General features: G+C 41.1%; 3 protein-coding genes across 3 annotated transcripts; 1 reads left to right on the top strand and 2 right to left on the bottom strand.

Annotated features, from left to right (window-relative positions):
- Positions 1-6,913: 6,913 nt before the first annotated feature.
- Positions 6,914-8,666, bottom strand: LOC143384253 (vomeronasal type-1 receptor 4-like). The gene is made up of 2 exons (XM_076839301.1): positions 7,791-8,666; positions 6,914-7,093 (listed from the first exon to the last, which is right to left on the bottom strand). Exons 1-2 carry the CDS (start codon positions 8,664-8,666, stop codon positions 6,914-6,916), a joined length of 1,056 nt encoding a protein of 351 aa, XP_076695416.1.
- Positions 8,667-32,794: 24,128 nt separating this feature from the next.
- On the bottom strand, positions 32,795-33,691 carry LOC143383751 (vomeronasal type-1 receptor 4-like). Its single transcript, XM_076838652.1, has one exon. It carries the CDS (start codon positions 33,689-33,691, stop codon positions 32,795-32,797), a length of 897 nt encoding a protein of 298 aa, XP_076694767.1.
- Positions 33,692-60,782: 27,091 nt separating this feature from the next.
- LOC143384251 (vomeronasal type-1 receptor 4-like) lies at positions 60,783-61,709 on the top strand. The gene has a single exon (XM_076839299.1). The coding sequence runs from the start codon at positions 60,783-60,785 to the stop codon at positions 61,707-61,709; it is 927 nt and encodes a 308-aa protein (XP_076695414.1).
- The last annotated feature ends 10,380 nt before the right edge of the window (positions 61,710-72,089 follow it).

Here is a 72,089-nt window from a genome sequence, read left to right as displayed (position 1 = left end):
GGATAATGATGTCCATCATAGTCCATCATGATTGCTAACCCCCAGTCCCCTCCCTTTCTATTATACCCCTCTGTCCTATCTAGAGTATATCTATTCCTCCCATGCTCCCTCTCCCTACCCCTCTATGAGTCAGTCACCTTATATCAGAGAAAACATTCGGCATTTGTTTTTTTGGGATTGGCTAACTTCACTTAGCATTATCTTCTCCAACTCCATCCATTTACATGCAAATGCCATAATTTTATTCTATTTTATTGCTGAGTGATATTCCTTTGTGTATATATGCCACAGTGTTTTAATCCATTCATCTACTGAAGGGCATCTAGGTTGGTTCCACACTTTAGCTATTGTGAATTGTGCTGCTATAAACATTGATGTGACTGTGGAGCACAATCCAAAAAAAAAAAAAAAACCTATGAGAATAGATATTTTTCAATGGGTGATTTGGGTAATACTCTAGTATCTTGGTTAAGATCATTCCTGGTATCATCACACCAACAGAAGCAAAGTAGAAAAGGCAGGAATTACAGAGTTCTGACGAGGATGCAGATAAACTAGGAATCTCGTGCAATTCTGTAATTGGTACAGACATTGTGAAAAGTCATAAATTCTTTTAAGAAGATTCATACTACATACTGACAATCCCACTCTATAAATAGAACCCAAATACAATTTTTATTTTTATCAAAAAACACAAATTCCAGAATTTATGGCACTCTTAATAACAAGAGGGAAGGCCACTCAGATATGTCCAGGACTAGCAAAATGACTCAATTGATTGAGGGTTATGCTATGGAAGCCCATAATGCAATGCCAATGAGTGCCAACAACATACAAAAATCAAATGTAATAAAAAATATGAAATAATTTACTGTATGAATCCATATGTTATAGTAAAAAACAGGTAAAAGTCACTTCAACACACATAAGTTAGAACAGACCAAAAGCTGTATCTCAACAATGTCACTCCTACAAATAAACCAGGAGACGTCTGCTTGGGGGCTGCTGACTTAGCAGAGGCACAAGGGTCTTCTTGGAAGCTGACAACATTCTGCTCTTTGATCTGTGTGTTGTACACTGAAATGTGTTTCATTTAGGAATTCCACTGAACTGTGCACTCAAGATTTCAGCATGTTCCTTTAATTAAAAAAATACAAATTACCAAAAAAAGTGAGCTAGGGAAAAGTCATTGTAGGAAAACTGTCTGCAAAGGTTGAAATATACAGAGTCAGATGCCCAGATGAAAACACAAACACAAGTCACTAAAGAATAACAAACATATAATACATATACATTTTGCATATACTATATAGTACATATTGTGATGTGTGATCTCATCACACTGTTCTATCAGGGGTTGATGGCCAGTGTGTCATTGGTGGTTCTTCTTCCTGCCCAGAGGATTCTAAAATTCTTAAAACATAAAGTCTCAAATAATTAATGAGTGGCAAAATAAAAATACTCAGAAATATATTCCCAATAGGCAAAGCCCCTGATAGATATAGTCCATGGGCTCTGGAACTAGATAAGGAAAAGAAGGCTCTGTTGGTTTATTTAAGGGGGTACATCAAAGGCAGCGATAAGGATTCAAGGGCAGAGTCTTGTTTTGTGATGTCTTGCAGTCAGCAGGTTGATTGACATCTTTTTAGCCTGCGACTCGCGCCGGCTTCATTAATGAGGTTCAAGACGTGAGAAAACACTAGGGAGTTTTAAATTAAAGAGACAAAACTCTAATTACCTTTAAACCAGATCCAGGATGGCTCTTCCTAGCTCCAGCCTCCAGCCACCTATTGTGGTAGTGAGGTTTACTGAAGAAGCTAGAGAGAGAGAGAGAGAGAGAGAGAGAGAGAGAGAGAGAGAGAGAGCATGCCAGGGAGTGGACTTTTATTGGAGAACAAAAAATTCTGGGGAAAATCCCATCCAATGAAGGTTAAGTGGGGCAGTATCCCAAGGTCAGGGGCCATGATTGGGTCTTCAGGGCAGTGGCCAGACATGCCTCTGCTTGAACAAGCCCTCGGACCTCAGAAGGATGGGGAAAGCTCTGACACAGCTGTGCCTAAGCGCCTCTCACCCAGCGAGGGAGATAAATCACGAGCAAGGATGGCCTCCCACACATCTTGGCAGGTCACACCATCTCAGGTGCTGTGTGGGCCACAGCAGAGTGGAATAGACAGTCACATTGTCCCCTGGGTAGTTGATCAGAGGAAGTGTGTCAAGTTTTCATTGCCAGACACCAGATGTCTCTACCCACTAGGCTTCTATGTACAGTGACCCATATGCAACTTATGAATGGCTACAGACACTGTTCTGCAGAAAAATATCATAATTATTTCCATATTATAAAAATTTGAGATTTTTCCTAGAAGCAGTCAGTGAACATATACTGTCAATTCTGTAAGGATATAAGTAAAATTTCTCCATAAATGTTTGAGTAATGCTTCAATGTAAAAGCTCAAATGGTCTTGAAGCTACTTTAAAGAGAATAACTATGACGTGACTACAGTCAGGTGTTTCAGAATCAGTCTAGTGATCCATAGGCCATAGGATTTTAGTCATCTTTGCATCACTGTAATAAAAAGACTCAAGGATAACAACTTAGAGAAGGAAAGTTTATTTTGGCTTACAATTTTGGAGGGATAGGCCATTGTCACCAGCTCCACAGTTCTGGGCCTCAGGTGAGCAGAACATCATGGCAGAAGCACAACAGATGATAGCAGCTCAGGACGTCACGAGGAGGAGGAGAGAGGTGGCGGGAGAGCACTCTGCTCACCAGGGATAATACAAACCTCAAAGGTGCACCTTTAGGGACCCACTTCTTCCAGCCTCACCCTACCTGCCTATAGTTACCACCTTATTAATACATTAAAGTGTCTTAATCCACCGGCTCGGTTATAACTCATCATCTAATCATTTCCCTTATGGACCTTCTGCATTGTCTCACATGAGCCTTTGGGGGCATCACATATTCAAACATAATATGCTTCACCTGTGTTCAGTGCAGTCTAGGAGGAGAAGGAGCCTGCCCAGGATTCTAATTATAGTGTGAGATGTGTGGACCATACCTATTCCCACTTCCTGGGGCTCACTCTGACACCTTCTAGTAGCTGCACTTTGGATTCAGAGCAGGAGGATGAGACACCACACTTACCCTTATCAGCTGGAATCCAAATTCCCAGTGATAAATGCATACTTACGGTTGTGTTCTGAGGCTTCTAGGAGGAAAATGTAGAAAGCACTTGAGAGATTGAAGGGATGTGCATTGGATATGCAGTACAGAACTGTAAAATGTAATGGTCAATAATCAATTCTTTGGCGCTTGCAAAATTGACCTATGTCCACTCTCCATTCTTTTCTGAGGTTTTAGGACATTAGAGAAGGGAGAAGTCAGGTCACCTGGGTATGCTTAGCATTTGGAGGATTCAATTAGGGGCAGAAATTCCTGTAAGAACGAAGAACTCCATTCTATGAATTTGTCACATTCATTGCAAAATGTTTTAATTATCTTAATGACTCATTTTCCTCTTTGATCTATCAACATCCTTTTGGGGTTGTCCAATTCTTTGCTATGTAATCTATTTGCAAGTGAAGTCTAGAGCCATATTGTGACATCACACTCCCCCCACACAGACACATCCCCTGCATTCAAACACTCATATGTATATTTCACCACAGAGTATATCCATGGGCTCTCTCTCGCCCAGCGAGGAGGTCCACAGAACAGGGTAGGGAGAGTGTGGCTGTGGAGTCACTAATCAAGACCTCTGGAGACCAAGCCGGAAGCAGGTCTGATTTTATTGCACAGTTACTATGTATGTATACTCAGATTACAAGCTAAGCAGATTAAAAGCAGCCACCAATACAATTTCTGGCCAAGTGTCCCTGCAGTGACCAATCGAGGAGTGGTCCATGGAGAAAGCCCAGGGACTGCAACACATGGCCTCACGCCCAGGGCTGTGCCTACAGGGTAAGTGGTTTGCCACTTACACGCCTAGCACGGGGGAGTGGTTTGCCACTCAGATGCCCTGAATGTATGCTACATATATAGTACTCCATGAACCTGTCCCCACAAATATACACGATCCTACTCAACCATACTACACATGTAGCTGCATACACTCTTTTCCACACTCTCAGCTTCACACAATCTCACAATGCAGTCACCAACACAACTGTCATGTTCCCCTCAGTCACACAATCACTCACTCATTTCCTCTGAGTTTATCAGGAACTTGTATATATTTTTAAAAAAACTGTCCTTATTGTTATCAAAATTTGGTGCTTGTCACTGTAGCCATGTAAAAATTAGGATATCATTTTGAGAAAAAGGTAAAATATTATTGCTTTACTATCCAAGGAGAAGCAGAGGAGACTTGTGTCCCAGAGACTGGGATTCTATGCCTCAGGAACAACAGGAAGTTTTTAAAGAAGAAATGCATTCTAGTGCTCCCTGAGGAGCGTGTGTGTGAGATTCACTTGTTAACTTGGGAGATAGCCATTCCGTAGACCTTCTGGCCCATCCCTGAAGACTGAATTGCTTGGTTTCCATTGTGGTTGTGTGCTGCAAGATGGATAACTTGGCTTAGTGTGGGAGAAAGGTAATCCTATTTCCTGAGGATATGGAGAGGGAGAGGAGAGAGAGAGGAAGAGAGAGAAGCCTATTTTAAAATAAGCCACAGTGGCAGAGCAGAAAGGTCAATATTTAAAGTGTGAGGTGGAGTATTGTGACATTTTCTCCAGGCCTGTGGATGTCAGCAGGAGGGTTCTGACATCTGCTCTTTACATTCCTTCCACGTCCCCTGTAGCCCTCCAGGACAGCATTTCACACATGTGGCATTTGAGTGTGCTCTGGTATTTGCTGATGATGGGGGGTGGTGAGAGAGCTGACCTGAGTCAGGTTCAGCTGAGTTCCTCTGTGAGAGCGAATGGAAGTCCTATGGGTTAGATGAGTTGTGGGGGCTCGTGGCTGGGCATTGTGGAGAGTACAGTAATAGGGACATGGCTGTGGAAGAAAGGGCACATGGGCTACAGGGGGTGCTGCATCTTGAGTGCAGTGGGGGGTTTAAGGAACCAAAGAGCAAAGTGTGCACAGAAATTAAGGGGATGAGACAGATGGGGTCTCAGATCCTATGGGTGCAGCAGTCCTGGGGACAAAGGATACGGTGGGGAGGTGGAGACCATGAGCTCAAGTGTCTGAAAGACAGAGGAGGAAAACTTCCAGGGAAGTTAATGTCGCCAGGGATAAAACACCCAGGGGGAAAAGTGAATAGGTTTTTCCTTGATTTAAAGACTATTTGGATGGAAAGACAAACACACTGAACATGGACAGAAGAACTGCAGAAATCTTCTCCACGTACAGCTGCAAAGGAGAGCACAGGTCAGGTGGGCCACCCAGGAGATGCTCTTGGAGACCAGGTAGCAGCAAGTGGGATGGCTTTAGTGAGGAGGTAGGATTGTCAGGGCTTCCAGGCGCTGTGTACAGTGACTGGTTGGAATAATTTCATGGGATCAGGAATTGAGGGACCCTTCCTAGTTGTCTGTACCTGGCTCTTGGGAAATTTGGTCAGTGGACTAATAGCCATGAGCATGAGAGCCCAGTTAGAGATGTTGCTTAAATGTGGACTTAATCAGTTGCTCAAGGAAAGGAAATGATCATCCTCTAGCCAGGGTCTCAAAGGTGTGTCAAGGGCTTGGATCATGGCCCAGTGGTAGAGTGCTTGCCTGGCATGTATATGGCACTGGTATTGATCCCTGGCACCACGTTAAAAAATAAATAAATAAATAAACAAATAAATAAACAAAAAATATTGTGTCCACCTACAACTAAAATAATAATAATAATAATAATAATAATAATAATAATAATAAAGTTGTGTTAAGCTGGGAAGCGCTCCCAACTGCATTCAGGATAAAAGTAATTAGCAGATGCTGTAAATGGGCACTTCCCTGATAACATTGTTAACAACTACCTTATGTGGCCCCACCCCCCACAAAAAACCCACAAAAAACATCATCACACATCCCTACATCCCTTAGCAGCTCCAGGACTGCCAGGACCAGCACCCTGCAGAGCTTTGGCCACAGAGCAAATGCCAGTCCAAGACAATGCCACCTCCCAGCTGCAGTGGACCTGTGCAGTACAGCAGTAGTCATGGACCAGCACAACCCTAACTTAGATGTCAGGACAGGTGGACAGTGAGTCCACACAAGTGTATCTTCCCTCCAGGGACAGCCTGAAGTGACACAGGAAAGGTATTTTCCACTATGTGGCTCATCTTCCATCAGTGCCACTAGTTGACCTGTGGGAATGGGTGGCCTGATCCTCATGCTGGTACTCAGGAATATTTGGCCCTGGGAAGATGTGGCAGTTTGCCCTGAGATGACAGTAAATGGTCCCCACTGGACTGTCATTCAAACAGTAGTGCTCTGAGCTCAGTTCTCCACCTAGGGGACCTGCTCTGACCTTTCCTATGTCCCTACCTGCACCAGCAACTCCATTATTTGCAAATGAATTGGTTGTCATAGGAATACAAACCCGCCCCAATACATAAAGTTATTGTGATTTAGAGAGGGGTTAGTACTGCATTTTAAGATTGAAGGTAAGGCCAGGAGTGGTTGTGTATGCCTGTAAAAGCAGTGGCAGCTGAGGCAGGAGAATCACAAGTTCAAAGCCAGCCTCAGCAACTTATCAAGGCCTTCAGCAACTCAGTGAGACACTGTGTAAAACATTTAAAAAGTAACTAAGTGCTAGGGATGTTGCTCTGTGTTTAAGTGCCACTGAGTCCAATTCTTAGATTCCAAGGGGTGGGGGGAAGTGTAGGTGAGGATGTGACCATCTGTATTTCAACGTACCTGTGTATATTTTTAGCAAAATGTGAAGGTGTGAGATCATACTGCTACTGTTGTATAAAGCCCATCAGAAGAAGTGTGATTCCTTGATGAGAAACCAGGCCCTTTCTTCCTTGAGGCACCTCATAGCAGTAGTATTTTGTTCCAGGCAGCTCTGGAGCCACTGGGCCAACTGCAGTCTGGGTGGTGTGGAGTGGCCCAGGTGGATGCTGCAGAGGAAAGGAGTTTGCATCCCACCCAAGGATCCCTGCACACAGGAAAACAAACCCTTTCAGGAGAATTCTGAATAAGCCTGCCTGTTCCTTGTCCCTGAAAAATATTTTCTTCATTTCATTTCTCCACTGCATTTACTACTGACAATGTTTCCAGGAGTGCAGCACTTGGTCAACCATGTGATTCAACTGATCTGGAAGGGCTGGGGAACTCATCCATTCCATGTGCCTCCAGGAACAGGAACTAGGATGGCTGACTTCAGGATGCTGTGCATAGGGTGAGGACCACCAGCTGTGTTCCCCTCCACCACGGCCATGTGGGTCTCACAGTCAGCCAGCTGAGGACCCCAGTGCTCTTTAGGGTTTGCAATAGTAAGACAAGTGACACGTCCATCCACTTCTATATAGATGTTTTTAGTGTAAAGAACAATAAAACACTTAAACATTTGTGCAAAAACATGCAACTGATGTAATTTTGATACAATTAGGCAATTTTAATTGTATTTGGAACTGGCGATGGAGACCAGGATTGCTTTGCCCCTGAGATGCATCTGCAGCCTTTATTATTTTTCATTTTTAGAGACAGAGATTATGTTGTTGAGGCTGGCCTTTCATTTGTGATCCTCCTCTCTGGGTCTCCAAAGTTTGGGGGATAATAGGTGTTTTCCACAGCACCCAGCAGGATTTTTTAATTTTTATGCAGACCAAACAGAGCCTGAGTAGTTTGGATACAGTGGATTTTCGGCTCATGAGAAGAAAGGGGCTGACAGTGGGAAAACACATGGAGATCAGAGCATTGGTGTTCACCACCCACCAAACAGGTTTGGAAAACAGAGCAAGATAAAGATGTAATAGGGAGGAGAGGGTGTGGAAAGTCACAAAGGTGCCCACCAGGACAAGGATTCTCTGGGTGGCTCTGGACTCAGGGCAGGATCTGAGGGAATCTTTGATGCTGTGAATGTGCTGAACCCTCTGCTTGTGCCTGTACAGAAGGAGAACCATGGAGCCACTGGACCAGATGATGAGCAAGGAAAAGACAACCTCAGGAAATACAAATAAGGCTGCATATACTGATTCTGTGATTCTGTCACGATCTACAGAAGAACAGTACCCATAATCTCTTTTCTCTGTTGTGTTTACACTGTTCCATTTGCCATGTATATAGAGAGGAAAAATGGAATTCACTGTCATGTACATGATCCAGCAGAGGAAAATGGAGAATCCAATGTACTTTGAAACCTTTTCTTTGAGATTCTTCCAACAGGAATTCACGGGGCTGATGGTGATGTTCTGGAAGATGCTCAAGAGACAGGTGATGACAATGGACAGACTCCTGCCCACTCGCTGCATGTACAAAATAACTTTGCATGAAAAATCACTGAGGAAATATTTCAATCCAAAAGCAGTCATTGTCTGGGGAATTCCTCTAGCCAGAATGTCCAAGGTGTTGGCTATCATTAGGTGCCTGAGAATGACATCTGTGGACCTCAATGTGCACCCATTGCAGGAAAGCACCAAATGATAATAAAGCACAGAGAAATTTCCTAGAATTCCAACAACATTCTGTGATAAAAGCATCAGTCCTATTGCCACATTCATGGGGACCATTCTTTCATTCAGCCCAATGTTCTTTACATATGGCATCAGTCATTTCTCTGAGAAAAATGACTCATTAATAATAGCTGTACTCAAACATAGTGGTGAGCACCTGTATCCACCTGTAGGCCTGGTGTAAGAGAATCACTGGAACTCACAAATTTGAATCCAGCCTGAGCAACATAGTGAGATCCCCATGTTAAAATAATTTTTGGAAAAGAAAATGGAAGTTTCATTTCCAAAAATCATTCATTGCATGCACCTGTGGGATTGAAAAGACATCAATGTGCACATGTTGATGGGGAGAGTTAACCGTATGCTTTGTGGGAAAATGAGCCTTGATGATCAGGACACAATAAACTGAGAGAAGCCAGAAAAAGTGGAGCAAATGCACAAAAAGAACTTAGCATTTAGTATTTCAGAATGAACTGATATATGGTAGTCCTGTTGACTAAAGAACTTCAGTTACCATCCACATCATACACAACAAACCTGATTTCATTTGATTTCTGACTTAAACTTTGAAGATAAGCAATGGCCTTTGTGTAATAGTTTTTTATTATACAATATTCTTCTATAATATCAAAAAAATGTTTCTTTGGTCTTAGAAAACAAATGCCTATTAAATAGCACAAACACACCAATTTTTGCACTCTTTTGTTTGTGACTTTTCACTGTGTTCTCCTGCCAGCTTACTTTCTTATAAACCAAGTCACTTTACTTTTAAAGCCTAACACTGTATTCTGAAAATGGGCCACTGGACTTTTTATTTGTCATTCCAGGAATAAAGAACAGTGGAATCTATTAGAGAATTGTTCAAAAAATATTACTTTGTTCCTAAACAATGGCACATGATATACTAATATAAGACAAATAAGACAAAAATGAAGTTCACAATGATTTCAGGCTAAAAGTTCTGTGCATTGATAGTGACATTGGTGAAACTCTTAGTAATAAAGGAGGATTTGTGGAGGACATCCATATAAGAGATATGTCAGTAGAAACTGGAGAATGGGAATTCTGCTGCACTGAAAGAATTGAAATAAAAAAGAAAGTGTCCTGAGATTGTAATTAATGTTGAAATATTATTGAACCAGAGAATTTACCAGTAGTTGTTTTGTTCTGACTAGCATGGTCCAGTTCTCATCGTTATAATGTTACCTTCCCTGTGTGACCAGCAGGGGAGGTATTACCCCAGCCATCGCTGTGCAGGGATTCAGAGGAGATATTTCAGTTACTGGTAGATGGATTGCAATGTAGGGTTGGGAAAAAAAATCTTTTATTCTAGAAACACTCCCAGGTCTGGGTTTCTGCACAGGATTAGGTGATCCTCACAGTTCATCTTTTCTACTCTCCGTATGAAGACTTTATACACACAGATATTATAGCAGTTCAAATTACATTCTATGATTTTCTAAAGTGAAGAGCATATTAGTTGCTAACTACTGTCCTCAAGCCCCTTCTACAACAGAATTCACTGTTGATGATATTACCCACCCATAAACCTTCTCCGTGATTATTTTATTAGATAATTTCAGAAACCCTGTGGAGTTGGCATCAGTTCAGGGACACAACTGAAATCATCGTGAAGAAATCGTTCATCTCTCTTGTCTACCTTTCCACCAAATCTGTTTTTACCCTAGAAGGATGTTTCTGCAGACATCAGCACATCCTCAGATTAATTCTTTACTCTCTCTTCTGAAACAAAAGACTGAAATTGAACATACTCACTGTGTTTCCTGTGTGCAAGGTGGTGGGCTCATTGTGAGGTCTTGACTGCCAGGATGGAGGGAGGGAGGCAGCTGGACCCTGAGATAAAGCTCTATGTGACCCCTCTTCCCCTGGGGCACAATGATCGCTTCACCTGGAGAGGCATTGACAGTGCAGGCCTGGGGAGACTAGGAAATTGCTGAAAAACTCTTCACGCTTGCCAATTAATACGGCAATTATGAGTTCCTTGTTAGTAACTTCAAAATAACTGCTGAAGAGTTTGGGTTGGGCTATTATTATTTTTTTCGTGATCCCTGGACACTGACAAGGTCTCCTAAGAAAGGATCAGAAAACAGTGAGGTCTGATCTATGTGGAACGAACAGAGGGTTTTTGTGTCTCACTGGACTCCAGGTTTCCCTGATCTCTTGACCCCTCATCTTATTAATTCTGCCTTCTTTCTTCCCTCCTTCTCCATCGCAGTCCTCTTTGGGGAGAGGGTCAGACCTGGATCCAGGTCTATTTGGTGCCCTTGTGGCCTCATCTCCAGGCAGGCTGGTGTGTGGGGATGCAGACCACACCCAGGGTGAGTGCTCCTGATTGTGACATCTGATGCTGTCATCACACCATCCCTTGGTGATGGGTGTTTTCACTAGGAAGGCTCGGTCTGAGAGTGGCCAACAGGATGGGTCACATGGAGCATCTGCGGAGGGGCATTAAGTGGGGGCAGAAGAGGGTGGAGACTTAGGAGCAGGGATCCTGCCTCCAGCTCTGGGAAGGACCTGAATTTCAGTTCTGAGGCCTGGGGTAGGCTGCAGCCTGCTCCCAGGGCATTGTGTGCTAGTGTTCATGGAGTCCTGAAGGAGATGGTGCACCTGGAGAGGCTCAAAGATGAGATGCCCTCCGCGGTGCAGCAGCAGCGACATGTGCGGCCCACCTGGAGAAGACACCTGCCCTCATAAACAGCAGCTGGCAGAGCAGAAGCCAGATGACCCACATACGTGTGTGCAATCCTCAGAGTCAACTCCAGCCTTCATACAGACCAGAGTGAACTACATATGAGGAGGTCCAGGAGTGGATGGGGTCTCTGCAGCTGGCCACAGTGACCCACTTGAGAGGATGATCTGAACCCCTGGGCTGCACTGGGCTGTAATCAATCACCCCTTGCTGGAGAGTGTCCGTCCTGCCTCTTTTGTTAATGGGTTCAAAATTTCCAGAGACATACTGAACCCATGGAATATATCTTGTTCTAATTCAGTCCCCAGTACCTCTTTGTCCCTTAAATCAGGCCCTACTATGGGAATGTCACCACATGCATTCCTGGCATGCAAGCAGTTGTTCTGATGTCATGTAAGAACCAGCCTGTGGGTGATGATGTAGTGCAGGAGCCAGGGTTTGAAATGATACCTTGCATGGTGAGGAGGGGATACAGCATAACTGGGACAGTTATCACAAAGAGTCATCAGAAAAGCCCATCCCTCAGGCAGCTGGGCCTTGAGTCCGAACTGACCTTAATAATTATGCTGAGCTTGAGCCACTCTACTCTCTGCTCTTCCAGCAATGAAGGGCCCCAAAGCCCTTTGCTCAGCCTTTTTTAAAATGTTTAATTATTTTTTAGCTGTAAGTGGACACAATACCTTTATTTTATTTATTTATATAAGTGGTGCTGAGGGTCGAATCCAGGACCTCACATGTGCTAGGTGAGCACTCTACCACTGAGCCATAACCCCAGCCTTGCTCAGCCTTTCAAAGTTACTAAAATATTTTTGCAGTATTTCTTCCCCTAATGTATATATTTTCTCAGTTTTGTTGGGAAAGGCACCATCTTTGTATTTTTCTGCCTAGGCTTCCTGGTTCCAGGTGTTTTCAGAAAGCAGGAAGAGATGTACTTTCCTCAGAGGATCAGGATGAAATAAGGAATCTCTAATCACCCCTGTTCTCCAAAACCCAGGCACCAGACCAGGTTGCCTGATGATTCTAAGCCTCACTAACAGGCAGCCCTGGGGTCAGACCTCTAGAGGAAATGTTAAGGATGGAACCAAATCCTCAGGGGAAACTAGTGACCCCAGCTGTTGGTGCAGGCTGATAGCCCTTAGGGGAAGACTGGCCTCTGTGACAAGCACACCCTTGTCCAACCCACCTTGAAAGTGCAGCCTCCTGCTGGGTCCACAGATGCATAGGATGAAATGCTGCAGATTTCCAGACAGTCACTTTTTCCTTTCTCATAATGCGTGACAGGGTTGTGGCAAGGAGTTTTATTTTGGGGTTCAAGTGCTCAGCCAAAAGTGTCTCTCTGGCTTTTGCTTAAATCAGGTACATACTTCCCCTTGTGGCATGTCCATCATGGTTCCATAGACCCCTCTCCAGCCCTGTTTTATATGCTAATTATCTGTTTTCATAAATTTCCTTGGAATTCTTTTCAGTTGGTTCTTTTTAGTTATACATGACAAGGAATCCATGGCACATATCTTGTTCTAATTCAGTCCCCAGTACCTCTTTGTCCCTTGTCCTCTTTCTACCCCTGCTCCCTCTAATCTATTTTTTCTGCCATTTCTATAGTTATTTTTAAACTTGCTGTAGTTAGTTATACATGATGGGAGAATTCTTTATGCACTTCGATATATCATGCATGTAGAGAATCACATGTGACTGTGAGCTTGAAAACGTAATGCTTACTGTCCTTGATGGAGTCTTCCTGCAAATGGGATGTCCTGTCAAGGTCTAGATAAGGTAACAGCAAGCATACTTGCACATGAGATGTTTGTTGTCTTTGATGGGGCTTGTTCACAAACGAGAGGCTCCTTCAAGGTTTAGATAAGGTAACAGCGGACATGCTTGAAAACGAGGTGTCTGCTGTCCTTGGGAGGACTTGCTCACAAATGGGATGTTCTGCCAAGTGGGCTAGGAGGGCGCTGAGAAAATTTTTATCTGTTCTTAACAAAGAGCAGAGCTCAACATGCTCCGGGCCAAGAGTAGATTAAGCCATGAGAAGCGGGTCACTTCTGATTAGAAAGTAAGACTTCTGTATGCTATGTTTAACTAGCTGAAAGACCTGATTTATTGCTGTTGGAAGGCTGCCTTTTTTGTTCACAATACTATAAAACGATTGCTGTATGCAATAAAAGGGGCTCTTTTTCTTCTGCTGCTTGGGCTTCTTCTGCTTCTTCTTTCTTGCTCATGCTGACCTGCGAGTGAGTTACTGCAACAATGCATAAATGGTGTAATTTCTCATTTTTCTGACTGGACACAGTGTAGAATCCCATCAGTCATGCAGTCATATATGACTTGATGAATTACATTTATTGATTTCCATATGATGAATCAACCTTGCAACCCTGGGATAAACCCCACCTTGATCATGGTACATTATCTTTTAAATATGTTTTTGTATGTGCTTTTCTCGTACTTTATGAAGAATTTTGGCTAGCTGGGCATTCACTTATAATCTCAGTGGCTCAGGATGCTGAGGAAGGAGGATCCTGAGTTCAACATTGCAGGATCCCGAGACCCTACATTCCCATAGTAGGGCTAGTTTACCTATCTCGTGTCTAGTGGGGCAGACCCTGGGTTCAGCATGTTCCTGGAAATGTTGAGCCCATTAACAGAAAAGGCAGGACAGTCTCCACCACGGGTTGACTGGTCACAGCCTGGAGCACAGCCCAGGTGTCTGGATGCTGAGGAAGTAGGGTTGCAAGTTGAAATCCAGCCTCAGCAGCAGTGAGGCACTGAGCAACTCAGTGAGACCCTGTCTCTAAATAAAATACAAAATAGGGCTGGGATGTGGCTCAGTGAGAGCCCCTGAGTCTATGTTCCTCAGGGATATTGGTCTGACGTTTTCTGTCTTTGAGGTGTCTTTGTCTGGTCTTGGTATCAGGTGAGACCAACTTCCGAGAGTGAGTTTGGAAGTGTTCCTTCCTTTTCCCTTTCATCAACCATTTGAGGAAGAGTTGTGTTCATTCTTCTCTGAAGGTCCAGTAGAACTCCTCTGAGAATCCGTCTGGTGTTGGGCTTTCCTTTCTGGTAGGCTTTAGATGGCTTCTTCCATTTCATTGCTTGAAAATGATGTGTTTACGTTTTCCATGTTCTCCTGTCTCAGTTTGGGTAGGGCCATACTTCTCTAGAAATTTGTTGATGTCTTCAAGATTGTCTGATTTCTTAGAATATAAATTTTCTAAATAGCTCCTTATTTTCATCTTTATGTTAGTGTATATTGTGGTATTTCCTCTTTCATCACAAATTTCAGTAATTTGAGTTTTTCTCTTTAACTTCATTAGTTTGGTTAAGCGTTTATTGACTTTATTTTCTCCAAGAGCCAACTTTTGTTTTGTTCATTTTTTTTGGATTTTTATTTGTTTGTTTGTTTCAATGTCATTGATTTCAGCTTTGATTTTAATAATTTCCTGTGTTCTTGGTTTTTGGTGTTGATTTGACCTTCTTTTTCTACGTCTTTGAGATGAATTATTGGGTTATTTGTTAACTTTGTGTTCTTTTAATGAATGACCTCAATGCAATCCACTCTCATCAGATTTTGATACGTTGTGTCACTATTTTCATTTATGTTGAAGTATTTCATCCCTGATTTCTTCTGTTGTCTGTTGGTCAATGGCATATTATTTAGTTCCTTTTTGTTCCTAGAGTAGACTTCAAGGAGACTTTTTCTGCTGTATTTTGGCAGACTTCAGCTCCTTGCTGTGTTTAATCATGCCCAAGTTGTTCAGGGAAAGCCAGGCCTGAAAAAGGAATTTTCTACTGAAGAAATCTACCCAAGGAAAAAGGAAAGCCACACAGAAAACAGTGCGTAGTGCAGATAGAAGTTAGGTGAAGCCAGACATGGTGGCACAGGTCTGTAGTCCCAGCTATTCAGGAGGCTGAGGAAGGAGCATCCCCAGTTGGAGGCCAGCCTGCACAACTTAGTGACACTCCATCTCAAAAAAACAAAACAAACAAACAAACAAACAAAAAACCGTCCAGGGTTGAAGGTCAGTAGAAGAACACCTTGTGTTCCCTCCTCAGGACCACAAAATAAAAGAAAAAGAAAAAGAGACTAGAGGGTAACTTAGATAAGTGGACTGAGAGAGCACAAGAGGTCAGGCTGGGAGTTCTCTGGTGTCCCCTGGCAGTGGGACTGTGGGGACATTTTCACGGCAGTGTCACATTGACTCCCAGGCTGACTGTGGCAGACTGTACACTTCTGATAATGGTGGAGTTGTAGAACTCAGGCTTCTTGTTCTACATTTTTTCTAGCTTCCCTTTTCATCTAGGAATCCTTCTGTCCTGGTCCCAGGCAAGTTGACGTAAAGCTGCCATGACCACGATTCAGAAAGAGCCGGTCCATTCAGACACTGATCCAAGCCAGCTGACATCCGTGAAGAATTGTGGGATAATGCTGTTAGTGGCAGATTGAGGGCTCAGGGAGCTGAAGCAGGAGGACTCTGCCTGTCCAGGAGCAGCATGAAGAGGGGCAGCAGATCCTGTTAGTGCAGCTTGGTCCACCACCCTGTCGTGATGTTCCCTGAGGGCCACCACTACCATAGGAATAGATCAGGGTGATGCAGCTGGGCCAGTGGGCAGGGTGTCACCCAGAGGAAGTTTCCTGTGACTGTGATACAGCACTTTGAGAAAGCTGGTTGAAGGCGGTGTCAAGAGAGAGTTGAGTTTTAGGAACAGGGTCAGCACCCAGGAGCTGTCCAGGGATAGGGCGAGTATAGAAGGGTCTGACATGTCCCTAGGCTGCTTCTTCCAGTCACCAGTGTCTCCTGTCTCCTGTTAGGTTGAGCAATGTGGTTCCCTCCAGGGAACTTTTTCTAGTTTCCAAGCTCTAAATGTAGAGTGGCTACCTCCTGGCCCCGTGTCTTCAACTTCTTTGAGTCCATGTGTCATTTATTTACCACAGTTTTCCAAATCTATCTCTCCACTCAAGGCTTTTCCCAAGGTATGGATTCCTCAGATAACTCTGCACTGTCCTCTGTGTATTTCTTCAGGGAGAAATGTTCCTGGCCACAGCGCTGCCTGCAGTCCTGCATCCCAGGGGCTGGAACCCTGGGGGCTGCAGGCCAGCACAGCGAGCATGGCATCAATACAGAACAATACAAACCGACATGGCTCTGTGGCCCAAACATGAAACCTGCCCACTGCTCCCTGCTAAGAAGTGGCAGCAGAGTGTTGGTGGTTGGAGGTGTTCAGGCGGGCTCGAGCACAGGTGGAAAGCTACCCCTGCCCTTGCCGCCATTGCAAGCCATAGGGACCTGAATCACTGGACCACAACCTGGGAACCAAGACCGCTGACCTTTTACAGGGCTCTGAGGCCTAGCACTAACACCTGCTCCAGACCTCGACCCTCATCAAGCATGCTCAATTGGTTGGCCTCAACCTCTAGCTTTCTGAGAGGCCCAGAGAAAATGGAGAAGGCAAACCCTAGTGCCATTCAGCGCTTCTAGCATGAGCACTTTTCCAGACCCTAATTAGCATAAGCGTGGACCAATACGATTAGTCCATTTTCAAACCCTGATTAGCATAAACCTGAACCAATAGCATTGACCCACGTGCTATGTGAAATCTTGGGCTCCCACAGTGAAGTGGCAACGGTTGCAAGTTTCTCCCTATTTTGGAAGTTCTACTTGGTACAAGCACTGGAATGAGCCCTGCATTTCTACTTATATCTGTGGGTCCTTGGTGAATTTGTGAGAGAAGAATCCAGGAAGAAGAAGTTGATGATCTGCTGGGGTCTGCTGAATACTGAGGGCCTACCCCACCATTAAGAGATGTAACACATCGTATGGTTGCAGAGATCAGTACCATACTGTAGGACCCAGGGAAACAGAAACTCCTGTTTTACCTGCTAGTGAAAGCAGACAACTGAGTTTCATCTCAAAACTCCCATTTCAAAACATGCATTTTGGGTAAGTGAAATGGTCCAACAGTAATTTTTTTTTGCAGGATTTCTGTGATCTTTTTTTTTTTTTTTTTTAAAAAAAACCTTCTGATCAAAAATACCAGGCACTTCTTCACCCTTTTAAAAATAGAAAATCTTATCAAACATAATGAGCACTTGTTGGTCTTTTGAAAAACATCTATAAAAAATACTGGGCACTTGTGGGCCTTTTTAAAAAACTCTAAGCCAGTTGAAAGTACCTGGTGTGCTGGTGCATGCCTCTAATCCTCCTGGCTTGGCCTTAACTAAATTTAGCAAGACCCTAGGCAATTTAGTGAGACCCTATCTAAAAAAAATATATTAAAAGGGGCTGTAGTTATAACTCAGTGGTTAAGCCACTCTGGGTTCAATCCCTAATTATTACCCTCCACCCCAAAAAAGCCTGGCCACATGTCTAAAGGCATGGACGACAGGCTCACTGGAGTGAGGCATCCTTAAGCCCCTTCCTCCATGATGGAGGAATGTAGGTCGGCCTGGGCTTTCTCTTGCCCAGTGAGGAGATCCATGGAACAAGGTAGAGGAGAGTGTGACTGAGGAGACCTCTGGAGACCAAGCAGGAAGCAGGTCTGAGTTTATTGCACAGTCATCATGTATATATACTCAGGCAGAAGCTAAGGAGATTACAGGCAGCCCCCAAGGCAATTTCTGCTAACTGGGCTTGCAGCAACCAATCGAGGAGAGGGCTGATGAGCAAGCACAGGGACTGCAACACATGGCCTCACACCCAGGGCTGTGCCTACAGGGTAAGTGGTCTGCCGCTGATGCGCCTAGTACAAGGGGAGGGGCCTGCCACTCACATGCCCTTAACGTATGCCATGTATGCAGTACTCCATGCACCTCTCCCCACATAGGTCAAGCTCTGTTTCAACTCAGGTCTTGAGTTTCACATCAAAACTCTGCTGTCAAAACCAACCCCGATGCTCTGCAGGCTAAAAGTTTTGGATTGGGATGCCAACTCTTCCCATAATGGGGTCTGCTCCTGTGCAAGGAGGGATGTGGGGAAGGCTGATGATCACCTGGCTGTGGGCGTGAAGAAGGAGTTGTGCTACTGGTAGGAGGTGGTTTTCATTTAAGTTACTCCTGGCACCTGGGATGATGGAGATGGCAGAGTTGAAATGCCCAATGGAAGATTCCACCTTTATTTTAGCACAGCTTAAAAGATGGATGCTCCACAGGTGTGATCATGATTTCTCACAAAGGTTCTTTATCTCACGAAACACCCAGCACAACGTCCAATTCAAAGGTGCTGTGGCAGGGAAAACCTGGGGAGGTGGTACTAGAAAGCCTGCTGGTTTTGCAAGGTCCTTGGCACTCAGCTGAACTGCAAGGGGTCTGTGAGCATCAATGATCCTTACCAGAGTGGTCCAGGGAAGCCCTGTGATGGGAACACTAAATGGAAACCCTCTAGGTTATGAACATTTTTTTTTGCAGAATTGAAGGATGCTTCAGAAAGCAGGTAAAGATTTATTTAAGGACATCCACAGAATTTACACTTGAAATATGGGCAGCCCTTTGTCTCAAAAGATGAGTGAGGTGCCCAGCTTTGAGCTCTGTACATGAGATTTGAGGTTGGCCGGGACTCTCAGTAGAGGATCTTTGAGAGGTTTTGCTGATTCAGATAGTGTTTACAAGCTACCCTGAAGATTGAGTTGCCTGACAATAAGATTGCCTGGTGACCACCCTATGCTTGTAGGTCAAAATGTTCCTTTGTCAAATAGTCTAAGCATGGGGCTGGGGATATGGCTCAAGCGGTAGCGCACTCGCCTGGCATGCGTGCGGCCCGGGTTCCGCCGATAACTAAAATAAAATAAATATTAAAAAAATAGTCTAACCATTCATAATTTGCTGGCACATTGTGTACTTTTCTCAGGTTGATGATATTTCAATTATTGTCTAATCTTTTATAAGCATAACTGAATTCTCTGAATAACTGAACAAACAAGCTCAATGGGACTGGTTTTCAGAAGTCTCTATTTACTAAGAAACTCTCCTCAAGGGCCCATTTTACTTTCCTGTCTCAAGATGAGGGCCTGGGCCTGTGGGCCTCAGTGAAGTGGGTCTTGAGAGTCATAGAAGGGGATGTGGGGGGCTAAAGGTGAATTTGAGTTGTTAACATTCTGAGAGTTTGTGAAATTGCTTACTGGGAAAATGTATAGGTCATAGCTGGAGGAAATGTGGGGCCAATAATGGATGGGGGCACCTATAGGGTCACAATCAGATACCTCAGAGACAAAGGCCCTTTGGAGTCCCTTTTGTGTTAGGTAATATGTTCACAGGTTCTGGGCATTAGAATGTGGATGTGTTTGGGGTCATGAGTCAGTCTGCCACAGCTTCTATATTCAGTGTACTGTTTTGGTTCATCAACTGAGGTCATGTACGAGCACTAATTCTTCTATGCAGCTGAGTGTTATTCCAGTATATGAGAGAATATGCAAGAGTTCATTTCATTTTCTTACTGATAGATACTTGGACCATTATTACTTACACCTTTCACAAAATTAACTCCAAATGCCCCATATAGTTTTACATGAAAAAAAAAACTTGTAAAAAGTCTAGATGATGTAGGAGAAAAATCTGATGACTTTTGTTTTATTGATGAGTTTGTAAGTAAAAACAAAAACAAAGCATGGTCCACTAAAAAAAAAAGGTCAGTTGAACTTTGTTTAAATTAAATATGATTTTCGTGAAATACAGTCTTAAGACAAAGACATATCACAGACTAGGAGAAAATATTTGCAAAATACATATCTGATAAAGGGCTTTTATACAAGACTCATTACAAAGACATCTTAAAACTCAAGGAAACAAACCCAGGTAAAAATTGGCAAAAGATCTGAACAATTTCACCTAAAGAGATAAAAAATGGCAAAGAGCATAAGAAAAGAGGCAATTAGGCATAAGGGAAAAGACCTTCTCAGCCAGAGAGTCCTGCTGAATGGCCTAGAAGGGAGATTTGACATTGTATTATTTAAAAATGTCACTTCCAAATACAGCACAGCCCAGAGAATCCCAAAGGCCTGAACCATCATCTGGCACCTGGACAATCTGCTCTTGGCTGCTTCTCCTCCTCTGCACTTGAGCCTCAGCTGGGTATTGTTGGAGCAACTGGTGCCATGTTAAGGTGTGCCCTGCAGGTGCAGAGAGCACTATGTGCTACAGACCATGCTCAAGGTCAGAAAATGAGTCAGGAGACGTGTGAGGTTCTTGGTCCCTCAATGTTTCCTGCTAAATGAGCATCTCTCCACTACTTTCACCTTAGATCCAGCAAACCTCTATCATCTCTCACTTCCACACAGCCATTCTAATTCATAGTGTGTTCCAACATTATGGGCCCCAACATTCCAAGGACCACCCACCTCAACTTTATTTGCTCCTGCATATGGCATTCACCTGTGTCTTCTTTTCCCTGTCTCTACTCCTATATCCAACATCTCAGCCCATTCCCTGTGTCCACTGAGCCCAACACCCTCAATCTCTACAGTGCTCAATGTTCTAGCATTTTCAGTCCCCTGTAAACTGCATTTGTGTCCTTGACCCATTAGCTACCATGCTGTCCCTGTCCTTTTCTCCCATGTTTAACCCATTTATGCCCATGATCCTCCCAACTCCCTACACTTTCCTGTGCACATTTCCCTACCTCTCTATGTCTGTTTTCTTCCCAAGGCTCCACCTCCTTTACTCACACTGTGTATCTGCCTCGATCCATTATCCCCCAAGGTCAGCCTCCTCCATCTGTATCCTCCTTTTCCCACAGCATGCTTTCATTGTGTTTCCCATGATGAAAAATGTGTTCCTGTGACACTCTGAAATCCCAGAACCCAATATGTTTATACCCTTAACTTCCTTGCACATGACCTCCCTTTGTAGTCTTAACCCTGTTATTGACTTTATTCCCTGAACAACGTGTACTCTTGTTACCTTTGCCCATCTTCATGCCCCTTTCCTCTTCACAGCATGCCTCCTACTTCAGGCTCTCTGCACCGCCATCGGGTGCCTATGGTCCCTCTTTCCCTGTGCCCTCCTCTGTCATGAATCATGCAGGCACACACTGTCACTCCGTCATGCTTTGCTTTTGAACAGTTGCTGCTGGTGATTGTTGACAAATCCCCATGAGTTGGAGTGTTCACAGTTATCAACTTCTGATTCAGCTCAAATTATGAAAAACAAGTATCAGCAAGCTGTCAGAAAGGTGACAGTGTGAAAATTCCCCGTGACGTGGCTTTCGGTGTGGCAAGGCCTTCCAGTCTCTGATAGGGTGCTGATTTTCACTGTGCTATAGCTGCACAGTGGTTGCCTTTAGCCCAGCCTTGGAGCTGAGGAGATGGGAATGGATGAAGCTATCTTAGAAATCTCTCTTGTGCACCTAGTGTGAACTTAATGGGCTTCTCTAGAAAGGAAACGACATGGCTTCTGGCCAACAAGGTGAAAACAACATAAAAAATATGCAGTGGCCTCTTGCATGATCAGATAACTGTTGTCGACTTCAGGCTAAATGGAGAATTCCAGAGACAGTGCACTTTCACCTCGTTTTTATTAGCATATATTTTTACAACTCTTATACTTCATTGCAAAGTTACTGTGATTAATGTCTTCCCATCCCAAATTTATAGCCTGAACTTTATTATTTGTATGTGTGTATGTATAGGAAAAGAGTGTGGGTCGGTTTCCACAGTATGTGAGGACTCAGGAAGGCATCGGGGATAGTGGACTGCACCCCTGCACAAGGAAGGACTAGTGTATGGCAGTCTCCCCTTGCATCAGATTCCAAACTACAAGGCAGCTCCACCTACCCAGTCTTTATGGGGTTTTGCCTTTATTTCATCTCCATTCTCTAATCACACAAAACATACACTTTTCAAAAATAATTGTTATTCCACAAATGTGCCAGCTACTTGCTGGGTGTCGTTCACCCCTTGAAGGTCTTGATCTTACCATATCACTTTGATAGGCTTGAAATGCTGAAGTTTTGCCAGGACTTTATGCTAATACCTAACTAGTTTATTCTATATTTATTCTGTACCCACCTCGACCTTTCCCATAAAAGCAGACTTTCTTACATATCCCAAGACGTAAACTTCCAGGTCTCTCAAATATTTTTCAATGAACCCACATTCACAGAATGATTGTCCATGTCTCTATGAGTGATGGGATAGAAGTACCATGGCAGTAAATATTTTCTCTGATAAGTGGATGCTGATCCATAATTGGGGAAGAAAAGGGAAGAATGGAGAAACTTAGATTGGGCAAAGGGAGTGAGGGGAGTGAAGGGGCATAGGGGTGGGAAGGATGGTGGAATGAGGTGGACATCAGCACATGTAAGACTGCATGAATGCTACGACTTTACATCTTGCACAACCAGAGTAATGAAAAGTTGTGTTCCACTTGTGTACAATGAATTGAAATGGATTGTTCTGTCATGTATAACTAACAAATAAAAATACAAAAAAAATTTAAAAGAAGAAATACCAGTTACCAGGTCAGTGAAAGGAAAACAAGTGCATATCTCTGTATTATAAGTTTTTATCTCCAAAGACTCTCTAGGATTCTATGCCCATTAGAACTCTTGTATCACCCACTTGCCCTAGGCAGAGCCCACCAATTGTTTCCACTGTGATATTTTCCATATCCCTACTGTCAACTTCTGTTCTATGAAGTAGTCTACTGTGACTACTTGGTTCTCCTTGTGTATAACCTAGCCTAACTACATATGATTTGGAGAGTAACAAATGCAAAAATGTTAGTAGAATAGTTAAGGATTTGTCTACTTGTCTTTTATCTCCATTGCAGCTACTTTCCTGGAGTGTGAAAGTCTGAGGTTATTCTACTACTCTTGTGTAGATCCTGGCAGAAGACATAAAATGCCTCCAGAGGAAACCATGTTTTTAAGGCACAGCAAGCAGCATGAGGAATGTGTTCCCCCAGTTTCCCTTTCCCCTGACACCTTCAGTCTAGGTGTGTGGAGTGGCCCAGATGGGTGCTGCCCAGGAAAGGAGTTTACATCACACCTGAGGATCCCCACTTGTAGGGAAACAGACCCCTGGAAGACAGCTGCTAACAAAGCTGCCTCACTAATTTCCCCACAGGAGGATGTTACCTATATTTCAATTTTTAGAAAATAATTCTGTTACAAAGAAATTGACAATTCATAGCCCCAAACTCCAGTTGTTTTCTCTACAAACAGCAAACTAAAGATAGTCCTGAAAAGCTCTCCATAAGATGCAAACACGTGATCAATGCATGAAGAATTGTCCACCAACAAATCCACCACTCATTTCTTTCACTGTATTTGCTTCTGGAAAATTTTCAGGAATCCATGATGTGGCCAAACAATGATGAAACTGACTTTGAAGGACTGGAAACTAATCCATTGAATCTGGCTGCAAAAACATGGATTATGGTTATTATCAACAGGGTGCTCTTCACCAGGATGAGGGCAACCAGAGTTGTCCGCCTGCATGATGCCCATGTTGGCCCCACATCCAGCCAGCTGAGGGCCCAATGCCTATTAGGATCTCACCCACATTCTGCACAGGAGGTGGAATTGGAGTTCCTCTGTGTGGAGGGAGCTGGATTAGGTTTCTTATGCATAAAATGATTATTCTAGAAAATTTTATATAACAAAGTTCATATTTATATGCTATTTTACCAATGGCAAATGCTTTAGTATAAAATGTGTTTTCGTCATAAATCCTTTTTTTATGTTTTCTTTCTAAAATTATCTAAAATACACTTTTAAAATTATCTAAAATACACTTCTTATGTATCTGCTTTTATGCCTCTGTGTTAGCTATGTCTCTTGAAGAAAATATCAGTGTTTATATCTTCAAACACCATTTGCCTTTGCTAATGAAAATTGTCATTTGCCCATTGTCACCTGCCCACCCGAGATTTTTTCTGTATCTTGGTCTGAGTTCCACATGTGAGAGAAAGCCTTCCACACTGGACTTTCTGAGTCTGGCTTATTTCATTTAGCATTATGTTCTCAACTTCTATCCATTTAGCAGCAAATGCCATGATTTTATTCTTCTCTATGGCTGACTAGAACTCCATTGTGTATACAACGACAGGTTCTTTACTGGTTCATCTGTTGACAGGCATCTGGGCTGGTTCCCTAACTTGACTGTTGTGCTGCTATAAGCATTAAGGTAGAAGTATCTTTGCAGTATGTTGATTTTTTTTTTTTTTGAGAGAGAGAGGGAGAGAGAGAGAGAGAGAGAGAGAGAGAGAGAGAGAGAGAGAGAGAATTTTTTTTAATATTTATTTTTCAGTTTTTGGTTGTCAGAACATCTTTATTTTATTTGTATGTGGTGCTGAGGATCGAACCCAGTGCCCTGCACATGCCAGGCGAGCGTGTTACCACTTGAGCCACATCCCCAGTCCAGTAGGCTGATTTTAATTATTTTGGATAAATACTAGGGAATGGGATAGCTGAATCATATGATGGTTCCATTCCCAGTATATACATACATACATACATACATATATTTTTTTTTATGAGGAATCTCCATCCTTATTTCTACAGTGGAAGAGTTGGCATCCCAATCCAAAACTTTTAGCCTGCAGAGCATCGGGGTTGGTTTTGACAGCAGAGTTTTGATGTGAAACTCAAGACCTGAGTTGAAACAGAGCTTGACCTATGTGGGGAGAGGTGCATGGAGTACTGCATACATGGCATACGTTAAGGGCATGTGAGTGGCAGGCCCCTCCCCTTGTACTAGGCGCATCAGCGGCAGACCACTTACCCTGTAGGCACAGCCCTGGGTGTGAGGCCATGTGTTGCAGTCCCTGTGCTTGCTCATCAGCCCTCTCCTCGATTGGTTGGTGCAAGCCCAGTTAGCAGAAATTGCCTTGGGGGCTGCCTGTAATCTCCTTAGCTTCTGCCTGAGTATATATACATGATGACTGTGCAATAAACTCAGACCTGCTTCCTGCTTGGTCTCCAGAGGTCTCCTCAGTCACACTCTCCTCTACCTTGTTCCATGGATCTCCTCACTGGGCAAGAGAAAGCCCAGGCCGATCTACATTCCTCCATCATGGAGGAAGGGGCTTAAGGATGCCTCACTCCAGTGAGCCTGTCATCCATGCCTTTAGACATGTGGCCAGGCTTTTTGGGGGTGGGGGGGTAATAATTAGGGATTGAACCCAGAGTGGCTTAACCACTGAGCTATAACAACAGCCCCTTTTAATATATATTTTTTTAGATAGGGTCTCACTCACTGCATGCAGCATTGCTAACCTTCCCTGATGCCCTGTGTGTGGGGCTCATGCTCTGGGCCAGCAGCTCCATGGTGCTCGTCCTGCACAGGCACAAGCAGAGAATGCAGCATGTTCATAAGACCAGCTCCCTCAGGTCCTCCCCTGAGTCCAGAGCCACCAAAACCATTCTCCTCCTGGTGAGCACTTTTGTCTCTTTTTACACAGTTTCCTGCATGTTCCAAGTTAGTTTAGGTGTTATTTATAATCCCAGCTGGTTCCTGTTGAACACGGCTGCAATATTGACTGGGTGTTTCCCAGCTGTCAGCCCCTTTCTGCTCATGAGCAGAGTCTCTACTGCATCCAGGATCCACTCTGCCTGGGAGCAGAATAGGAAGAATGCCAGTCATGTGAGAAAAATATACATCATTTAGTTTTGTACAATCTCATCTCCACAGACTCTTAGTGATAAAGCAGTCACACTGTAAGTGTGCAACACACGCACACGTTTGTATAGTGTGTTATAATGTGTGTCTCTGCACCTGCCTGAGTGTGTCTGATCATCATTATGTATTCTGCATGTAGCAATATTAGAAAAATTTATGTAAGTTGTGCAAATTTGAGATTTTAAAATAATTCTCATTTACTAATAACAAATTGCTTTTATATAATATTTATTTTTTGCATGTTTGTCTTGCCATTCTAGTTGATTAAGTGGTTAAATGCCATGAATATATCTTTTCTTATCTTATCTTCTCACCAGATTTCTTGGTGTTAGGTACTCACACTCATACCAGTTTTTAACCTATGCCTGATGTTTGGATGTTGAATGTCCCCACAGATCAGTGTGTTAAAGGCCTGGTTCCCAGGGTAGACCCTTTAAGAGGTGGGGCCCAGTGGGAGGTCCTCAATCCCTGGCTGCTGCCCATGAGGAAGACTGTGGGATTCTGGAACTTCCTCTTCCTGTCTGCTTCCTGCCTACCGAGGTGAATGGTTTTGCTCTGCCACAAACACTCACCATCATGTGCCACCTAGTCAGTGTCAAAGTAATGGCAACAATGGGACATGGAATGGACCCTCCAGAGCTATTGAAAATGACCATTTTCCCTTTATGAGTTGATTGCCTCTGGTACTTCATCACAGTGAGGGAAAGTTGACAGAGCTGTATGCCACATTGTCTTGGTGGGCAATTTTATGGGTAGGATTAAAAATGATGGAAGGGGCCCTCTTTTCTGGCACCCAGAGGTGTAGATATATAACTCTTGTGTATGTGGACATGTCATCAAGATGCATGCATGGTGACTACCTAAGTTATAAAAGTGTGGCCGTGTATATCATCAGGGGTGTTGTGAATATGAGTCATATTATGAATATAAATATGAACATGCCAGGGACAAAAATATAAATACCAAATTTTCTATTCAAAAAAGGAGGAATTAGGTAGTATATAAAAAATGGGACCAAAACACATTTGGCAAATAATTCCAATGTATCTGGGGCATAAGAGATGTTATCTCCAAAGAGCTTGGATATCTCTTATGTTTAAGGACTCTCCATTTGCAGACCATGGGCCTCTCTCTCTGCCTGACTGTATCCACAGCCAGCAGCTTTTCTCAGCAGACGTTGCACTTTACTGTTCTCTCTCAATTCAGGGATCCTCATTCATGTCAAGTTTATGCATAAATGTTTAAATGTGCTAGTGGCTTTGTGCACATGAGGGACCATATTTACTTCAGTATGTGAGGATGTACATACATTTGAGTGTGAGTCCCTGCATAAATATATTTGCATTTCTCACAGTGTAAATGAGTTTGTGTTTATTCTGAGACATTCACCATTATGACTCTTATGCTGTTTGTTACTCACCTTTTTGTAGCTGAAATCAAAATACTTGACAAGAATAACTTACAGGAGGAAATATTGATGTGGGGCTTACTGTGTGAAAGGTCCAGTCCATGGTTGACCAATACCTTTGCTTTGGGCTAGAGGAGAGGTAAAATGTCATGACATAAGTGCATGGTGGAGTACGGCTGCTTGCCTAATGGGAACCAAGAAGCAGAGAGAGGTCAACATGCCAGGAACAAAAGTATAAACCCAAAGGCCCCAGTGACCTCCTCCCTCTAGGCATGTCCCAACTATCGATAGTTAGAAGGCAATTTTTTCAAATTAGGATGAACTGATTAGTTTAAAGCTTTTATGATCTATTCAATTCTCCATAAACACCCCTGCATTAACATAGGAGATTTCAGGGGATGCCTCATATCCAATCCATAACATTCCACCTCTGGCCCTCAGAAGCTCAGGTCCATCTCACAAGACAAAATGAATTCAGTCCACCTCCAGCAGTTCCTATAGGCAACAATTTCAGCACTGCCAAAAAATCCAAGTCCAAAGTCTCATTTAAGACTAATACTAACACTTGACTATGAGCCACTGTAAAAACCAAAAGGTAGTCATCGACATAAAATATATAGTGGCACATTTTTTTCCACTTCAAAACAGAGGAATCAGGGAATAAAAATAAAAGATGGGACCGAAGCACAGCTGGCAAATAATTCCTGTGTATCTGGGGCATGTGAGAGAGAGAGGTTATCTCCAAAGGGCTTGGAATCTCTGTATTTAGGGACTTGCCATTTGCAGACCGCGGGCCTCTCTCTCTGCCTGGCTCTGTCCACAGCCAGCAGCTTTTCTCAGCACACGTTGCACATTACTGCTCTCTCTTAACCAGGGATCTTCACCCAGCTTCAGATTTACCTTTCCTGCTCCATGCATTGCCCTCTCAGGGGCTACCTCAAGGGATTCCAACCCTGCTACACGTTGCCGGTCCTCCCATGTCTTCCTTTTAAATCTAAGTGGAAGCCTCTGTGTGGCCTTAATTCCATCATCCCGCATTCCTGCCATGCAATTTTCACAGGGATGACACCAAACTTTCCCAACAGGTCAAGCAGTATCTGGGCCCCATTGGACTGAGGCTGCAACAGCGTCTGAATGTCTGGGCGGGTGATCATGGTGAATACGTCCTGTGAAAACAGATTCCTGGTAATCCCTGCGTGGGAACATTGTCCGGATGGTCTTTTCTCAAAAGAGTTTTATTTTGAACAACCTTAAGCCTGGGATGGGTTGGTCCTGCTAATCCTTGTATTGCCGTCAAGGAATTTCCCCATTATCCCTTTGCAAAGAACTTAACTTCTCTCGATTGGCAGTAATCTCTCAACAGCATTGCCTTCCTTGGTCCCAGTTTTACATGTTTTTTTTTTTCTTACCAAACTGCAAGTTTTTAAAATTCTTCTACTCTGCTTTCTTCTGCTGCTTCTTGCAGTCATCCATACCCTTGCCAATGGCAATGTTGTGGTGCCTGGAAACTTCCTCCATCAAATCACATAATACAACACCATAAAATTCCCCCCCCCCCACACACACACACACAAAGTCTCAGGACAAGAGCAAAATGTAGATTCTTCTTTGTCCAAACGTAACACTCATAACCTCTAGCCCAATTCCCGATTGATTATCTTTCCCCTCTGAGTCATCATAAAGCACAGATATTCCTGTCTGCATTCCTAGCAGCAACTGGTCTTCTGAGTTTGCGCCAGAATCTTCCATTAAACTCCACTTAAAACCATCTCAGTCAATGTCCATCCTGCATCTCCAAAATTTTCAAACTCCTTACACAAACCAGTTTCAATAGCTTCTGAATCACATGGTTTTATTAGTCACAGCAAGGGTCTCATTTATCGGTACCAATTTCTCTGTTCACTTTTAATTTCTCTGACCAAAAACCGGAAGAAAAATAACCAAGATGAAGGAAATTTTATGTTGGCTCATTGTTTCAGAGATTCAGTTGGTGGTTGTCCAACTCCACTGTTCTGTGTCTGAAATGAGGCAGAAGATCACTGTGGAAGGGCATGGAAAAGGGATACTTCTCACTTTACAGAAGCGAGGAAGCAACAAGAGAGCAATCAAAGTTTCAGGAATAAATATAAACTCCTAGTGACTTCATTCCTCCAACTCATGCCCCAAGTGCCTAAAGTTACCATCCAATTAGTTTGCTCAAATGTGGATAGACCTATTAGGCTACAGCACTCATAATCCAATCATTTCACCTGTGCATACTCCTGCAGTTAAACACTGCTAACAGATTTGTGCAATGCCTCATATTCAAACCATAAAACCCTGACATGAATATTTGAGGTTATTGGAACAAATAGTGAGGTGACCTGGAATAGATAGTGAATTTGTCTGTTAAGAATAACCAAAGAATTAATTTCGTCTCCTAAATTACCTTATTCTTATCTCAGCGGGGTTTGAGGAGGAAGCAGTTAGTGATATAAACTCCCTGCATTGAACATGAGGGGAAATCAGTATTTTGCATGAGGATCTGTACCTTCTAAGTCCATTATTCTCAACATATAGATAGGCTCTGTTGACAACTGAGAAGCTTCACTAGTCTTCTGAGTTTGCACCAGAATCCTCAGCTCGTCCTCCTCAGCAGTGATGAAAACTTGGATTAATGGATTCATGCTGGACCCTACACTTAAGCAAACATCATTCACTCAGTGATGTCATTAAAGATTTCGGATTATGACCAGACAAACATAGAGAGGTACCCATAACACAAGAGGTGAAAAACCTCTATAATGAAAACTACAGAACACTAAGAAAGAAATTGAAGAAAACCTCAGAAGATGGGAGGATCTCCAATGCTCCTGGATATGCAGAATTAATATATTTTATCTTTAGAGAAAAGAAAATTTTCTCTTTTTGATCTCATATTGGTGATACTTTAAATACAATTTTAACTTTGATTTATTGAGTCTTTCATTTGGTTCTTTTTCAGAATCTCTGTTTATTGAAATGATCTTTCATTTTTTGGTGTTTTATTTCCTAATTCATTTCTTACTTTTTAAAGTATGAACTTTCTAAATTCTCTTTTTGATATTTCCTCCAATGTGATGTAAACAGAATCAGGTTTTTCAGTGTTGTGGGCTAATAAGGAAGCTTCTACCCTTGCTTTTTCATATTGTTTATATTTCTACACATGTGAAGGGACGATTACATCCGCTAAGTTCTGCTAGACACTATTTAGTGAGTTTCTTTCAATTGCTTCCCGCTGGGCAAATATCTAAGTATTGACATGGCTGTGAATCATCCGCCATGCCCGGTATCAATACCACGTGTACATTTCAGCTAAGGTGTATGTTCCAACTCACAGTGTGCACCCCCGTGCTCAGGCATACTGAAACATACACTTACACACAGTCATTCCCAGACTCTCTCGATGCAGACACCAACACAACTCTCATGTTCCACTCTCTGTCACATAAATACCCATTCATCTTCATGTGTGCCTCAGTACCGTGTGTGTGTGTGTGTGTGGGTGTGTGTGAATTTGTGCTCATCACATGCCTGTGAAAGCCATGAAGAGGTGGCCATGCCTGCTCTTTACATTCCTTCCAACCTCCCCCACACAGCCAGGGCAGCATGTCCACATGCAGCATTTAAGCAGGCTCTGGTGTTTGCTGGGAATGCACAGCTGTGATGTGAAAAGCCACCGAGACCAAATTTCAGGCATCCTCAGATCCTCCATGAACTGCAGGCAGGAGCTTGACCCACTGCTCATAAACTGAAAGCCCCTGTCCTTTGCTCCTGGGTGCTTTACCCACTTATGCCAAGATCCCCTCCTCCTTCAGGCTCCCTACCTTTCCTGGGCAGGTCTTTTCTCCCTCCCCATGTCTATCGCGTCCTCCAAGCTCCACTTCCTTTATTTACACTCTGTTTGGGCCTTAGTCCATTGCTCACCAAGACCTGTATCCTCCTCTATTGATCTTTACCCACAGCACTTCTTATCACATTTCCATGGAAACTTGATCCCCTTCTACCTTCGAACCATGCTTTGTCATTTTACCCTCTGTTAATGGAACACCTTGTCATCCTCCTCCCTCCAGAACCCAGTACCCTTACCTTCCTCACACACACGCTGTCTTTGTAACCTAAGCCCAGCACTGACTTGAGCCCCTGACCAACATGTGGCATCCTTCTGTCTTCTCACTCTCCACCTTCTGCTCTTCCCCAGCACTTTGTGGACCCACCCTCCAGGCTCTCCGCTCCACCATCTTAACTCTGTCATCCCATTGCCCTGTGTCCTCTGTCACTCTCAGCTGTCACACAGCCAGACAGTCTCCCTCTTCTAAATGCTTCACTATTAAATAATTGCTGCTGGTTATTGTTGACATGTGCTCCAAGAGTTGGAGTGAGTGCACAGTGATTGAATTCTGATGCAGGTCAAATGGAGAAAAAAATATGAGAAATGAGTTTATCAGGAAGGCATCAAACAAGTTAATGAGTGAAAATTTGTGGATTTTTGTTGTGGTTGTTTTTCAGAGTCATATCTGTTTTCGCCAGCCTCTACAAAAGTGATGATTTTCAGCATACTGTAGTTTCACAGTGGTTGCTTTCAGGGCAGCCTTGGAGCTGAAGAGTTGGAAATAGGATTAAGCCTGGTTAAAAGGACAGGAGTCTCTCCCGTACCTTCCCGTATGGACTTATTTGGCTGTTCTAGGTAATTTTACTTTTAATTGGGGCCTCCAAATTATGGCAGGCCTCAGTAGTATGCATGGATTCAAAAAAGCTTCAGAGATCTTGGACTGCATTACCCTGTGTAAGGCAGGATGGCCACATTATAATGCTCCACCTTCCAGTGAACCAAATTTCAACCTCAGGGCCATCACCATCTACCTACTTTTGTCTGGGTCTCTGTTTATTTCATCTTCATTCTCTAATCAAACTAATGGTACACTTTTGGAAAACTATGTATTAATCCACTTACATCCCACGTACCCTTCAACAAAAGCTCTACAGAAGATAAGGATATGTGAGATAAATATATAGAGAATTGTTAGGCTACAAAATCCACAACTCATTTCTCTACTGTATTTTCTTCTGGCAAATGTTTTCAGGAGTATAACACTTGTTCACTTATTGTGATTTAAAGGACTTCCAAGGACATCGAACTCATTAATTTGATTTGTCTTCAGCTATAAAATTCCAATGACTATCTACAGGACACTATGCATCATCATGAGGACAATCAGCTGTATTCACATCACCATGGCCATGTTGACACCAGAGAACTGAGAATTCAGAGAACTGAGAATCCCAATGTCCTTTGGGGTTTACAATAGAAAGACAAGTGACTCTTCATAAGTTTTTTGATTGGTGTTTTGAGGAAGAATAAGACTAAACAACTGCATATTGTGCAAAAGCATACAATTCATATACTTGAGATCAAATTTAAAATTGGTTTATGCCTCAGAAGTAGAGCCTGGATAGAATGGAGTCAGGGCTCATGAGAAGAAAGGGGCTGACAGTGGGAAAACACATGGAGATAAGCGAATTGGTGTTCACCAGCAACAAACTGGGATTAAAATCAAGGGAAACACAAACATTTAATAGGGAGGAGAGGGTGTAGAAACTCACAAAGGTGCCCACCAGTACAAGGATTCTCTGGGTGGCTCTGGACTCAGGGCAGGATCTGGGGGAAACTTTGATGCTGTGAATGTGCTGAACCCTCTGCTTGTGCCTGTACAGAAGGAGAACCATGGAGCCACTGGACCAGATCATGAGCAAGGAAAAGACAACCTCAGGAAATACAAATAAGGCTGCATATACTGATTTTGTGATTTTGTCACCAGCTTCAGAAAAACAGTACCCATAATTTGTTTTCCTTGTCAGATTTTCGCTACTCCATTTGCTAAACATATAGAGAGGGAAAATGGAATTCACCACCATGTATAGGATCCAGCAGAGAGAAATGGAGAAGCCGATGAACTTTGGAGCTTTTCCTTTGAGATCCTTCCAACAGGAGTTCATGGGGCTGATGGTGATGTTCTGGAAGACGCTCAAGAGGCAGGTGATGAAAATGGACACACTCCTGCCCACTCGCTCCATGTACAAAAGAAGTTTGCACACATAGTCATTGAAGTAATGTTTCAGCCCAAGAGTTGTCATTGTCTGGGGAATTCCTTTAGAGAGAATGATCAAGGTGTTGGCTATGACCAGGTGCCTGAGAATCAAATCAGTGGATCTTAATGTGCACTCATTGCAGAAAAGGACTAAATAGTAATAAAGCAGAGAGAAATTTCCCAGAACTCCTACTGCAGTCTGCGATAAGAACATCAGTCCCATGGCCACGTCTCTGGAGTCCATTCTCTCAGTCTCATATTTTCCTTTGAATTACAACAATAGTCCTTCCTATGAGCAAAAAGACACATTAAAATTTTTGAAGGGAAGCCCGGTCGTGTACACCTGTAGTTCCCAGCTCCTCTGGAGGCTGAGACAGAAGTTAGGTTTTAGTCCAAGTATTAAGACTGAGCCTGGGAAACATTGCAACACCTTCTCAAAATATAATAATTTTTTACACCAATTATAAGTTTTACTGTATGCACATATTGGATTAAAATATATCAAGGTGCACATGTGAATGAGGGGAGTTCCCAGAATTTTTTCATAGAAAAGTCAACTTGAAAAATCAGTTGATGATAACCTGGAGGAAGCTTCAAAATGGAGTGGAGGGAAAAGAAAACAGAATTTGCCACTTCCAGATTAAATTGATATTTTATAAGAAGAGGAGACTTCTGTCACCACTCCAACATACAACATACCAGTTTGGAATAAATATCCTGCTTAAATTTTAAAGAAAATGAATGTGACTTTTACAGTACTTTGTTTCTTGATCTGTGCACAGAGAAGTGTGCTTTATTTGTAAAATTCCACTGAGCTGTGCACTTATGACTTCTGCATGCTTCGTTAATTAAAAAATGTACATGTCATCAAAAAAGTGAGCTGGGGAAAGGTCATCTCTTGGATGCGTTGACCTACTTCAGGTGTCTGCACAGGATGAAATATAACAGTAAGTGTCCTTACTAGGATTCTGAACATGCATCATTGAAGAACAACCATAGGAATATATATTCTGATCATAATGTTCAAAAGGACAGTGTCTAAATATTTTCATTTAAAAAATTTGTTTTAGCCACTCAATTTGATGCCCATATATGGAAAGAAAATGATATTTACTGGTATATGCAGGCATATATGGAGGACCAGAAAGCCCAATATATTTTTGACCTTTATTATCTGTTCTATCCACATAGAGTCCTTGGGCTTATTAAGCTGGATAGACACTGAAGAGGAAGAGAGTAGAGATCCTGCTGCTGAGCTACACTCACAACTCAGTCAAGTAACAGTGAACCTCTGTTCACACATGCACTATCCCCACTTGAGCACCAACAGTACTTCAACACAAAGGATAGAGTAACCAAAAACCGTAGACCAAGACCCAGGCATCAGGCAGGAACAACTAGAGGGACCTCAGGTCGTATCTCCTGGGCATCTCATTCAACAAAAACCAGAAGTCCCAAGAACAAAAATGATTATTACTCACCAAGTAACACATATAGAAATGAGGGAGAGTAATTCTTCACAACAGAAGTGTGAGTTCGAGACCTCCAAAAACATGAGAAAATATGCAAACAAGTTTCCCCACGAATTCACAATCCCCCAAGAAAGGAACCCTCAGGTAGGGACATGGATAAAATTCCAGAGAAAAACCGTTAAAAACCTGATTATTAGAATGTACCAAGTAAGTAAGATCTAAGGAATGACTTAAGAGAACAAATACAGGAGATGAAAGCCCATTTCAATGAAAAACAATAGAGATAGGGAGAAGAAACAAATCAGAGCTTGTGGAAATAAAATGCCTAATGAATCAAATTAAACATTCACTTCAAAGTGTGGCCAAAGATTAGATTGCAGAGAGAATGAACTTCAGTCCTTGAAGGCAGAACTTTAGGCCTTGATGACAGGTATCTTAGAACCTGAATACTCAGTATGCAATAAGGCAAAAAACAAACCAATGAAACAGGATGAGAATACACAAGAATTCACAACAACATCAAAAGGCACAGCCAGAGAGTCCCTGGGAGAGGAGAGAACACGCAGATACAGACTAAGCCATCAAGAACCTCTTCAGCAAAATAGCGGAGAAATTCTCCAACCTAAGAAAGGAGATGGACATCCAAAGTGAGCAGCATATAGAGCTTCAGGTGGACAACACCTAAAAGGACCAGTTGGGACGGCTTTAACAACCCTCAACCCTCCTTCTCTTGCTCAGTACGTAGCTCAAGAAGAAATGGAAAGAAAGAAGGTCCCAGGCATTGACTGTCTAGTCTCACTGACTATTCTGAACATCTCGGTGGAAATGATTCTTTAATTTCTAATAAAGAATGTTTCTCCCCCCACCTTGCTTTTTTTTTACTATTCTGATGATTTCAAGGAAACATATACATGCACATAAGTGTTTTTTCTTATTTTTAGCATTTTTGAAAATGTTTAGCATTTTTAAAAGTTTTTTCTTCTCTTTGTCTTCTGAGGTTTAGGGATTTTTATTAGTAGATTTGGTTTTGTATTTTATTGTTTCTTTGTCTGTTTCTCTTCTTTTTCTTTCTTCTGAAAGCCAAATTCTATTGTTCTCTTCCACCCTCCATTTACTGTTTGACTTCTGTTTTTCTGCTCCTTTATAACCAACACATGCTACATCTTTTCTGCATTCTCTCTGTTCAATTTTTGAAATTATGAACCCTTTTCTATCTTCCAATCACACATTCTTTTTTCTTAATTAACTGTATTCTTATAATTTTAGCACTAATTGGTTTATATGATTCCCAACCCCACATTAATGCTGTTGCTGTTGTCACTGCTGTGGGTGTGATAGTTGACACTTGTTGTTTGCTTTCCTCCCACATATAGTTCATGGTTACTTATGGGTTTTGCTGGTACCAATCAGTGACTCTACCATTTCTCAAGGGTTTTTTGTTTGTTTCAAATTCACATTGTAGAAGACATAGTAGAAACTATTTCACTGAAAGTTGTGTATTGTTTGCAGAGTTGTTGCTAATTATTTGTGTTCCCTATTCTGGGAGGTGCTGGAACCTGTAGGAACACTACAAGTTCACAGGGTAAAAACTCTGCTGCTGAAATAAACTCAGCCAAAAGACTGCACACCTTGTTTCACACACTAAGTCCTGAAACTCTTCAGCTATACCTCAACATAAACATCATAAGAGACAAAAGTCCAGACTAATGATGAGGCCCCAAGTAGAAATGACTAAAGGTGGGCCCCAGGCCCCACCTACACACATCCATAGCTACATCAAAAACAGAGAGAAGTAATCCAAAGGCTCTGGATACCAAACCTATGAGATGGTCTCAACACAGATCACTCTAGGATGCTTTTCACTAAAATATATCCTAAGGTACAATGTAAGTCTTATCAAATACAAAAAAAAAATTTTTTGATGTTATCCTGTGAATCCTATCAGATCAGAATGTAATGAAAGTAGAAATCAACAGCATGGTGCATAGAAATCATGCATAGAAATCATACAAGTACATCAATATTGAAAAAAATATACTTTAAGTGAGAGATGGATCATAGAATAAATTAGAGAAGAAATCAAGAATTTTTTTAGAAATAAATGAGAGCAGAGATATAATGTGTTAAAATTCTTGGAACAGTATGAAGGGATTTCTAAAAGAAAATTCCATAACATTGAATGCCTACTTTAAAAAATACCAGAAAGACTGCAAATAAATACTGTAATGCTAAATATCAAGGACCTACAAAAGGAAAAACTAATATAAAATCAGTAGAACACATGAAATGACTGAGATCAGAGCCAAGGTTAATAAAACTGAGAATTTTTTTTTTAAAAAGCAATACAAAGGATCAATAGAACAAACATGATTATTTGAAAAGATAAATAAAATTTATAAACCTATGGCCATCTAAAAAATGATAGAGAAACCAAAATCAACAAAATATCAAAGGAAATATCACCTCACCACAGACCTCTCTGGACTCCAGAGGTTAGAAAATATTTGAACACATTTTGAACATGTACTCCCTCTCCTCCCTCCTTCTCTCTCCCTCCCCGTCTCTCTCCCTCCCTCTATTCTTTTCTCCCACAGTAGGGATTTAACACAGAAGCACTTTACCACTTAAATACATCCCCAGCAATCCCCAGCCCTTTTTATTGTTCTATTTAGGGACAAACTTTCACTAAGTGACCTAGGGACTGCTAAATTCTGGGGATGACCCTGAACTTGCCATTCTTATGACTCAGTCTCTGAGTCACTGGGATTACAGGCATGCACCACTGCACCCAGCTGGTAAATTCTATTAAACTGGAAAATCAACAACCTTGACAAATTTCTATACATATATGACTAGGCTCAATTTGAGCCAGGAAGACAGAGAAAACATAAACATAGCAATATCAACTAAGGAAATTAAATCAGATATTAATGTTTTTTAAATAATAAGAAGCCCAAGACCAGATAGATTCTCAGCTACATCCTACTGTACCTTTAAAAGGAACAAACACCAAACTTCCTCAAATTATTCCATGAAGTACAAAGAAAGGGAACTTTACATTCTGTGGAGGAGTTATAATGCTGATAGCAAAACCATACAAGAAACCACACGGAAAAAAATCTATAAACTAAAAATCTTGATAAACATAGATACAAAAAATACTTAGAAAGATATTAGCAAATTCCTTTCAAAAATATTTCAAGAAGGTAATACACCATGAACAAGTGGATTTTATTCCAGGGAATGAAGGCTGTTTACCATATGCAATTCAATAAATGTAACTCCCCACACAAAAGGAAATTAAGAACAACAATCACATGATCATCTCAGTAGGAGCAGAAACAGCCTTTAACAAAATCCTAAACCATTCAAGTTAAAAAGACTCGAGAAACTAGAGATATAAGAAAGTTGACTCAACGTCATAAAGTCTGTATATGACAAAGTGAAGCCCAGCACCATCTTGAATGGAGGAAAAGGAAAGCATGTCTCCAAAACCTGGAACAAGAAAAAGATGTCCCTATGACCACTCCCATTCAATATAATTCTATAAACTCTGTCTACAGCAGTCAGGCAAGAAAACAAATTAAAGGCCTCCATATAGGAACAGAAAAAGTCAAATTATCTGTTTGGCAATGACATGATCCTGTAATTGTTTTTAGAAAATCCCCCAAATTTCAGCAAAGTAGCAGATATAATAGCAATGTTCAGAAATCAATAGCTTTCCGATATTCCAACCATGAATCTGCTGGAAAGAAATCAGGAAAACAATCCCATTCACAATAACCTCAAGAAACAAATAGTTGGGGATAAATCTAACCAAGGAGGTAAATGACCTTTATAATTAAACTAGAGAACCCTGAAGAAAATAAATGAAAAAGATCTTAGAAGATGGAAATTCTTCCCATATCCTTGGTAGGGAGAGATAATTTTATCAAAATGGCTGTATTTCTAAAAGCATTACATGGATTCCTTTAAATCTCCATCAAAATACCAAATGACTGGGGCTGGGGATGTGGCTCAAGCGGTAGCACGCTCACCTGGCATGCGTGCGGCCCGGGTTCGATCCTCAGCACCACATACAAACAAAGGTGTTGTGTCCGCCAATAACTAAAAAATAAATATTAAACTTCTCTCTCTCTCTCTCTCTCACTCTTTCTAAAAAAAAAATACCAAATGACTTTCTTCACGGAACTAGAAAAAGAGTTTTAAAAATGTGTGGAAGAGTAAAAGTCCAAGAATTGCCAAAGCGATCCTGAGAAATAAGAATGATGTAGAGGAATCACAATTCTGTGCTTCAAATCAGACTACAGAGCTATAGTAACAAAAAGAGCAGGGCACTTTCATCAAAAGGACATGAAGACCAATGAAGTAGAAGACACACAGACAAACTCGCACAGTTACAGCCATCCGATATGTGACAAAAATGCCAACAATATATGTTGGAGAAGATGGCCTTTGTAACACATGGCCCTCAGAACACTGGATAACCATGCACAGAAGAATTAAATGAGATCCTTATCTCTCCATCTGAACAAAAGTCAATCAAATTGGACCAAAGATACAGGAATTAGACTGAAAACTTTGCAACTGCTAGAAGATGCAGACTCAACACTGCAGCATATTGGTGCAGGCACCAACTTTCTTAAAATCCCTAACACTCAAGAAATAAAACCAAGAATGAGAAAGAGAGATGGCATCAAATTAAAAAATTTTTTAACATCAGTGGATATCACTAAGAGCATGAAGAGAGATCATACAGAATGGGAGAGAATCTTAGCTAGCTACTCTTCTGACAGAGTTAATATTCAGAACATGTAAAGAATTCAAGATGTGTACCATCAAAAAAGCAAAAACAACACACACACACACACACACACACACACACACACACCAAATAACCCCTGAGTACAGTGAAAGAAGTGTGTCACTCCAGCAGGTTAGGGAACTTCTCTAAACAACTTAGAGAGACCCTGATTCAAAATAATAAATAAATAAATAAAAAGGCTGAGGGTGTGGCTAAGTTTAAGTCCCCCTGATTTTAATTCCTAGTAAAACAACAAAAACAACAGCAACAACAACAAAAAATTCCACCCAAATAATCCAATCAATAAATGGGTTAATGAACCAAACAGGCATTTCCCAAAAGAAGAAATAAATGGCACACAAGTATATGAAAACATGTCCAACAACCTGGAAAAAATTGTTTCTCTCCCTTGTCTACAGTGAAGTGAATCTGTTTCTACCCCAAATTCTTTTCCAGAAATGAGCACTTCCTAAAACTTCCCTCCTTACACACTCTGCCGCTGAGACAGAAAACACTCACCTTGTCCTTCCTGTGTACAAGGTGCTGGGCTCAGTGTGAGGTCCTGACAGCCAGCATGGAGGGAGGAGGCAGCTGCACCCTGAGATAAAGGTCTGTGCTCCTGTGACCTCACTTCCCCTCAGGGCTGCAATTATCACTTCACCTGGAGAGGCAAGGACAGTGCAGGCCTGGGGAGCCCAGGACAAGGCTGAAAAACTTTCTCCACACTTGCTAATTAATAAGGCAATTATGAGTTCCTTGTTAGTAACTTCAGAATGAGTGTCAAGAACATTGAGAGAAGCTGTTGTTTTTGCATGATCCCTGGGGACTGATAGGATCTCATATGGAAGGCTCTGGAAATACTGAGCTGTGACCTATGAGGGACTTACAGAGAGATTGTGTGTCTCATTGGACTCCTGGCTTCCCTGAGTGCTTGACCCCAAATCTTGCTAATTCTTAATATTTAGATACTGAAGCTTCATGATTCTAAGATACTGAAAAGAACAGAAAGAAAGAATTTGAGAAAGAAGTTTAATGAGGGTAAAAGTAAAAAAATAAAACTGTCAATCTACATTAGAAAACGCTGGACTCATTTGTATAATCGTGAATTATTGTGGAAATGTTTGTAGGAAAAATTACTCATGAATTTTGCCCCAGTAGTAGGAGGAAGTCTCCACAGAACACTGTCACTAGAAGAGAGATGTTTACAACAGTCTCTCACAAATAAAATCACCAGCATTGGAAGATCAGCCAGCAAATTCTCTATTTTTCATTAGTATTCAATAAGTGAACACCCTCTTCTCAATCCATCAGAATTATTACAATTATTTTTGCACAGAAAATTAAAGAGTATGCATTGATAGTTCGATTAAGGAGGAAATATAAAATAAAATTGTCTCAAAATTTAGCTGTTTCAAAGTTGACTTATATCTACTCTTCAGTCTTCTGTGAGGGTTTTAGGATAATTGGGAATTTTAAAGGACACAGATAACAAAAGACAACAATTACTTCTGACCCAGCTCTGATTCTGGAGGTCCACAAATCACATATAGCTTCCCTACAGGAACTTGTGACATTCACAGAATACTTTTATGGACATGGTAACAGTTAAATTCAGGGAAGGGCTATGGGTGACAATCAGCCCAGGGCAGATGCTGACAGGCAGAGCCTAGGAGAGGTACCCAGTGTGGAGCCTCCTGTCATCCTCCCTGTGGGTCACAGATGCTCTGCTTCCCCACCACATGAGACAACACTCCTGGATACTGTCCTCCAGGGCAGCTCACCTGGGCCTTGGGGCCCAGAGCTTCTCCTGGACCCCTCACACACAGTCCACGTGGCTGAGTGTAGTCTCAGGTCTTCCTGAGGCTTGGAATTTGCCATATGGCCCTCAATTCTTAGCACAAGTCATGTCATTGGGCTCTCTGGTGGCCAAAGCACCCAGGCAAGCCAAGCACTGTTCAGGCATGGCATTTCAAGGACCTGAAGACCGCCACTCAGCAACAACAGGGAGAGTCCAGACCTCACCTTGCTAAGGCTAAACTTTAGCCCCCTCCTGCTCTTGGCTGAAGCCTGCCCTATGTGAGCATGCTGCCTGGAAATCTGCATCCTTCTGCTGCACTGAAGGACCCAGGCAGCAGTGGGTTCATGCACGTTCAGTATCTGGAGAATTCAGGAATGGCGGACGTAGATTTAATGAGACAGTGCCTCCAAACTCTTTTTAAAATTCATTTTTTATTTTTAGGTGGACACAATATATTTATTTATTTTTTTTTTATTTTTAAGTGGTGCTGAGGATAGAACCGAGAGCCTCATGTATTCTAGGAGAGCATTCTACCTCTGAGCCACAGCCCCAGACCCATGGTGCCTCCACTCTATGCATCCATATGTACATTTGCAAATGTCCATGATATCTTGATTATCCACTTATCTCCTTGATCTACCCAAATCACTATGGTTTCCTAGTTCTTGTCTGCATACACTGTTTAAAAGTGATGGAAAAGAGCTATCTGTTAACAATTCACACTCTAACACACACACAGTGCATTAGACACTCATATGCATAATTCAGCACACACTGTACACACTCATACCATGTGGATTGAAATATGTATGTGATAGTCATTCCATACTCCCTTCTTCACACACACACAAAGCAGACACCAAACTGAATGTCCTGTTCCATTCTCTGTCACGTAGGCACTCACACATTCTTCTCAATGTGTGGGAGTACTATATATATAACTGTGCTTATATCTAGGCCCAAGAACCTCAGGAAGAGGGTGGTTATGTCTGCCCTTTACATTCCTTCCAAGCCCCCCACAACCCATCGGACAGCATTGCACACATGTGGCATTTAAGCAGGCTATTGTGTTTGCTGTTGGTTTGGGGGTGTGGTGTGACAGTTGTTGTGTGGGGGTAGGCTGAGAGTGTGCGATAGATAATGAGCACATGGAGGTCTTGGGGGTTAGATGGGGTGCAGGGGACTTGTGGCTGAGCACCATATGGTAATAGAGAAATGAAAGTGGGGAAAGGGCACATGGGGTACAGGGTGTGGTGCATCTCAAGTGCACTGGGGAATTTAAGGGCACAAAGGGGCATACTGTGCCCAGAAATTAAGGGGATGAGACAGTTTGTATCTCAGATTTTGTGGGTACAGCAGCCCTGGGGACAAAGGACATAGTGGGAGGGGGGGCTGGAGAACATGAGCTCAAGTGCCCAAAGGACAGAGGTAGGAAAAATTCTAAGGCAGTTAATGTCCACAGGGATGACAGGACCTGGGGGTGGGGGATGCATAGGTTTTCCTTGATTTAAAGGCTATTTGGATGGAAAGACAAACACTCTGACACATGGACAGAAGACCTGCAGATATCTTCCCACATACAACTGCAAAGGAGAGCACAGGTCAGGTGGGCCACCCAGGATTTGCTGATGGACATCTGGTAACAGCCAGAGGGGACGGCTTGAGCAGGGTAAGGATGTGGGATTGCAGGGCTCCCAGGCACTGTGTGCAATGTCTGGTTGGAATAATGTCATGGGCTCTGGCATTGAGGGACCCTCCATAATTTTCTGGACCTGGCCTGTGTGCTCACGCACATAAACAGTTAAGTTTTCCTGTGCTTAGCAAAAAAAAAGGTGTTCTATGATTAACTATGAACTCTTTGAACTGTGTCCTCATTGCTGTCTTAAGACGATAAGAGAAAAGAATATTTTTCCAAGTTTAAAATCTATCTATCTATCTATCTATGTGATTGCCAGGAAATTAACTAACTACAACTCAGATAATAAGATGTATGGAGCACTGTGACCATGAACACAGTTATTCTGAGAATGTTTATTCATGCTTGATAAGATTAAGCTGCTGAGAAGATGTATTTCTTTTTTGCTGTATAAAAGAAGTAGGGAAAGACCGGAGGAGGAAGCCCAGCGCCAAGCCGGACCAGAGAAGGAAGCCCAGGCCCGCCCCGGGTGCTAGTCTGGAGGAAGCCCATCAACCCTTAAAACCCATCAAAGGGGGGCGTGGCTACCAGCAAGGTTCTGCAGCTGATCCACGTACCTGGTTCCCAACTCCCCCACCCTTAGCTGTGATAACTCAAAATATTTCCCACAAGCTTTAGGGGGTGTAGCTATCAATGCAAAACAACAACTGTACAGGCACCTGGTTTCCACCTCAGAAACTAGAATAGGGAGGATACCAGTGGAAGCTCATGTCCTTTTCACAGTGGTTATATCTACCATCTTGAACACAGAGGCTCAAGCTAGGAACAGACAATGCCACCTCCTGGAAGAAAGGAAAACAGAGTTCTGAGAGACTTTTTTTTTCTTTCTCTCTTTTCTTCTCTCTCTTTCCCAACCTCAACATATGTGAAACCAAGAACTGTGCATGAACAACCGAATCACCAAAATAATATAATATAGAGGAATTGCATATGCCCCACCTTCCCCCCATTTTTTTCTATTTTACTTTCTTTTTCCTTCTATTTTATTTCTCTTTTCTTTCTTGTTATTTTTTTTCTTCATCCGTATTTCCTCTATCCCACTTTCAACCCCCTAACTTTTACTATCTATACATAGGGTAACTATCTAAATACAGATAGGAGGTTGAGTCTATACATTCTTCCATAAATTACCAGTCTAATAATTGGAGTTCTTCAATGTTGCTAAGTTAGTTTAACCTCATAACCTCACTCCTTTCCCTCTAAGTATAACATCCTTTGTCTGAAATCCAGTTTTCTTTATGCCACCAGATATTGTATGTTTTTTATGAAACTAATGACTATATTTTTAAATAACGAATGAAACCAATATCTGTAGACTTAGGATCTAACTATAAATGTATTAATAATGAAAACTTGTGCTTAGATGATGTACTCCTGTTATTGGGAACTGTTAACATTGTCTTTCTCTGCAAAAGAGGGATTTTGGAGCTATACAAGAATATTAATATATAAGGGGAAAACCATTAATACAACAGTTTCACAAAGCTAGAAAGAAATATGAGCAGTATGAAAAGAAAAGGAAAGAAAGGAACACAAACAATGCAGGTCAATTCAACATTAGATGAGGTAATATCTGCAGCTCATGGAATGTCAGATAAAGAGTTCAGAATAAACATGCTTCAGATGATCTGGAGTCTCAAGGAAGACATTATTCAGCAAATTCAGACAATGAAAGATCACTTCAACAACGAATTACATAAACAAATCCAAGAAGCAAAAGATCAACTCTATAGGGAGATAGAGGATAAAAAAAAGAGAAATACTGGAAATGAAGGAAACAATAAACCAAATTAAAAACTCAAATGAGAGTATTACCAGCAGAATAGAACACTTAGAAGATAGAGAATCAGACAATGAAGACAAAGTTTTTTAACTTGAAAAGAACATAGACAGCTCAGCAAGAATGGTAAGAAATCATGAGCAGAACATTCAAGAAGTATGGGATAACATAAAAAAACCAAACTTAGGAGTCATTGGGATACAAGAGGGTCTAGAGGTTCAAACCAAAGGAATGAGCAATCTATTCAATGAAATAATATTAGAAAACTTCTCAGACTTAAAGAATGAAAAAGAAATCCAAACAATAGAAGCCTACAGGATGCCAAATGTACAAAATCATAAGAGATCCACACCAAGACACATAATAATGAAGATGCCCAACATACAGAATAAGGAGAGAATCTTAAAAGCCACTAGAGAGAGGAAGCAGATTACATTTAGGGGTAAACCAATCAGGATAATGGCTGATCTCTCAATACATACTCTGAAAACTAGAAGATCCTGGAACAACATATTTCAAATGCTGAAAGAAAAAGGGTTCCAACCAAGAATCATGTATCCAGCGAAATTAAGCTTCAGGATTGAAGATGAAATAAAAATTTTCCACAATAAACAAAAGTTAAAAGAATTTGCAGCTAGAAAACCAGCTCTTCAAAACATCCTGGCAATACATTACAGGAAGAGGAAATGAAAAATAACAATGAAAACCAACAGCAGGAGTTAGTACAGTAAAGGAAAAACTAATCATAGAGGAAAACCAAATCATGTTAAGTAACATAAATAATCAAATATGGCTGGAACTACAAATCATATCTCAATAGTAACCCTAAATGTTAATGGCTTAAATGCACCAATCAAAAGACATAGGCGAGTATACTGGATTAAAAAAAAAAGATACAACAATATGCTACCTACAGGAGACTTATCTGATAGGAAAAGACATACACAGACTGAAGGTGAAAGGTTGGGAAAAATCATACCACTCATATGGGCCTCGGAAGCAAGCAGGGGTGTCCACAGTTGTATCAAATAAAATAGACTTCAAGCCAAAGTTAATCAGAAGGGATAAACAAGGACACTACATACTGCTCAAGGGAACCATACACCAACAAGACTTAATGATCATTAATATATATGCCCCAAACAATGGTGAAGCTACGTCATCTAACAAACACTACAAACTCTCCTCAAGTTCAAGAATCAAATAGACCACAACACAATAATCACAAGAGATTTTAACACACCTCTCTCATCACTGAACAAATATTCCAAACAAAAGTTGAATAAAGAAACCATAGAGCTCAATAATACAACCAATAACTTAGTCTTGATTGATATATATAGAATATGCCACCCAACATCAAGCGGATACACTTTATTCTCAGCAGCACATGGATCCTTTTCAAAAATAGACCATATATTATTTCACAGGGCAAATCTTAGCAATTACAAAGGAGTAGAAATACTACCATGCATTTTATCTGATCATAATGGAATGAAATTGGAAATCAATAATAAAATGAGAAATAAAAAATCCTACATTAAATGGAGAATAAACAATATGCTACTAAATGAACAAAGGGTTACAGAAGACAACAAAGAGGAAATTAAAAAATTCTTAGAGATAAATGAAAACTCAGATACAACATATCGAAATCTCTGGGACACTATGAAAGCAGTACTAAGAGGAAAATTCATTTCATGGAATTCATTCCTTAAAAGAAGGAAAAGCCAACAAATAAATGACCTCACAATTACACTTGAAGCCTTAGAAAAAAAAAGAACAAATCAGCAGCAAGTATACAGTAGAAGGCAAGAAATAATTAAAATCAGAGCTGAAATCAATGAAATCGAAACAAAAGAAACAATCAAAAAAATGAGAAAACTAAAAGTTGATTCTTTGAAAAAATAAATAAGATTGATAGACCACTAGCCCCATGCTAACAAAGAGAAGAAGAGAGAGAACCCAAATTACTAGCTTACGGGATGAAAAAGGCAACATCACAACAGACACTTCAGAAAAACTGAAGATAATTAGAAGTTATTTTGAAACCCTATACTCTAATAGAATACAGGATAGTGAAGGCATCAATAAATCCCTTAAGGCATATGTGCTACCCAGATTGAGTCAGGATGATATAAACAACCTAAAAAAGACCAATATCAAGTGAGGAAATAGAAGAAGCCATCGAAAGACTACCAACCAAGAAAAGCCCAGGATCAGATGGATATACAGTAGAGTTTTACAAGAACTTTAAAGAAGAACTAATACCAATTCTCTACAAACTATTTCAGGAAATAGAAAAAGAGGGAGTACTTCCAAATTCATTCTATGAGGCCAACATTGCCCTGATATCAAAACCAGATAAAGACACTTCAAAGAAAGAAAATTTCAGACCAATATCCCTAATGAATTTAGATGCAAAAATCCTCAACAAATTGTGGCAAATCAGATACAAAAACATATCAAAAAGATGGTTCACCATGACCAAGTGGGATTCATCCCTGAAATGCAAGGCTGGTTCAATATATGGAAATCAATAAATGTAATTCACCACATCAATAGACTTAAAGATAAGAACCATATGATCATCTTGATAGATGCTGAAAAAGCATTCAACAAAATACAACATCCCTTTATGTTCAAAACTCTAGAAAAATTAGGGATAACAGGAAATTACTTCAAAATAGTAAAAGCTATATACACTAAGCCTCAGGCCAGCTTCATTCTAAATGGGGAAAAATTGAAGGCATTCCCTTTAAAATCTGGAACAAGACAGGGATGCCGTCTCTCACCACTTCTATTCAACAAAGTTCTTGAAACACTAGGCAGAGCAATTAGACAGAAGAAAGAAATTAAAGGCTTAAATATTGGAAAAGAAAAACTTAAACTAGCACTATTTGATGATGACATGATCTTATACCTAGCAGACCCAAAAATTCAACCAAGACACTTCTAGAACTAGTAAATGAATTAAGCAAAGTGGCAGGGTATAAAATCAATACCAATAAATCAAAGGCATTCCTATATATCAGTGACAAATTCTCTGAAATGTAAATGAGGACAACTACTCCATTCACAATATCCTCAAAAAAATAAAATACCTGGGAATCAACAAAAGAGGTGAAAGAGCTATACAAATAAAACTACAGAACCCTGAAGAAAGAAATAGAAGAAGACCTTAGAAGATGGAAGGATTTACCTTGCTCATGGATTGGTAGAATTAATATTATTAAGATAGCCATACTACCAAAAGCAATTTACAGATTCAATGCAATTCCCATCAAAATCCCAATGTTGCTTGCAGAAATAGAAGAAGCAATCATGAAATTCATCTGGAAAAACAAGACACCCAGATTAGCTAAAGTAATTCTAAGCAGGAAGAGTGAAATTGGTGGTATTGCGATTCCAGATTTTAAACTATACTATATAGCAATAGTAACAAAAACAGCATGGTACTAGCACCAAAACAGGCTGGTAGACCAATGGTACAAAATAGAGGACACAGAGATAAATCCAAAAAATTACAACTACCTTATATTAGACAAAGGTGCTAAAAACATGTAATGGAGAAAGCATAGCATCTTCAACAAATGGTGCTGGGAGAACTGGAAATCCATATGCAACAAAACGAAATTGAATATCTTTCTCTCACCATGCACAAAAGTCAACTCAAAATGGATCAAGGAGCTAGGAATCAGACCAGAGACTCTGTGTCTAATAGAAGATAAAGTTGGCCCTAATATTCATCACGTGGCCCTAATCTTCATCCCAGATTTTTTAATAAGACACCTATAGCACAAGAGTTAAAACCAAGAATCAACAAATGGGACAAATTCAAGCAAAAAAGTTTTTTCTCAGCAAGAGAAATAATATGTGAGGTGAATAGGAAGCCTACATCCTGGGAACAAATTTTTTTCCCCTCAAACATCAGATAGAGCTCTAATCTCTATAGTATACAAAGAATTCAAAAAGTTAAACAACAAAAAAAAAAGCAAATAACCCAATCAACAAATGGGCCAAGGACTTGAACACAAACTTCTCAGAAGAGGATATAAAATCAATCAACAAATACATGAAAAAATTCTCACCATCTCTAGCAATCAGAGAAATGCAAATTAAAACTATTTTAAGATACCATCTCACTCCAATAAGAATGGCAGCCATTATGAAGTCAAACAACAATAAGTGCTGGTGAGGATGTGGGGAAAAAGGTACACTCATACATTGCTGGTGGGACTGAAAATTGGTGTAGCCAATTTGGAAAGCAGTATGGAGATTCCTTGGAAAGCTGGGAATGGAACCACCATTTGACCCACCTATTCCCTTTCTCAGAATATACCCAAAAGACCTAAAAATGCATACTACAGGGACACAGCCACATCAATGTTTATAGAAGCACAATTCACAATAGCTAGAATGTGGAGCCAACCTAGATGCCTTTCAATAGATGAATGGATTAAAAAAGTGTGGGATTTATACACAATGGATTATTATTCAGCACAAAAAATAACAAGATCATGGCATTTGCAGGCAAATGGATGGCATTAGAGCAGATTATGCTAAGTGAAGTTAGCCAATCCCTAAAAACAAATGCCGAATTCTTCTCTGATATAAGGGGGTCACTCAAAATGGGATAGGGAGGAAAAGCAAGAGAAGAAGACTACCACTAAATAGGGAAGAGAGGTGGGAGAGAAAAAGAGGGAGAAGGGAAGTTTCATGGAAGATGGAAGGAGAACTTCATTGTCCCCTCAGTATTGTGGTAAGTTCGAGGGAAATGTCAATATTTAGAAAGTGGGGAAGTGGGGTGGTAAATGCTGCATTTCCAAGATATGAAACTGGTCCCAACAGCAGTGGGTTTACCTGTGGAATGAACAGACCCTTCCCCACAAGGACCTTTCATGTGATGAGAACAGGAATGAAATAAAGGGAGGCCCCGGGATGAGGAGAGGTGGAGCTGGCCCTGCACGTCCTGGGGAATGCTCGCTCTGGAACCTGCTTGGAGGCTTGCTGAGAGGCTCAGGCCTCACCTTCCCCCAGTGGTCTGCCTCAGCACTCCCTCACCTGTGAACCCTGGCACTCAAGGGCATTTACTAAAAACACCCAGGGCCACTGTTAACAGTGAAGTGTTGAGGGAGGGACAGAGCACAGCTGTGTGATGGACAAGAGTGAGCACAGGGCACAGGGAAATGGATGACAGACGTGAGATGGTGGAGCAGTGAGCCTGGAGGGCCTGGTCTAAAGATGATGGAGGGGAGAGAGGGGGAAAGGCAGAAGCATGTCACGTGTTGCTCCAAGGTTAAGGCCAATGCCAGGCTATGACTACAAAGGGAAGAGTGGGCCAGGAAGGCACAGGCATAAACCCATTGGCTTCTGGGTGGGTGGATGGCAAGGTGACAGGAACAAGGGTTTGATGGCAACACAAGACATTGGCAATGGGGGCCAATGGTCAGTGGGAAGCATGTGAAGACATGCTGTGGGCAAAGATCAGGAGAGGAGGAGCCCACCTTGGTGGACAGTGACTGAGGTGGATTCACAGCGTAAGCAAAGGACGTGGAGCCTGGGGAAGGGACAGACATGGGGAGGAGGAAGGATGTGCACAGGAAGGGAGGGAGCCGAGGAAGGGGACCCTGGTTGTGAGTGCACTGAAGCACCAGGAGCCAGGGGCAGGGCTGCAGGGTGGTGAATGGTGGTCAGGGGCAGCATGCACTTCACAAAGGAGTGGAGGGTCCTGGAGGTTGAGCACTGTGGATTTGAGGGTGTTAGGCATAGGGCCCAAGGAATGGGCTGAAATTAGATTTGGGAGTAGATACAGAGAAGGTTACAGAGTTTGCAGGAGCCACTGAAGGCGAGGAGGATTGTGGTCAGAGTGTGGTCCTTGGAACAGGGAAAAAAGGTTTGTGTTTTGTCCTGGTTTTTGTTGTTGGTGTTGTTTCTTTCTTTGTTTGTTTTTCAGAAAGGTTACAAAATGCGGGTCCAGGGAATATACATTAAAAAGGGTGGGAGGAAGTGAAGGACAATGAAGGCTTATGGATTTCTAAAGGTCACAGCAATGGAGGGACGGAGGATGTAGCCAGACGTGTAAGGGAGTGAACCTCAAGGGTCTCCTTTCCTCCCAGAACCTGACTCTGCAGCACACACTGTTCACTGTGCTTTAGCTTGGCACCTGTTGTATACATTGTGCCCCATCAGACACCCAGGGCAGAGGAGGAGCTTCCAATGGTCAGGCATCTGGACAGATACCAGAAGATGTTTTCAGGATTACCTAGGCCTGACGTCTGGCTGCAAAACGCTATTTTAAAAATGGTGACCTACCTGGGTGTCCGCTCCTTCCTGGGCTCAGTGTAGGGCTGTCTGGATTACCGATGTAAGCCATATGCTGTCTTCTCAGGCTAGACCTGCACATCCTCAGATGCATGTTCTCAGGCTCACAGGGGATCACATGTGCTTGGAGCCCATGGATACACCAAACCCGTCAGCACACTGCTCAAGGAAGCCTCACAGTAATGATTCCCTCAATGGATTCCTGAGCAGTGACCCCACAACCCAATCGCTGGCCCTTCTGTCTACAGAACAGCTTCCCTGGGGTTCACAGAAAAATAAACCCCAGGTGCTGGAGGACATTGGCCTGCACATGATACCTCTGATTCCCAGAGGGTCCTCTGACCCTAGCCCTCTGGCACTCAGCTAAGTGCACCCACCCAGTCTTGCCCCATGTCCACTATGCTGCCTCTGCTGCATGTGGACACTGTGACTGGTGTCCACTGTCCAGGGCTTAGCATGTCCTCCCAGGGCTACTAGGCACCTGAACAAATTTCTCAAGGGCCCGTGTCAGAACCCGCTGACAATCTGTAATTCCTGGTACAGCAGAGATGCATAAAGAAAGACACATGCACACACACGCACACACACACATTCAGTAGAGAATGAGCAGCAGCTTTATTTTTTCCTACTTCTTTTTTTTCCTTTTATAATTTTTAAATTTTGAGAAAAATAAAAAAAAAATTGTGTCACAGTAGATTGAATAGAGAAAAAGGATGGGAGAGGAGGGAAGCAGTACAGGGGATAGGAAGGGCAGCAGAATAGAATAGACAATATGATTGATGCATGTACATTCCATGTATGTATCATATGGTCAAAATACATTCTGCTGTCATGTATGCATTGTGAACTATATGTTGGTGCATCTCATTATTAATGGCTCTTAAATCTTGCAATAATCTCCATTTACCAGATTTCTTTTTGATGACAAAAATGGGAGTATTATGGGGAGATACAGAAGGTTGTATATGTCCTTCCGCTAATTGTTGTTTGACCAGGTCATTGTATCTTTTCTTTAGTCAGGGGCCACTGAGGAATCCATACTGGTCTTTCTGATTTTCAAGTAATTTTTATTGTCTCAGTGGCCCTCTCTGAAAATCCAACTCATGTCTGTCCATTCCTTGATCTATTTGTATTGGTGCTGCTATACCTTGTTCTTGTTTTTCTAATCTTTTTCCTTTCCTAAAGCCTTGTCTAGTCATAATAGTGGGTGCATTTTGGTTGATATTATTTGTTAATGTCAAACCTAATTGATCTAGGACATCTCGTCCCCAAAAATTTATGGGAAGTTGATCCAATACATATGGCTGTATAGTTCCTTCACATCCTTCAGGATCCTTCCAATCTAATACCATTGCACTTCTATGGGGATTAGTTACCACTCCTAGGCCTCAAAGCGTTTGAGTGGCTTGTTGTAATGGCAAATGTTTGGGCCATTCTTGACGAGAGATGATGCTAAGGTCTGCACCTGTATCCAGTAGCCCATTAAATTCATGTCCTTGAATATTTAGTTTTAGCATGCTGCGAGTATCTAAATTTAAAGAAAGCATAGCCCAATCTATACCTGTGGAGCCTAATACCTTGGAACCTCTTTCTACAGTATGACTGGAAAATTTATCATTTAGGCTGGGTATTATTAGTAACTGTGCTATTCTATCTCCTGGTGAAATTACTGATATACCCTTTGGAGAACTGGCTATAATTTTTATTTCACCTTCATAATCGGGATCAATTACCCCAGGACTTATTATAAGTCCTTTTAGAATAGAAGAACTGTGTCCCAATAATAATCCTACTGTTCCTTTGGGAAGAGGTTCTTTTACCCCTGTGGGAATGATTTGAACTCCCATCTCTGGAGTTAGTACTGCTCTGGCAGAGGCGCAGATGTCCAACCCTGTGCTCCCTCTGGTTTGTCTGATGAGGGATCTGATGGACAACATGTCCTGGGCACTACCCTGATTGTGTTGCTGGGTTCCTCCAGTGCTCCGTATATTTGTGGTTTGGGGCCCTGGAGCATTGAGCCCCCCTGACAATTTTTGGCAACGGAGCCCGATGCCTTTCTCCACGATATCATGGATAAACACCTGGTCCTTGTTCGTTTTTTGATAATGGAGTACCCTCTATGGTGGTTTGAGAACAGCATTCATTAGCGCAATGTCTCCCTCTACGGCATCGTGGGCAAATACCCGGTATTCTACTCCTTTGATACCTACTTTTGTTATACCCTCCTCCTATGAAGCAATTCCTTTTCAAATGTCCTGTTTGTTCACAATTGTAGCATGTTCTTGGCCTGGCATCTAAAGCCTGTTTTACTGCAGCTGCCACAACTTGCTCTTGTTCATTAATGTCTCTACATAATTTAATATATGTGTTTAAATCTTCATGTTTCCATGGTCTAATGACTTCTCTGCACCAACAATTCACTTGCTCATAAGCCAGTTGTTTTAGTAATGGCATTGCTTGTTCTGTATTCCCAAAAACTCTGGTAGCTGTTTGAATAAGCCTATCTACAAATTAGCATAAGGTTCATTAGCTCCTTGTATTACCTTAGATAATTGACCTTGTAAACCTCCATGCCCTTGTAAAGTCTTCCATGCTTTAACTGCATCTACAGCAATTTGTGCATATACACCAGGATCATATGCAAGTTGTTGCTGCTGATCCTCATAAGGTCCCTTTCCTAACAACATATCCAGATTTCTCTGAGGATAACCAGCTGCTGCATTTCGCCTAGCCGTCTCCTTGCAAAATTCCTCATTGGCAACCTTCCATAACAGGTACTGTCCTCCATTTAGCACAGCTTTACACATATTAGCCCAATCTGCTGGCATCATGTTCAAGTTGTTAATGAATTCGACCAAGCTTACAGTGAAGGGTACTTGAGGACCATAGATTGTTACAGCCTCTTTTAACTGCTTCACTGTTTTGAAATTTAAAGCATGGTGAATTCGCTGCCCTCCTGCCTCAAATACAGGGCATGTTAATTTTTGAGATCTTGTTTCAGGATCCCAACTATCAACTGTGGGGGTTAGGGGCTTCACAGCATATGGAGGTGGCCTTGTTAGTTGGACACTTAACGTCCTCTGGTGATAGAAAGTTGTTAGTAGCAGTCTCCTGTAGAGGTGGTGCTGTTGGTTGGACACTTACACCCTCTGGTGATAGAAAGGTGTTAGTAGCAATCTCCTGTTGTAACTTTCCCCCTGATGGCTTTTTCTGCTTTACACTTTCTTTCTCTGTCTGACTAGCTTGAGAGGCCTTCTCTTTTACTTGAATATTTTCCTCTGTCTGACTAGCTCGAGAGACCTTCTCTTTTAACTAAATTTTTTCCTCTGTCTGACTAGTTCGAGAGACTTTCTCTTTTACTTGAATCTTTTCCTCTTTCTGAATAACTTGAGAGACCTTCTCTTTTACTTGAATCAATATGTCTTCTCCTTCCTCTACCTTTGTCTGAATTGAAGGCTTTGGACTAAGCAAACAAGATACGAATGTCCACAATGTCAATGTGCCAACTGGCAGAGTTCCTGGGCTTTTCTTTTCTATTCTTTTTAAATCTTCACCATGATGGTTCCATTGTGATATATTTAACAACTCCTCCTTTAAAAGCCCTGGGCTACATTTTTGTATTGTATCAACGTATGCCCTGACTGCTCTTGATTTTACTGGGATACCTCCTTCCTCTAACAATTTACTTAATACTCTTTCGGTTTGTTTTTTACTAATTTCTGATCCCATATTTCTATTATAATACAACCCAACAAGATAACGCCTAACAAAACTGAAACAGAGTGAAACAAAATTGAAACAACAAAAAATCATTATGATACCCTCCTGAAATGTCCATCCGTCCTTTCTCCCTATCTGTTCCTCAGATGTGAGTGGTTTTTCTTCCATCTTACACATCTCCAGGGACAGGCAACTTAAAACAAAAGTGAAGCAAAACAAAAGGAGAGTCTTAAAATGGCTCCCCATCCTCTCACCCTGCCCTCAGGGGTGAGCAGTTTACCTTATCACTTACTCTCAGTCGTTCCCTGTGCATCCCACCAATGCCACAGTCTGGCTGGGCACAATTCAGGAGCCACTTGTCAAAATAAATGAACTTTATTTTTAGAACCACACATGCCAAATAAAACAGCTCCTCAGGAAAAACCCTCAGAGCCCAACTGCCACCACTGGCTTCCCACAAGCCTCTCAACCTCCCCCACACCTCCTGCTCTTGAGGCCGATTGGCTGGGCCATGTGGGCGGAGCCAAAAAAGTCCCCAATTAGCAGCTCCATGGTCTGAAAGGGCGGGGAAACAGCCCAATGAGCTTCACTGTAGAGGAGCCAATCAGTTGGCAGCTAGAAGTTTGCTGGGGCTGCTGTGAGCCAATCATCAGCTGGCAGCTGGAAGTTTGCTGGCAGCTGGAAGTTTACTGGCAGCTGGAAGTTTGCAGGGGCCCCTTCGGCTGTGGCTCTCAACAAGAAGGCTTAATTTTCTAATCATTCTTTGATCAGAAATCTGAGGGCTAGGCTGGGTACTCTGATTAGGATGTCACAAGGACAAATTCACATTTTGTCCAGCCTGACTCTATTCTACAGATTTAGTAGAAGAAAAAATAATGTAGATTGAAGCAATATATTTCTTCTGAGAGAAGACATAGATGACCACTTTTATTAATTTTATTCAATATAAAACTTGAAATCCTAGCCTGAGCAATTAGATAAGAGAATATAATAAAGGACATCCAAATAGGAAAAGGGAACTCAAAATGTCATTGTCAGCATATTATATTGTTACATAAAGCACAGTCCTTGTCTCCAGTGCCATTCAAGGCAACAATTTTGGGGGGGAAAAAAGAAAGTTTTATTGCTTTGCCAGAAAAGTAGAAGCACAGGGGATTCCTGTCCCAGGGTCTGTGATTCTCCTCATCAGGGGAAATGTAGGGTTTTTAAAAGAACATTCAAAAGATTTAATTCAAGAGTGTTCTGGCAGGTGTCTCAGATGAGCCCTGGTAGTGTGTTGAAATTCACTTCTTAATTTGGGAGATAGTCACTTCCTAGATCCTCCTACATCTATTTCTGTGGTGGGTATGTCCTCAAGGACAGATAACTAGGCCTAAAATGGATATGAAAAAAACAACCTTGTCTCCATAATTCTGTTAGGAAGGGAGAGAGGGAAAAGAGGGGAAAATGTCCCTATTAAAATAAGCCTTGGTGGCAGAAACACATTTATAAATATATAAAATATACTTAAAGCATGAGGTGAACCACCATAACAATATTATCTTATGTAGAGTAAAACTCAGAGACACTGGGAAACCAACAATTGCAATTATTAAAAAAAATTAGCAAAATTACTGGATGTAAATCAACTTGCGAAAGTCAGTAGCATTGCTGTATACCGTTGGTGAATTATGAAAAAAGGAAATGAAGAAAACAATCTCACTTCCAATAGCTATAAAAATTGTCTACAAGTAAATTCAGCCAAAGGGGTGAAAGGTTTCTACAATGAAAACTATAAAATATTGATTAAATTAAAAAACACACACAAAAAGTTGAAAGACATCCCATGTTCATGGATTGGAAGAAACCAATTTGTAAGGTGTCCAGAGATTATTTGAGAGGGATGTCATTGAATCTGTAATCACTTAGGTTATGGACATGTAATAATATTGTTTCTTCTGATCTATGTAAATTGAAAGCCTTTCCATGTATTTGTTTCTCTTTCAGTTTCTTTTGTTAATGTCTTATAATTTGAAGTATGCAGATCATTCACCTTCTTGACTAAATTTATCTCTAAGTATTATATTGTACTTGAGACTACTGTAAATGTGATTTATTAATTGATTTCCTTTTTAGATTGCTTTTTGGGCTAGAGAAACACTGATCTTTGTGATGAATTCATATACTGCAGTTTGAGTTCACTGTAATGTTTGTTTGTTTTCAAAGCATTTGGATGGAGTCTTGGGAATATATATAAAAATGCATGTAGATATATAACATCATCTTAAAACAGAAAATTTTACTTCTTCCTTTACATTTTGTATTCCCTTTATTTCTTTCCTTGCCAAACTTCTCTTTATAGGACTCCTAGTATGATATTAGACAGAAGTGGTGATGATGAACGTCCTTGGCTGGTTCTTTAACACAGAAAGTTCTTGACTTCTCAATATTGTGTATTTTGTGGGCTGGAGACTCGTGGCATGTGTCTTTATCATCTTGACATACATTACCTCAATTTTCCATTCTTTCAGAGTTTTCTTCAAGAAAAATATTTTATTTTGTCCAATTGACTTGTTTAGTGATGAAATGACCTTACACAATATAAGGTCCGGCCTTTGTCCTCAGGTGTTAGGGGGTGATTTCCAGCCTTGAAATATGCAGTCTGATAGCATCCTTGCTTTCCTGCTTGCTTGCATACTTGAATTTTCTGACAGTCTGATTTGTGAGTGGCTTTAGGAGACATCACATCAATTCTAAACTCTCAAGGGACCCCACTCCCAGGAGTACCTTCATTCCCATGTAACTGTGCACCCCTTGTCTCTTTTACCTGGTGAACCCTCTTGTTACCTCTTAGCTCTTTTCCCCTTGTACACTCACACTCATCAGTGCACATTAACTTTTTCACTTTTCATGTCTTCCTTCTCTCTTTCACTGTCTGCCCTCCCCTTCACAGGCCTCGCACCATCATCCTGTCCCAGCTGCCCTTTCCCATGTTCTTTTTTTTATCCCTTTTATCAAACACCAGCATCACTGCCAAAAACACACCTGCTTTCCAGCCACAGGAGTTCACCTGAATGGTAAACCTCACTGCATTTATTAAAATGACCTATTGTAAATATTGTTTGTGCAGGATTGGAGACTCCTATGCTGTGCTCATTCTCTGAGGCTGATGAATTAATATTAGTAGCTCTCGTATAAATGAAAACAACAAAAATGTTAGCTCAGGATGGTCAAACCATCTGATCCTCCTGCTGGCCCTGGTGAGGGAGGCTATTATTACATTGTTAATTGTATGGGTATTGTTTTGTTTCTTCCTCCTGTCTTTCATGGGCTCCCATATTGCCAGACTATATGTTTTCATAAAATTGTGTCTTAAATTGGCATTGAATTATGCAAGAAAGTCCAAAATAATTGATTAACATTTTGTGGATGAGTTCAATGACTGACTTACAAGTTGCATCATTAGCATGTGTTCTTTCATTCACTTGTATCTGTTTTAAACCTTCCCCAAGACCATCTTGCAAAAGAAAGAAGCAAGTAGATTTGTGGTAGAAAATTTCCCAGGGAAGCAAGAAATGCATATCTCACTGCCAGTCCTTCATATGACAGACCTCAGTATTTCCTGCCCCCTCCAACTGAGACCCTATATGCCTACAGGGATCAGGGATTAGTAAGAGCCTCTCTAAACACCCCAGTATTCTCTCCAGTCATGGCATGAAGAACTTATAATTGTTCTTCCCAAGTGTCACCAGGGAAGGACGTTTCCAGCAGTGTCCTCAGCTCCCCAACCTCCCCACCCATTGCTGCTTCAGGGACAGTGATCATTGCAGGTCCCAGGGGAGGTGAGGTCACAGAGTCACAGACACATATCACAGGAGTTGGCTCCCTCCCTGCAGCATACATTGTGGCCACTGAGGGCTCTGCACTGAGGTCACCGTCCTGGTAAAGAGAAAGGGCCTGGTGAGTAAGGCTACCTCAATCTGAGAGCAGCATCTGTGAGGGAAATGCATCTCAGGATCTGGGTAAGTGATCCCATCTGAACAGGGAACTCTGGATCGAACCCTATAGGAGCCAGAGCCCCACAGGAAGTAGAACAGTTGCTGATGACTGGGCTCAAGACAGGAAATATAAATAAGATTCCAGTCACAGCCCCAATCTCTTGTAACTCCTAATTTAACTAAGGTGATCCTCACTGGCAGTGAGTGCCGTGGTTTAATTCAAGTGAAAATGAAAACTGATTCTCAAGATGCAGAGGAGGTTGTTTTAAAATCACTCAGCTGCTCAGGTTCCATTAATTCGACACTTAATGTTCATGGTTTCTAGAGATAAACGTATAATCTCTCATATTTACTATATGGAATGGAACAAATTGACAGAAATCGGCTAGTCCTCTGTAGGAAGTAATCTGATGGTGATGCTTGACAGTACATTTTCTCTGACTCTGAGCATTGTGCAGCTAACTGAGACAGTACTTGTACCCATCCTGAAACCATCAGTGTTTTATGATTATGGTGAGGTCATTTATTCTTTAATGTGGAATGAAACATGTATGTAAGAATGAACTTAATTTTTAAAGGTCTCCAACACCACATTTCAAGCATATATCTTTTTTTCTCTTTTAAAAAATATTCTCCTGATTGTAGTAAATTCATCCTCTGGTCTAGGAATTTGACAGTACAGCTGGCTGGGTGTGTAGGGAAGCTCTTCACTGTGCATTCAAATTTCTTTGAACATAAAATTTCTGTAAACAATGAAGTCATTTTAATTCATGAATTGAAATGGCTGCAGAAATTCTACTGTTTAAAGGCACAAATATGTCAATGGATTACTCCTATTATAATATCATTCTCCAAACTTGCTTCCTTAAATGAGTTTTACCTAACTTAGTAATTAATTAACTCACATACGAATCTGTTGAAAATAGTGAATATTTTGTTTCTATTGTATAAACTTTTATCCCATGTTGCTGCTTAATATCCCAAGACATATGACAGAGCCTGGGAATGTGAAACACTTCTGTGATAGGGAATATTGAATTTGTGTTCCTAACACACAACCACATGAGTCATGGGGTAGCTGCCCTGATGTGCAGCCAGTCCTGTTTCCTGCAGGGAACTCACCATCAGACAGATGCCTGCGGGGTACAGTCCCCTCAGAGCACTTGCAGTTATTACAATATCTAAATGTTCCTTCATAATTTGTATTGGATCACTATCAATCAATGCACAAATATAAATCTTACAAGCAAATAGAAACATTTTACAATAAAAAGTTACAAAAATACAACTAGTTTAAAGATAATAGAAATTCAGAAAAGCAAAGTAAATAATGAATCTGATTGAAGAACGGTGCTCATTAGCTTTAGGAATGTGTGGTGTACTATTCTGTCTCTGTTTCTGCTCAGCCAGCTTACAGGCCCTTCTAGTCCCCCAATCAGAGTGTGTATGTAGAGAGATGCTTAAACTCTGTGTACTCAAGTTCTGCTGGTCTTCATGAAAAGCCACTGTATTTCTTGTCTCATGTAATGAAGATTCAAGAATCACCATGTGCCACTTCATAGCAGGAATTTATAGACTTCATACTTTTCCCTGTTCACACAAACCACAATAAAACATGATGAAAAGGGGAATATGTGAAGTCAATGTTATGAGCAGGAACTCTGGACAGTGGGCAATACAGAATTGTAGTTGACAAGACAGGTGCAGCCCAGCCTCCTGTTCACCTGCAGGACCCTCTAGATGGGACAGCAGGGAACTGGCAGGATGGCAGCCAGTGATGTGGCTGTAGGCATCATCTTCCTGGCACAGACTGTGATTGGAACTCTGGGCAATTCCTCCCTTCTCCTCCATTTCCTGGTCATTAACTTCACTGGGTTCAGGGTAAGACACACAGACTGGATTCTTCAGCACTTGATTGTGGCCAACTTGTTAACTCTCCTGTGTAAAGGAGTTCCCCAGACAATGGCAGCTTTTGGAATGAAAGGTTTCCTCAGTGATTTGGGGTGCAAGCTGCTTTTCTATCTTCACAGGGTGGGAAAAGGTGTGTCTATTGGCAGCACCTGCCTCCTGAGTGTCTTTCAGGCCATTAAGATCAGCCCTGGAGACTCCATGTGTTCAGAGCTTAAAGTGAAATCTCCCAAGTACATTGCTTTCTCCATACACCTGAGCTGGATTCTGTACATCTTTTTAAATGTTATGTTTCCTCTGGTCATGACAGGAAAATTGAGTAACAGAAACATCACCAGTCTAAAAGACTTTGGATACTGTTCTGTTGTTCGTCGTGAGAAAACCACAGACTTACTGTTTGTAGCATTGCTAACCTTCCCTGATGCCCTGTGTGTGGGGCTCATGCTCTGGGCCAGCAGCTCCATGGTGCTCATCCTGCACAGGCACCATCAGAGAATGCAGCACCTTCATAAGACCGTCTCCTCCAGGTCTTCCCCTGAGTCCAGAGCCACCAAAACCATCCTTCTCCTGGTGAGCACCTTTGTCTCTTTTTACACAACTTCCTGCATCTGTCAGATTTGTCTGTCTCTGATTTCAAATCCCACCTGGTTCCTGTTGAACACAACTGCAGTAATCACTGGGTGTTTCCCAGCTGTCAGCCCCTTTCTGCTCATGAGCAGCAACTCCAATGCATCCAAGCCCTGGCTCATTTGGATAAGGAATAGGAAAACCCTGTTACCATGAGGAACATGTAAATTGTTAGTTTTTGAACAATTCTTATTTTTTTAATCCATTCTTACCTACAAAATTGAAAGAGTAATTTATGCACAGTGATGCCACTTGTGAATGTTGTTTATATATGCACACTTTTATTTATATATGAGTGCAGGTGTATATTTGTGTGTGTGGATTAAGTTTATAGCCATCAAGTAATATTTCTGGAAAATTATATGTAGCAAATGTAAATTTCTGTTTAAATGTAATAGTACTTAAGACTTTATTTTTTTTCCTCCTGATATCCTGGTTGATATTTGTTAAAACAAATAGGCTATATTTTTTATTTATCTATTTGTATTTTTATCTTAGCTATGTCTCTTGGGGAAAATATCAAGGTAAACTTTTTCAAACAATCTTCATCTTTTGTCAGTGAAATTATACCTCTACATTTCATATAAAATTGGACATTCTGGGATGCAATTGTATCACATCTTCTTTATGACACAGTTTACATTAAATAACCTTTATTTTTCACTGTGATGTTTTATAATATTATGCTTTGCTTTTTATAAAGCTTATCAGAACACAGACTTATTTAATACATTTACAGTTTACATTGCCATTATATGACACTAAAATCATGTATTTTTGTTACTGATATATATCTTTAAAACATTCTTATGACCAAGTTGGGCATGCATAGCTCAACAAAATTACAGAAACCAGCCACACGCCTCACATGAAGCTGCTTTCACCTACCCTTGATTTTTAAGATGACACTTCTTGCATTCCCTTAAATATTTACCAAAGTGACCAGCATTTGACACAGTCACCTCTGTTGTATTGTGCATAACACAAATTCTTCAGTTCGTACTTTTATATTTGATTTGAAAATTCATAACTTTTAAAATTTGTATTTCTGCCTGTTATTGGTGATAGAATTAAACTCCACGAATTTCAAATAGTTAATTTTAACATTCCTTTCTTGATGTACTCGTGTTCTGATTTGGATATAATTTTTAATAACGATTTATGATTTGAAAGCTGTGCCTCTGGTGTGATGTGGTGGGATGTCTCAACCTTTGAGAGGTGGAGGCAAGGAGATGGGGATTGGGTCCTAGGGAGGTCACCCTTAAAAGGCTAAGTGGTGATCTCCTGGAGTATACTGTAATGCTCTCAGGAGAATGGGTTGTCCTGTAGACTGCAGCTGTCTCCACTCTCTGGTACCCCTGTCCTTCCCTGAGGTCTCTCTGCACATGCTCCCACCATTGTAATTCAGCTGGCTGTGAGGCTCTCACCAGAGCTGAGCAGATGCTGGTACCATGCTCTTGAGTCTCTAGAACTGTGAGCTAAATAAATTCTTTTATCAGAATCCTATAAGGAAAGTAAAAAGACACACAGAGACAAGATGCAGAGGCAGGAAAGATGGCAGAAGGCAGAGAGGCCAAACTTCCAAGCTGTATTTACATTGATAGGTTAATTTAGGTTATTAGTACCATCACTACATTATTGTTTGATGTTCCTTTATTCTCAGGAGCTGTGTGCCTGCAATCAAGGTCAAGGCTGATAGCACTCTAACACAGAGCCTCCTCATGCAGGACATTGCTTCAGCAGCTAGGCATTCTGTGTCTTTGAAGAGAATTTTTCCCAGCAGCCAGGCATTCTGTGTCTAGCACAGAAACTTCCTAACCACAGCATGCCACAGTCATGAAGGTATCAGAGACCTCAATCCCAAACACAGAACCCCTACAGAACCCATTTGTAGATGATTGGTTAATGCAGCAGAAAGAGATCAGTACAACATGAGAGAGTCTCTGTGTGTGGAATGTCAGGATCAGCTCTGGCAGGCAGGTTCTACAATGTGTTGTCCCTGTGTTTGGGGGCCTCTCAGCTGGGGATGTGTGCAGCGGTTCCCTTGGTGGTCGTATGTTTACACCTATGTACCTCTAGGATAAATGTCCTAAGATTTTGACAGTCTTTGTATGAATTTCAACCCACTTGTTCCTCCTATTTTTACCATTATGCTTTTTAAAAAGAAGGGGAAAATGCATTTAATAATTATAACATGAAGAATCATAGGAAATCATTTTAGAATTGAGTCAGGATAAATAGTGCTATTATAACATTTGTATTTCTCAGATAAACTTGAAAGAAAAAGATCACATATTAGGGCCCTTCTCGTTGTTGCAGACTAACTTTAGCAGAATATTATGCAAAAATAAAATAAAGAAATAAAACAAAAAGTAGCAATTGACATTTGTTCCTAAACAATGTTAAGAGATAGTTTGAAAGGTAACTAAAATCTATGATGAAAGCAACCAGCAGAATTAGGCCTAATGTGCAAAACATTTAGAACTACATTTCTACTATCCCTGTTACTTATAAGCAGGTCATAAAACTAGTTTCCATATTTTCAGATGACTTAAAAAATAGCAGATTTGATCTCTGTTTCAGCAAATCCTTTTTTCAACCACAGTTTTTACTCAATAAAGTTTAAAGTCATGGTCCTGAACAATTTCTACATACAAAACACCTTTAAATAACTTCAGACTTCACTTAAAGCATTTTCTCACTTATGAATCCATGAGGATTAAGTTGAGCATGCCCACACATACATGGCATACATACATGTATAGGTGGGCCAGTTTACCTCTAGGATAAGCTAGATGTTTTGTGAGGTGCACATTGGTCTTTCTAGACACCCTTCTCTGTGTCAAGGAAGGCAGGTAGAGTGTGCTGCAGATGCCTTGAGGCTGAAAGAGGGTCCTCCTCATCTGTTAACCCTGCATCACCAGATCTCCTCACAACATCTATATGCACATCTGCTTCCCATGTAGCAGTGGCTCTGTGGTAACTACTGTATAAAACAAAACAAAATATAGAACTGAATCATATGGAGCTGGGGATATAGTGCATTTGGTAGACGTCATGCCTTGCATGCACAGGACGCTGGGTTCAATCCCCAGCACCACACCAAAAAAATGAAAAAGAAGAAAGAAAGAAAGAAAGAAGGAAAGAAAGGAAGACAGACAGAAAGAAAGAAAAAGAAAGAAAGAGAAAAAAGAAAGAGAAAGAAAGAAAGAAAATAGAAAGAAAGAAAGAAAGAAAAAAGGAAATAAAGAAAGAAGAAAGAAAAAGAAAGAAAGAAAGAAAGAAGAAAGAAAGAAAGAAAGAAAGAAAGAAAGAAAGAAAGAAAGAAAGAAAGAAAGAAAGAAAGAAAAGAAAAAGGAATGAGGGCGTTGATGGGCAGTTTAAGAAACGCCACTGCAGCAATAAAGGATATGGAATAACAATCCCCAGGGAGAAAGGAGGATGTGGGTCCTAAGTGGAGAAGGCAAACAATGTGCTCTGAGCTCTGGACTTCCATGCAAGTAACAGCGGGTTTCAGACTTTTTTTTGCAACTGTTTTCCTGATTTAGACTTTGAACCTGCACAACTACTTTCCTGATGTCCCAACTAGCATGTTCTAAGTCTCTAATGATTAAGTCACACTGAATATTCTGCTATGATTAACTCTCACAAAAAACAATATAAAACAGACACCCCTTGTAACCAGTTGCATTCCCCCCCCCCCGATAATATGCCATTCAAGCCACTGCTTAATAAAGAAAGCTTGCTGATCTGTTGAGGTCTCTTTCTGTTGCAGTTATTTTTGTTTACAGAACACACACCAGGGCATGCAGGTCCTACATGGATAAACAGTATCTTCAGTCTTGAAGATGATTCCTCTTGCCTCTCCCATAAATATCCCCAAGAGTGACCAGTATGTGAACCTAACAGCATAGATAACTGCTACCTCTTTGTTACTTTATGCAAATAAAAGAGCCCAGCATAAATTCTAATATATTGGATTTTGAAAAGTCTCATATCTTATAATGTTAATTTTCTCACACATTTTTGGTGACAGAATTCAACTGTAGGAATATCCCATAATTAAACATTCTTCTCTTGATACACACATATTGTGGGTGGATATGATGAGTTCCCCCCTCTCTGAGTTTCATGTGTTGAAAGGTTTGCCCCCAGTGTGAGGAGTTGTTGGTGGAACCTTGGAGAAGTGGAGGCAAGGAGAAGGAGGTTGGATCCTGGGCAGTCACCCTGGCAAGGGATCAATGCTGGCCTTGCGGAGTGTGAAAACCCACAAGAATAGGTTTTCTTATGGCAAGTTCAGATGTCTCTGCCACCCCTTGCTCCCTATCTTGCCCCGTGATGGCTTCTATACGTGCTCTCACCATTGCAGTTCCTACTGATGGGAGGCCCTCACCAGAGCTGGACAGATGCTGGGACCATGGCATATGGTTATGTCAAGAGAAAAAAAATTAATAAAATGTGACCGTCTTTTCAGTTTGGAGTACCATGATGAGCACTGTGGGTAGGTCCTGCAACGTGTTTCTGCTGGGTATGTGTGTCATAGTGCCCTTGTGGGTCATGTTTATCCTACTTGGCTTCAGTATGCATTGTCAATCAGCTTCCCAAAATGATTTTATGAATTTCAACAAAGGAGATGCAATTTTAAAATAAATAATATTGGATACATCCCCTTCTACCGTCAATAATATTTATTCTGTGAAACATCGTTTTATATTATGAGACTTTTGAGGTTATCTCCTTCATTTTATTCAATGGCAGTTAAAGGCAATAAAATTAACATAAGCAGGCCTTCCAGAATTACCTTGTCTTACATATTAGTAGTGATTCATGTTTTTAAAAGAAAACAAAAAAACTCAATATGTTCTGAAAATGTTGAATCTGTCTCTTACCAGCCATTGCCTCATCCAGGCTAACACCACTTCCCTCCTGAAATAACAAACCCCAGGGGTGTTATATCCTGTCTCCTGCTCCTTCTTCCTCTTCTGACTCCCTCAGAGAGTGCCCAATGTCTGGGCACCATACAATCTAGGCTAGTTGTGGGGTCTAAAGTCTTCAGTGGGAGAGGATCCTGGGAAGTCTGTGGGTAGGAAGCACCAGGAATCTGTCTTCCCATCAACAGTGACTGCACTGTTCCAGTTGTGGGATGTAATGATTCTGCAGAGTCTGTCTGGAATAACTGAAGGTTTGTGTGTTAAAAAGTTTGAGTGTTAAATGAATATTAATTCCAGACATTGAGAGCTTCATGTGTGAAATGCCATGGAACTGTGCCCTAAGTGTTTATTGGCCCTATTTGTCAGGAGCTACTGACACAGAGGAAGTCATTCAAGGTCACACCCTCCCCAAGCATTCAAGACACTTCCTATCAGCCCCTGGATGTAAAGGGGCCTATCTATCTATCTATGTATCTATTTATGTATCTATCTATGTATCTATCTATGTATCTATCTATCTATGTATCTATCTATCTATCTATCTCTCATCTCTTATTCCCTCTTATTTTCCCCCTTTCTCCCTATTGGAAAGCATCCAAGTCAGTTGAAGGATATTTAAAAGTCCTTCCATATACAGTGCAATACAGAACACAGAAGGCATCATCTCAGAGAAAAACCTAAAAAAGACATTAAGTTTATACCTCAGTCGAATCCATCATTCACCAAGACAGCCTATGACTAGCAAAACTGAAACCAAAACAAGCAAATTCTGGAGAAAAGGGAAAAAATGTTTTCTAGAGATATTTTAATATATTCATATGTCCAATTTTAAACCAAATAATCAAATGTAGGGTTTTTTAAATCTGAGGGTTAGGCTGGGTATTCTGATAATAATCAAATAATCGAGTTATATATATTAATGAACTGGGAAGTGGTCCATTTAAATGACAAATAAATACATAAGTCAACAAAGATTATTCCTGAGAAAGGCTGTATGGTCTTTCTAACAGAATTTTTTTTCAAAAACTATCTTTATAATATTCTAAATACCAAAAGAAGGCTTACAGAAATCTCTCAAGGATATGCCAACATCAAATAAGATTCCATTTAAAAAATTCTGAAATGTATTCTGTAGCTATACAATAACTAAAATGGAAACTTCACTTGATGGATAGTTAGAGGGCAGCAGACAGATTATTGTAGGATTTCAGACACATCTTTTTTATTTTAAAGAGACAGAGAGAGAGAGAGAGAGAATTTTTTTAAAATTTATTTTTTAGTTTTTGGCGGACACAACATCTATATTTGTATGTGGTGCTGAGGATCAAACCTGGGCCGCGTGCATGGCAGGCGAGCATGCTACCGCTTGAGCCACATCCCCACATCCTCAGCCCAATTTCAGATACATCTTGAAACTGCAAGAGAAGAAAGAAACATTGTAACTATGACAATTATTATGTCCAACAATCAAAATAGAAACAATCATGGGTTATGGTAACATATTGGCCCAGATTTTAAATTTAAAATGTTTTACCAGTGAGTATGTCCCTGTATGTATTTTTGCATGACTGTCATGATCCCTACAACCTCAGCAACTTCAAAGAAAAGCCTTAATTTTCTTAGCAACTTCAAAGAGAAGGCTTAATTTTCTAATCATTCTTTGATCAGAAATCTGAGGACTAGGGTGGGTACTCTCATTAGGATATCACAAGGCCAAATTCACATTTTGTCCAGCCTGACTCTATTCTACAGATTTAGTAGAAGAAAAATTAATGTAGATTGCAGCAATTTACTTTTTCTGACAGAAGACATAGATGACCACGTTTATTAATTTTATTCAATATAGTACTTGAAATCTAGTCTGAGCAATTAGGTAAGAGAAGGAAATAAAGGACATCCAAGTAGGAAAAAGGAACTCAAAATGTCATTGTCAGCATATTATATTGTTACATAAAGCACAGTCCTTGTCTCCAGTGCCATTCAAGTCAACAATTTTGGCGGGGCGGGGGGTGGGGATAAAGAAAGTTGTATTGCTTTGCCAGCAAAGGAGAAACACAGGGGAAATGGAGGGTTTTTAAAAGAACATTCAAAAGCTTTAATCCAAGAGTGTCCTAGCAGGGGTTCCAGGTGAACCCTGGTAGGGTGTTGAAATTCACTTCTTAATTTGGGAGATAGTCACTTCCTAGATCCTCCTACATCTATTTCTGTGTTGGGTATGTCCTCAAGGGCAGATAACTAGGCCTAAAATAGATAAGAAAAATAATCTTGTCTCCATAATCCTGTTAGAGAGGGAGAGAGGGAAAAGAGAGGAAAAAATGCCCCTATTAAAATAATCCTTGGTGGCAGCAACACAAAAAAAATATATTTAAAGCATGAGGTGAACCACCATAGCAATATGATCTTATGTAGAATAAAACTCAGAGACACTGGAAAAAAATTGCAATTATTAAACAATTTTAGCAAAATTTCTGGATGTAAATCAACATGCAAAAGTCAGTAGCATTGCTATATACCATTGGTGAATTATGCAAAAAGGAAATCAAGAAAACAATCCCATTTCCAATAGCTTAAAAAATTGTCTACAAATAAATTCAACCAAAGGGGTGAAAGGTTTCTACAATGAAAACTATAAAATATTGATTAGAGAAATTAAAGAAGACGCACAAAAAGTTGAAAGACATCCCATGTTCATGGATTGGAAGAAACCAATTTGTAAGGTATCCAGAGATTATTTGAGAGGGATGTCATTGAATCTGTAATCACTTAGGTTATGGAAATGTAATAATAGTGTTTCTTCTCATCCATGTAAATTGAAAGCCTTTCCATGTATTTGCTTCTCTTTCAGTTTCTTTTGTTAATGTCTTATAATTTGAAGTACGTAGATCATTCACCTTCTTGATTCAATTTATATCTTAAGTATTTTATTGTACTTGAGGCTACTGTAAACATGATTTGTTAATTGATTTCCTTTTTAGATTGTTTTTTGGGCTAGAGAAACACTGATCTTTATGATGAATTCATATACCGCAGTTTGAGTTCATTATAATGTTCGTTATTTCTCAAAGCTTTTCATTGAGTCTTGGGAATATATATAAAAATGCATGTAGATATATAACATCATCTTAAAAAAGAAAATTTTACTTCTTCCTTTCCATTTTGTATTCCTTTTATTTCTTTCCTTGCCAAACTTCTCTTTATAGGACTCCAAGTAAGATATTATACAGAAGTGGTGATGATGAACATCCTTGGCTGGTTCTTTAACATAGAAAGTTCTTGACTTTTCAATTTTGTGTATTTTGTGGGCTGGAGACTTGTGGCATGTGTCCTTATCATCTTGACATACATTACCTCAATTTTCCATTCTTTCAGAGTTTTATTCAAGAAAAATGTTAAATTTTGTCCAATTGACTTGTTTAGTGATGAAATGACCTTACACAATATAAGGTCCGGCCTTTGTCCTCAGGTGTGAGGGGGTGATTTCCAGCCTTGAAATACGCAGTCTGATAGCATCCTTGCTTTCCTGCTTGCTTGCATACTGAATTTTCTGACACTCTGATTTGTGAGTGGCTTTAGGAGACATCACATCAATTCTAAACTCTCAAGGGACCCCACTCCCAGGAGTACCTTCATTCCCACGTAACCATGCACCCCTTGTCTCTTTTACCTGGTGAACCCTCTTGTTACCTCGTAGTTCTTTTCCCCTTGTACACTCACACTCATCAGTGCACATTAACTTTTTCACTTTTCATGTCTTCCTTCTCTCTTTCACTGTCTGCCCTCCCCTTCACAGGCCCTGCACCATCATCCTGTCCCCATTGCCCCTTTCCCATGTTCTCTTTTTTACCCCTTTTATCTAACACCAGTATCACTGCCAAAAACACACCTGCTTTCCAGCCACAGGAGTTCACCTGAATGGTAAACCTCACTGCATTTATTTAAATGACCTATTGTAAATATTGTTTTTGCAGGGTTGGAGACTCCTATGCTGTGCTCATTCTCTGAGGCTGATGAATTAATATTAATAGCTCTGGTATAAATGAAAACAACAAAAATGTTAGCTCAGGCTGGTCAAACCATCTGATTCTGCTGCTGGCCCTGGTGAGGGAGACATATTATTACATTGTTAATTGTATGGGTATTGTTTTGTTTCTTCCTCCTGTCCTTCATGGGCTCCCATATTGCCAGACTATATGTATCCATAAAATTAGGACATAAATTGGCATTGAATTATGCAAGAAAGTTCAAAATGATATATTAACATTTTGCGGATGAGTCCAGTGACTGACTTCCAAGTTGCATCATTAGCATGTGTTCTTTCATTCACTTGTATCTGTTTTAAAACCTTCCCAGATATTTTATCTCTTTCCATCTGTCTGATAATAGCTAAAAGTATGGTTTAATCTTTGGAAATAAAGAAGCAAGTAGATTTGTGGTAGAAAATTTCCAAGGGAAGCAAGAAATGCATATCTCATGCCAGTCCTTCATATGACAGACCTCAGTATTTCCTGCCCCCTCCAACTGAGACCCTATATGCCTACAGGGATCAGGGATTAGTAAGAGCCTCTCTAAACACCCCAGTATTCTCTCCAGTCATGGCATGAAGAAACTTATAATTGTTATTACTAAGTGTCACCTGGGGAGGAAGTTTCCAGCAGTGTCCTCAGGTCCCCAACCTGCCCACCCATTGCTGCTACAGGGACAGTGATAATTGCAGGTCCCAGGGGAGGTGAGGTCACAGAGTCACAGACACATATCTCAGAAGCTGGCTCCCTCCCTGCAGCATACATTGTGGCCGTGAGGGCTCTGCACTGAGGTCACCGTCCTGGTAAAGAGAAAGGGCCTGGTGAGTAAGGCCACCTCAGTCTGAGAGCAGCATCTGTGAGGGAAATGCATCTCAGGATCTGGGTAAGTGATTCCATCTGAACAGGGAACTCTGGATCGAACCCTATAGGAGCCAGAGCCACACAGGAAGTAGAACAGTTGCTGATGACTGGGCTCAAGACAGGAAATATAAATAAGATTCCAGTCACAGCCCCAATCTCTTGTAGCTCCTAATTTAACTAAGGTGATCCTCACTGGCAGTGAGTGCCGTGGTTTAATTCAAGTGAAAATGAAAACTGATTCTCAAGGTGCAGAAGGAGGTTGTTTTAAAATCACTCAGCTGCTCAGGTTCCATTAATTCGACACTTAATCTTTATTGTTTCTAGAGATAAACCTATAATTTCTCGTGTTTATTATATGGAATGGGACAAATTGACAGAAATCTGCTAGTCCTGTGTAGAAAGTGATTTAATGGTGATGTTTGACAGTGCATTGTCTCTGACTCTGAGCGTGGTGCAGCTAACGGAGACCATACTTGTACCCATCCTGAAACCATCAGTGTTCTATGATTATGGTGAGGTCATTTTTTCCTTAACGTGGAATTAAACATGTATTAAATAATGAACTTAATTGTTACAGGTCTCCAACACCACATTTCAAGTATATATCTTTTTTTTTCCCTTTAAAAATATTCTCCTGATTGTAGTAAATTCACCCTCTGGTCTACGCATTTGACAGTACAGCTGGCTGGGTGTGCAGGGGACATGTAGGGAAGCTCTTCACT

This window comes from Callospermophilus lateralis, chromosome 18, assembly GCF_048772815.1.
Source record: "Callospermophilus lateralis isolate mCalLat2 chromosome 18, mCalLat2.hap1, whole genome shotgun sequence".
In the NCBI taxonomy this organism is placed as follows: Eukaryota; Metazoa; Chordata; class Mammalia; order Rodentia; family Sciuridae; genus Callospermophilus; species Callospermophilus lateralis.
This window is presented reverse-complemented; position numbering and strand designations above follow the sequence as displayed.

Bases quoted from the DNA above. Each gene is read 5' to 3' on its own strand.
- LOC143384251 (XM_076839299.1), top strand. From the start codon at position 60,783: ATGGCAGCCAGTGATGTGGCTGTAGGCATCATCTTCCTGGCACAGACT.
- LOC143383751 (XM_076838652.1), bottom strand. From the start codon at position 33,691: ATGGACTCCAGAGACGTGGCCATGGGACTGATGTTCTTATCGCAGACT.
- LOC143384253 (XM_076839301.1), bottom strand. From the start codon at position 8,666: ATGGTCCCCATGAATGTGGCAATAGGACTGATGCTTTTATCACAGAAT. The intron at 7,094-7,790 runs GTATCCAAACTA...TCCTGTGTGCAG, and splicing joins TCATGAGCCGAAAATCCACT to GGATCCTTGGGTGGGATGCA.